The sequence below is a fragment of the Mytilus californianus genome, unplaced genomic scaffold (assembly GCF_021869535.1).
Source record: "Mytilus californianus isolate M0D057914Y unplaced genomic scaffold, xbMytCali1.0.p SCAF_6, whole genome shotgun sequence".
In the NCBI taxonomy this organism is placed as follows: domain Eukaryota; kingdom Metazoa; phylum Mollusca; class Bivalvia; order Mytilida; family Mytilidae; genus Mytilus; species Mytilus californianus.
The window spans coordinates 112,318,874-112,378,710 of record NW_026262712.1 but is presented as its reverse complement, the minus strand read 5'-3'; the positions used below and the strand labels follow the sequence as shown (position 1 = coordinate 112,378,710).

The 59,837-nt window shown below is 31.9% G+C and overlaps 2 protein-coding genes across 3 annotated transcripts; one reads left to right on the top strand and one right to left on the bottom strand.

Annotated features, from left to right (window-relative positions):
• The first annotated feature begins 1,609 nt into the window (after positions 1–1,609).
• Positions 1,610–42,545, top strand: LOC127706864 (syndetin-like). 2 transcript variants are annotated; one of them, XM_052211582.1, is made up of 27 exons: positions 1,610–1,741; positions 4,706–4,786; positions 9,153–9,251; positions 9,689–9,760; positions 10,624–10,748; positions 11,272–11,389; positions 14,919–14,954; positions 15,929–16,011; positions 16,512–16,653; positions 17,384–17,428; positions 20,074–20,214; positions 20,439–20,568; positions 21,239–21,419; positions 21,779–21,877; positions 22,305–22,395; positions 23,039–23,212; positions 23,836–23,933; positions 24,743–24,831; positions 25,165–25,256; positions 25,809–25,958; positions 29,956–30,053; positions 31,116–31,212; positions 31,760–31,918; positions 32,705–32,826; positions 34,568–34,666; positions 35,363–35,453; positions 39,932–42,545. In XM_052211582.1, the coding sequence occupies exons 1-27, from the start codon at positions 1,685–1,687 to the stop codon at positions 40,043–40,045; spliced, it is 2,883 nt and encodes a 960-aa protein (XP_052067542.1). In that variant the 5' UTR covers positions 1,610–1,684; the 3' UTR covers positions 40,046–42,545. The 2 variants fall into 2 exon arrangements, with proteins under 2 accessions (XP_052067542.1, XP_052067543.1); XM_052211583.1 differs by lacking the exon at positions 17,384–17,428.
• Positions 42,546–43,201: 656 nt separating this feature from the next.
• Positions 43,202–48,600, bottom strand: LOC127705509 (complement C1q tumor necrosis factor-related protein 2-like). The gene is made up of 4 exons (XM_052209836.1): positions 48,572–48,600; positions 47,756–47,937; positions 45,332–45,454; positions 43,202–43,536 (listed from the first exon to the last, which is right to left on the bottom strand). Exons 1-4 carry the CDS (start codon positions 48,595–48,597, stop codon positions 43,271–43,273), a joined length of 597 nt encoding a protein of 198 aa, XP_052065796.1. The 5' UTR covers positions 48,598–48,600; the 3' UTR covers positions 43,202–43,270.
• Positions 48,601–59,837: the final 11,237 nt, after the last annotated feature.

Here is a 59,837-nt window from a genome sequence, read left to right as displayed (position 1 = left end):
GTACTGGTGTAGTGAGTAGCGCTCTCTTGTACGGTGCTAGGTCAAAATACTTGCCCTTGGCCTGGGAATGGCCAGCAATCATCACTGGAAATGAAGACATGATTAGAATTGAACAATATGAAAAACAAACAAAATATATCCTAACACTTTTCTTTATCTGAAATTATTAACACTAAATATACTATTTTATATTAGTCTTTTCTAAATTAATTACAATAATAATAAATACTTTAAAGTAATACAAAAATATTTGATATAAAACTATATAGCAATTCGAAATGATAAAAAGCACTGTGGTTGTATAGCACTATGAAAACTTATGAAAGGGAAAAAAAAGGCCACACATTTATAACTATATGAGTTCTTTTAATTAAGTTCACTCAAATTTTAAAAGCTGACCAAGTTTCCTTTATTCTTTTATTGAGAAAATGATCACCAATTATCCTTCTAATCAGTAGTTGATTGCACTGAATGTTTATTGATATTAATTGGATTAACAAGCCAGTAATCAAATCAGATCTAATCTCATTAAGCTGATAATTAGATTAGTTTCGACAACGTGTGCATTGGTCAGGTCACGTTTTTAACCTCTAAACTATTTTTTCCACAGTGTTTTTTTTTTTATTTGATAATTAACTGTACTGATTTATGATTTTGAAGCAAATCCTTAACAAAACAATAAATATTAATTAGTTTCACGTACAACGATCAGGACACCGTTGGTAGTCAACGTTGGTCAGGTCAAGTTTTTTTTATCCAAAATTATTTTATTATTCTCGTATATTTATGTTTAACATGGTGACATCTTATTATATTTTGAATTTGAGATAAATTCTTTGAGAAATAAAAAGGTTATAAGAATTTTCATTTGGTCCTGTCATCGCCGATGTTGGTCAGGTCATTGTCAACATTGGTCAGGTCACATTTTCGCAAGCTTAAATATTTTTTTTCTCAATTTTTTCTTATATTTATGTAAAACATGCTGAAATCTTATTATATTTCAAATTTGAGATAAATCCTTTGAGAAATAAAAAAGTAATTAGCATTTTTTTTCGGTCCTGTCATTGTCGAGGTTGGTCCTGTCATTATCAGCGTAGGTCAGGTCACGTTTTCGCAAACTTTTGAAAAAAAAATATATTTTCTTTTTAAATTTATGTATTAAATGTTGAAATCTAATTAAATTTCAAATTTGAAACAAATCCTTCGAGAAATAAAAAAGTTATTAGCATTTTTATTTGGTCCTGTCATTCTCGATATTGGTCCTGTCATTGTCAGCGTAGGTCAGGTCACGTTTTCGCAAGCTTCTGAAAAAAAATATAATTTTTTTTTTTAAATTTATATATTAAATGATGAAATCTTATTATATTTCAAATTTGAAATTAATCCTTTGAAAAATAAAAAAGTAATTAGCATTTTTCATTTGGTCCTGTCATTCGGTCCTGTCATTCGGTCCAGTCATTAGTGTAACCCCATTTTCCCGGGTACTAATATAAACAAAAAAGTAAAATCACAAAAATACTGAACTCCGAGGAAAATTCAATCGGAAAGTCCCTAATCACATGGCAAAAGGGAGGAAACTCTTCATAAATAATATTCGGTTACGCCCCTTCATGATTTCCGGTTGGATGACATCAAAAATGTTTATTTACAAAATTTTAGATATTATTTGAAGAAAACCTTCAATATGTCTGCATTAAGTTTAGACATAAAGAAAAAGTTTAAATCTCTGATTGGAAAACAGGTACACTGTGTGTCATTGTCTTTTTACGCACATAAATAGGCCTTCTTTTACTTTAGTTTAGAGGTCCCTCAACTGAAGGGTTGGGGTTCATTTATGACATCATGGGTTTTGGTTAGGGTTATCATATGGTTAGTAAATTATAGCTCTATATAAGTTGGAACCCCATACTTAAAAGATAAAAAGAATAGTTGCTTTTTAGAAAACTTTATGGTGTAGATTAGATTAACAAGACATTAGGCACCTGCCATCCATGTTTTGTTGCGACATGGTTTTTGGAAAATGACGCAGTCAATTTTCCTATACTGCTGACCAGAAGTCATTTACCGCTTCCAAGCCGCTTTCCGTACTCGGTTCCGTATTTTACATACTTATGTACTATACAGAATTACATTCTTAACCTGTCCATATGTTTATTGTTATTAAATGGTATTTTGAGCTATCCATTTGGTATATTTTTCATATCTATACGAGCTTTCGCTTTTATGTGCATGTCTTTATAATCCGTAAAAAAATCAGAATATAAATAGATCCGTTTTCTTATGGTTTTGGACTTTTTGCATACCAATGATAACCAATCGCTAGACAAAATAGTTCTTGAAAGAATGTCAACCTTTCTTGTCAGTTGAACTTTAAAATCATTAAAAAAAATAATAATCGGAATCATCTTGATAACCATACAAAAGATAATGCTCTTTATCAAGATTTACGAAGTTTTTAAGAATCGAAAATTAGTAATACGGTTATACCCACGCGGTGCGTATGTATTTTGTTTACAAAGTTATAGCTGCAGACAGTTGAACGGCAAACGCCTGAATCTGACAGATAGAGGTCAATCTGTCGACACAAAAACTACCCGTATGTAAAATGTTCACGCCCATAAACAGCGCCACCTATATATCTAACCCTCGTCTTTGAGAACGATTTTCTGTTCTGTTTGAAATTAAAACATTAAATTAACTTAAACGTAGAATAGTAAGTGTAGAAAACAAATTAAAAGATATATTTATACATGACTGATTATGCATGATATGCTGGCAATGTGCGCAATGTCCTTTAATCCAAGATTGAAAATAAGTTTGTTTCCTACGTCAAAATGGCGGATTTCAATGTTTACATTTTTTCCATCAAAACAAAAGCTGACACAATTGCGTGTCCGGCCATGAATATGCAAATTATTTATTGTTTCGGGTAGCTTATCCAATTGCATTTACTGTTATATAAGTGGCTACACGTTACCATCCATCGTTACAAAAGTAGGATGTGTCTGGTGTGTATATCTCTGGAATATTGTGTATTCAATTTTTTACGGTAAAAATCTATGTTATCTTCATTATATTTCCATGCAAACACAAGTCATAACAACAAATAATTGTTTATAAAACTTATAATGTAAACAGACATGTTTAATCGTCTTTCTTAGCAAAAATTCGTGTAAATAAATCTGATGGGTTGTTTTATAATTCAAGCACAGCAGACAAAGTAAGTCCTCAACATCTTTCTTTTCTGAGTATAGATCAGCAGCTCCTCTAAGGATTAGTAATGGAGCACTTTATATTTAGTCCAATGATTTAGTCCTGTCTTTTTTGTCTCTCTTATTTTCTTATTTATATGATTATTATTATATTTCTTATATTTTCTTGTAAGCCATCAAGCCACAACTCCTCTTTTTCCTATGGTGCCTGAAAACAATGAACCATTTTGTTGATTATTGAGGTCTGTAAAGTGACTTATAACTGCCAACAGCCACATTATTTAGACTCTGGTGGAAAATTATCAGACTGTTTTCTCATTGGCAACCATACCTCATCTCCTTATTTTAGTACGGGTAAATTGTTTGAAATAAATGACTAACAAACATTAAATCATTTGAAAAAAAAAATTCTGCAATAATTTATGTTGTCATTTTAAGATTTCAGTTTATATATATATATATATATATATATATATATCAACAATAAAATTTGGTTGTATAAATGTTGTCCCTATGTTTGTAATTGTCAAACTAGTATAACAATACTATTGTCTAAATCTACAGAAATGGATCATGCTTCAGGTAACAGAAATAACAAGGTCGCTAGGTCACTTGTAACTTATCTCTTAAATAAGGACTATGTGGGGTATAAGAGCTTGCTTACTACAGGCTCTTCATAATCATTTTGTTAATTAATTCTACAAAGAAGGGGATAGTCTGTTAATGTATCCTTGACTAAGAATAATGAAATTGCAAGAAACAAATTCACATATTACTTTGAATATTATAGATCGTTCAGGTAGTCTTGAGCTAGTTCTTTGTACAAAAGAACAAACAGTAGTCATCTTCACTTCACACATATATTATCTTGACAAACAAATAAAAAAGCCATAGACATTGAAAACAATTCATATCTATTCTATTGTCAGTCAGCCTACATACCATGAGCTGAAACGTCTCATAAGATTCAGTAGGTAAATTATGTGAAAATTAAGACTTGCATCAAAAATATCCTAATATTAGAGACAATGGCGTCATTTTTCCTAAGAGCTTTCAGCTCTTTGATTTTTCTCGGGACAAACAATTTTTTCTAGCGAAAAAACAAACTAATTTGTAATACATTCGCCCAGGACTAACAGATAAAGGGACATGCAACATAAAGCTTAACAGGTCATTGTCATCCTGGGTACCATAAAAAAAGTATCTTGAGAACTTTAAATATTGATTCAATGATTGGTTAAACAGGTTGGGGAGGATCCTCATAAATGGGTACTATCCTTATTTATGGGTATTATACCCCAAACCGGGTATCAATTTTCAGTGATAAAAATGTAAACTTTGGAATTAAAGATATTTTCTGTCATCATGGTCATGGCACAAACATTCAGGTAAAGATATAAGAAGATGTGGTATGAGTGCCAATAAGACAACTCTCCATCCAAGTCACAATTTGTAAAAGTAAACCATTATACATGTAGATTTATTTGTTTCAGGATTCATTTACATCACCGGTTGATGAACAAATTGATCGTGATTCTTTCCCTGGAGATTTGCCAGCAGTTGCTAAATACAAGGTAAATTGTTTAAGTACATGTATTTAAGGATGGTTATTCATACCCAAAGCAGTATAATATGACTTATGAAAAGTAAAACTTTATCTTAACTTGTCCAATAATCAGTAACTTTATAAAACTGTATGTGTAAACCAATTTTACTTGTTGGAGTTGGTGAACAGTAGATTACATGTATATAGTCAGTCAGGGGTACTACTTGTACAAGTTATTTTTATTTACTTGACGAAGTAAATATTGATATACTTATATAAGTAAAATTGCAAGATACTGATACAAGAGTATTTTATTTACTTGTATAGGTAAATTATTTTAATGGCTTAGTTATGTCCCTTAGACATTCAGATTTTTATACGACCGCAAAAATTGAAAATTTTTTGGTCGTATATTGGTATGACGTTGGCGTCGTCGTCGTCGTCGTCGTCGTCGTCGTCGTCTGGCGTCGTCCGAAGACACATTGGTTTTCGCACTCTAACTTTAGTTTAAGTGAATGGATCTCCATGAAATTTTACCATAAGGTTCAATACCATGAAAGGAAGGTTGGGATCGATTTTGGGGGTTTTGGTACCAACAGTTAAGGAATTAGGGGCCAAAAAGGGGCCAACAATAAGCATTTTTGTAACTTCCAGACAATAACTTGTGTGTAAGTGTATGGATCTCTCTGACATTGTACCACAAGGTTCCATTTCTCAAAGGGAAGGCTGTAATTGATTTTGGGGGTAATTGCCTCAAAATGTTAGGAATTAGGGGCCAAAAAAGGGGCAAATAACAAGCATTTTTCTAGTTTCATGACAATAACTTGTGTGTAAGTGTTTGGATATTTCTGAAATTGTACTACAAGGTTCCATATCACAAAGGGAAAGCTGGAATTGAGTTTGGGGGTAATTGCCCGAAACGTTTAGGAATTGGGGGCCAAAAAGGGGCCAAAAATAAGCATTTTTCTAGTTTCCAGACAATAACTTGTGTTCAAGTGTATGGATCTCTCTGAAATTGTACTGCAAGGTACCATACCACAAAGGGAAGGCTGAGATTGAGTTTGGGGGTGATGAATCATAAGGGGGTTCAAAAAATTTTGGGGGGGGATTTTTTTTTTTCTTTTTTTCCTTTTTTTTTCTTTTAAAATTTTCAATTTTAAGTTGGTTATTTCTGATTTATATTTAAAAGCAAATAATAATGATATGGTAGGAGATACACACCAAACAGGATGTGTAAATTATTATATAATAAGTATTGTGCAATAGCAAGAAATTTTCAATTGCACAGTATTGCACAATAGCAAGAAATCTTCAATTGCACAGTATTGCGCAATAGCAAGAAATCTTCAATTGCACAGTATTGCGCAATAGCAAGAAATATCCAATAGCACAATATTGCGCAATAGCAAGAAATTGTCAATTGTACAGTATTGCGCAATAGCAAGAAATAATCAATTGCACAGTATTGTGCAAAAGAAGATTTCTTGCTATTGTGCAATACTGTGCAATTGAAAATTTCTTGCTATTGATAGATACTATGTATAAATTGCTTATTTCTTGATCAATTTCAATGGGGTTTTATTCTTGAATTCTTGGGGTCCTTTAATATGCTGAATCTAACCGTGTATTAAGTTTTTGGATTTTGGGCCCCGTTTTTAAATTGGTCCACATTGAGGTCCAAAGGGTCCAAAATTGAACTTTGTTTGATTTCATCAAAAAATGAATTATTGGGGTTCTTTGATATGCCGAATCTAAACGTATATTTAGATTCTTAATTTTGGTTCTGTTTTCAAATTGGTCTACATAAAGGTCCAAAGGGTCCAAAATTAAACTTAGTTTGATTTCAACAAAAATTGAATATATGGGGTTCTTTGATATGCTGAATCTAACCATGTATTTAGATTTTTGATTTTGGGCCCAGTTTTCAAGTTGGTCCAAATCGGGGTCCAAAATTAAACTTTGTTTGATTTCAACAAAAATTGAATATATGGGGTTCTTTGATATGCTGAATCTAACCATGTATTTAGATTTTTGATTATGGGCCCAGTTTTCAAGTTGGTCCAAATCGGGGTCCAAAATTAAACTTTGTTTGATTTCAACAAAAATTGAATATATGGGGTTCTTTGATATGCTGAATCTAACCATGTATTTAGATTTTTGATTGTTGGGCCCCGTTATCAACTTTGTCCACATTGAGATCAAAAGGGTCCAAAATTAAACTTTGTTTGATTTCATCAAAAATTGAATATATGGGGTTCTTTGATATCCTGAATCTAACCATGTATTTAGATTTTTGATTATGGGCCCAGTTTTCAAGTTGGTCCAAATCGGGGTCCAAAATTAAACTTTGTTTGATTTCAACAAAAATTGAATATATGGGGTTCTTTGATATGCTGAATCTAACCATGTATTTAGATTTTTGATTTTGGGCCCAGTTTTCAAGTTGGTCCAAATCGGGGTCCAAAATTAAACTTTGTTTGATTTCAACAAAAATTGAATATATGGGGTTCTGTAATATGCTGAATCTAACCGTGTATTAAGTTTTTGGATTTTGGGCCCCGTTTTTAAATTGGTCCACATTGAAGTCCAAAGGGTCCAAAATTTAACTTTGTTTGATTTCATCAAAAATTGAATTATTGGGGTTCTTTGATATGCCGAATCTAACCGTGTATTTAGATTCTTAATTTTTGGTTCCGTTTTCAAATTGGTCTACATAAAGGTCCAAAGGGTCCAAAATTAAACTTAGTTTGATTTTAACAAAAATTGAATTTTTAGGGTTCTTTGATATGCTGAATCTAAACATGTATTTAGATTTTTGATTATGGGCCCAGTTTTCAAGTTGGTCCAAATCGGGGTCCAAAATTAAACTTTGTTTGATTTCAACAAAAATTGAATATATGGGGTTCTTTGATATGCTGAATCTAACCATGTATTTAGATTTTTGATTTTTGGGCCCTGTTATCATTTTTGTCCACATTGAGATCAAAAGGGTCCAAAATTAAACTTTGTTTGATTTCATCAAAAATTGAATTCTTGGGGTTCTTTGATATGCTGAATCTAACCATGTATTTAGATTTTGGATATTGGACCATAATAGGTGAATGTCCAATTTAAAATTTTTAAGTTCTTAGACCACATTCATTCTGTGTCAGAAACCTATGCTGTGTCAAATATTTAATCACAATCCAAATTCAGAGCTGTATCAAGCTTGAATGTTGTGTCCATACTTGCCCCAACTGTTCAGGGTTCGACCTCTGCGGTCGTATCAAGCTGCGCCCTGCGGAGCATTTTATTTTACTTATACAAGTAAAAAAGTCATACTATCTTCTTTTCTTGAATTTCTCGGGACTTCTTTGCTCTAATAGAATAGAAAAATTGTCTGTCCTTTGCAGATGTCTTTACTAATCATTGAAGTGTAATTTCATGGACAATGAAAATCTCATGTGTCTGTTATCTTCAAAACACTGCTCATTTACAAGCCTCCAAGGGGCAATTTTTGAAGGCCTTGCACAATTACTTAAGATCTTTGAGCAATTAGTTTCTCTGTTGAATTAATGAGATGAAACATTGAACTCTAATAAAAAATTATGAGCTAACCAGAGAAAAATTGTTTAAGGCATGTTTTACATCCCAAAACTTGAGAATTTTAGGGATTGTAAAAAAAAATTACTTATGCAAGTAAATTTTTTGCGAAAATTAAGGGGAGATTATTCCAACTTTATAAGAAAATATGAATATAACAAATTTACTTATATCAGTATATTATTATTTACTTCTTCAAGTAAATAAAAAAAACTTGTAGAAGTAGTACCCCTGACTGATAGTATGCCCCTGGTAACTATCTCTTATATTTATAATTTGATTTTCCATTGTTTGGTGGAATAAGTTTATGGCAGGACTACTTGATAGTAATTAATGGCAAAAATGTTCACATTTATTGGAACAATTCCATAGTATTTGAAATATTCAATTCCCTTCCTATCAATTCAGTAACATGAGTAATGCACTCAGGGACTGATGAATAATTTTTGTTTGTTAAAAATGTTAGGAGTACAAAATGAACAATCATGATAATAACAGACTGAATGTCTACCATAATTAAATAATTGGAAATTTAACTGCTGTGTGATTATGATTTTCAATGTATTAACCCAATCTGAAATTTTGAATCAATAAGGATTGTACATGTTGTATTTGACTAGAGCATATATGAAAAGGGTGTGTGGCACATCATAAATTGATATTTGACAGAAAAATGTTTGAGTTATGTAAACATAAGATTTATGCAGTTATAACCCTTTTAAGGCTGTTATTAATAGATAGAAGTTGGGGATAATTTAACTTTAAATTACATGACTTTTATGCATTTATTGTCAGTTTTTTTTTTATTACAGCATACTGTACTTGCTAATCCTCATGAAGAGCAGGAAGTCTTAGAAGGCATAGAAAATATATACTACAGTCATACAGATACTAGTTTGTATGAACTAGAGGTGAGATAAAAACAGAAAACTAGTACAATTAAAAATAGATCTGCGGTATATACCAATGCAACAACAACCTAACAACATAATAATAAAACAACATGAAAAGGGCGAACAAACAGACTTCAACAATAGACAAGTGTCTATACAATATGTCTAGCTTGTAATTGCTCTGATTGCTTCTTGCTTCAGACCTAAAAATTAGTGTTAGTAGCTAGGAGACATTTTTATTTTTGATTCATTTAATCCATTTTCTGCAGGCCACATATTCTGACTATAGAAGTGTTTGTTCAAAGTCATTATACAATTATATTTTTTTTTAAATTGAATAAACTATACCATAGCCTTTAAGGTTAGAGAGACCAGTATATATGTATGATAGAAATATGTCAAATACCACAAGTCAAGTCAAATTCAAAAAGAAATGTGTTTTTTTTTGTATTTAGAAACTTCCAGAAGTATTAGATTTACAGGATATAGATGCAGATAGAAACAGACTTAGAAAACAGCTGAATGTGGTATGTAAACAAATGAGAATATATATTGTCTCCCCTTGTATATTGTCTCCCCTTGTTCGTTACTAGATCAGAAAAATAGTTTGCAGTAAAGATATAAAGTAAACACTCCTGTAGCAATGCTAGAATTTGGTCAAGATATTACATTTGAATAAAACTAGAGTGTTTGCTAGATCTGAAAAAAAGAACCATACAGAGGATATGTATTATACTTCATGTCAAAATGCCAGATTTTGATTGGTTAATACGAGGGAGACAATTTACTCTATCCCATGGCAAATACTCTATCACCCTTCACGGAGACGCTTGATCAAGTGTGCGCTTAATCAAATACGGATGATTGTTATGTTTAAGACGTCATAGTTTATTACTTTGAATTTGAAATTTAATAGACAGTAACAACAGAACATTCAGTACAATAAATTAAATAACACATATCTGAGAGGGTGATAGAGCAGATTGTTACCCCTCGAAAAAGCATTGTCAACCTTGGCTTCACCTCAGTTGACAATGTTTTCTCGGGGTAACAAATCTGCTCTATCACCCTCTCAGCTATGTGTTATTTATATAGTGGTATTGTAAACCTTAGGGGAGTTGATAGCCAGAATATTTTAAACCAGATACCATTTGTTTTGGAGATGGGGGAGTATATGTGTAAAATTATTCAACATCAATAAAATGGGGTATGTAAAGTATTTGAGATTTCTATTAAATTTTTTCATATTTCTAATGTTTCCATGACAAGTTAAAACATTAAATAATTAAAATAGATAACAACTCACTAAGAGTTTAGTAATGCTTATAATTACTTAAACATAAGGATTTCCTCTTAAATAATTTAAGAGTGCATCATTTTGGTTTTTTAGGTGTCAAAGAAAGTTTCTGACCTTGTCCTTCAAAACCATCCTGCTTATGCTAGGGAATTACAAAGGGTTATGGAGCTTGAAAAGACTCTTCAGCTAGCTAGTGTTATTTGTGCCAATGGCAGAAGGTAAAATATATATAATTTGACTGATTGTCTCCCCTTGTTAGTTACTAAATCAGGAAAATAGTTAATTTTGTAATGACAGTAAAAACTCCTGTAGCAATGCTAGAATATGGTCAAGATATTACATTTGAATTCAACTAAAGTATTTGCTAGATGTAAAAAAAAAACATATCGAGGATATTCAAGATGTGACAGTTGGGAAAATGGGAAGTCATTATTACTCATGTGATACTAATTTACTTGGTTTTCAACAAAATACAAGTTTCCTATGGGTTTGTATACAGATGTATGAAAACTTTAATTCTTCTTCAATGCTTGTAGATTAGAACCCAAAAAAATAATAGAATCCACGGTATAACTATGTAAGAGACCAGATTTAAAGTTCTTGATTCTGATTGTATTTAATTTATTAAAGGAAAAGAGATTAAACCAGAAATGATTCATAATTGAAAGATTTTTTGAAAATTTATTTAGGAGAATTTCAGAGAAATATTTTTGTATATTTAACATCTTTGTTTATTTATAGAAATCTATCAGATGCCAGACAAATATTTACTTCTGCCAGTCTGAAGATGCTGGCCAATGTTAGAAAAAGGCAACAACTAACAGGTCTTCTGAAGTCACTTAGGACAATTAAAACTCTGGTAATTCTATTAAAAGATAAACATAAATTTGTATGCAAACACACACATATACATCATGTACATACATGCTTACACTAGCCAATAAAAGAAAAAGTCAATAATTTACAAGTTACTTTAAATACAGGTATTTGGTTAAAATTCACATTTAAAATTATGATTGCATTGCTTTTATGAAGCATTTCTTGACATTGCATTACAAGGCTCACAAAAATTACCATTGCTTTACACTGTTTTAGTTATCTCCCTTACCATTTAAATTCTGTACTCTGAGTACATGTCTGGTCACAGTTTAGGAAAAACTTCTTTATAAATTCCTAGAGGGCAGCATGTTGTTTACGACAGTGAAGATAAAATGGTTTATTATGTCCCCGCCGTAGCGGAGGGGGCATGAAGTTTTACCCTTGTCCGTCTGTACGTCCGTATGTTCGTCCGTACGTCCCAAAATTGGATTCTGTTCTCTAACTTTAGTTTGCCTCAACCAAATGTTATGAAACTTATCCACAATGCTTATTACCACAAAACACAGATCAAGTTTAAATTTTGGTGGCATCACTTATACCGTTCTAGAGTTATGCCCCTTTACAAATGAAAAAATTGCTGATTTTTTTGTTTCCGTTCTCTTACTTGAGTTTGCCTCAACCAAATGTTATGAAACTTATCCACAATGTTTATTACCATAAAACACAGATCAAGTTTGAATTTTGGTGGTGTCACTTTCACCGTTCTAAAGTTATGCCCCTTTACAAATGGAAAAATTGCTGAAATATTAGTTTTTGTTCTCTAACTTTAGTTTGCCTCAACCAAATGATATGAAACTTATGCAAATTGCTAATTACCGCAATATACAGATAAAGATTGAAGTGTCACTTTTACAATTCTAGAGTTATGCCCCTTTACAAATCTCAAAATTGCTGAAATATTTGTTTCTGTTCTCTAATTTAAGTTTACGTCAACTAAATGTTATGAAACATATAAACAATGCTTATTACCACAAAACACAGATCAAGTTCAAATTTGGGTAGTGTCACTTTTACAGTTCTTGAGTTATGGCCCTTTATATCATTATATGCAAGCAGGGGTATCATCTGTGTCCCATGGACACATTCCCCATTCATTGTAACCTTAATCAAATTGTGTTTATACAATAGTTTTAGAATAAAGTCAGATATCTCCCCTGATCTTTAAACAGTTAGTGCATTATGTTTAAATCATTTGTTTGTTTTGCAAGGTGACATTTGACCATGGTCCTTGGTTAAACGTATATCCAATTTTATGAATCAAGATATATTTTACGAAACCAGATCTGTTTGAAATGACAAAATGTTTGAAGTTTTTAAAATTTCTTTTCTTAAAAAATCTTATTACAAAAATTTATCGTAAGTAATAACTAAATGTTCATGATGACTAACGAGTATTTTTTGTCTAAGAATTTTTGTGAAATGAGTCAGATACTTTACGCATATATATATATATATATATATATATATATATATATAAACAGCTTTGTATAGGCACACATACTTTCGGATTAGTTTATAATCTTATCGCTGTAAAAAGAAGCATACTACAAGTTTCAGTATTAAGCACACTTGCCATAGCACTGGTATGACCATTTATTTTTAAAAAGTGGCAAAGAAAACAAAAGAATAATTGATATGTGGAAATCCTTTTTATACGACCGCAAAAATTAAAAATTTTTTGGTCGTATATTGGTATGACGATGGCGTCCTCGTTGTCGTTGTCGTCGTCGTCCGAAGACACATTGGTTTTCGCACTCTAACTTTAGTTTAAGTGAATGGATCTCCATGAAATTTTACCATAAGGTTCAATACCACGAAAGGAAGGTTGGGATTGATTTTAGGGGTTATGGTACCAACAGTTAAGGAATTAGGGGCCAAAAATAAGCATTTTTGTAACTTCCAGACAATAACTTGTGTGTAAATGTATGGATCTCTCTGACATTGTACCACAAGGTTCCATATCACAAAGGGAAGGCTGTAATTGATTTTGGGGGTAATTGCCTCAAAATTTTAGGAATTAGGGGCCAAAAAAGGGGCAAAAAACAAGCATTTTTCTAGTTTCATGACAATAACTTGTGTGTTAGTGTTTGGAGATTTCTGAAATTGTACTACAAGGTTCAATATCACAAAGGGAAAGCTGGAATTGAGTTTGGGGGTAATTGCCCTAAACATTTAGGAATTGGGGGCCAAAAAGGGGCCAAAAATAAGCATTTTTCTAGTTTCCAGACAATAACTTGTGTTCAAGTGTATGGATCTCTCTGAAATTGTACTGCAAGGTACCATACCACAAAGGGAAGGCTGGGATTGAGTTTGGGGGTGATGAATCATAAAAGGGTTCAAAAAATTTGGGGGGGGATTTTTTTTTTTTTCTTTTTTTCCTTTTTTTTTCTTTTAAAATTTTCCATTTTAAGTTGGATATTTCTGATTTATATTTAAAAGCAAATAATAATGATATGGTAGGAGATACACACCAAACAGGATGTGTAAATTATTATATAATAAGTATTGTGCAATAGCAAGAAATTTTCAATTGCACAGTATTGCACAATAGCAAGAAATCTTCAATTGCACAGTATTGCGCAATAGCAAGAAATCTTCAATTGCACAGTATTGCGCAATAGCAAGAAATATCCAATAGCACAATATTGTGCAATAGCAAGAAATTGTCAATTGTACAGTATTGCGCAATAGCAAGAAATATTCAATTGCACAGTATTGTGCAAAAGAAGATACTTCGTATAAATTGCTTATTTCTTGATCAATTTCAATGGGGTTTTATTCTTGAATTCTTGGGGTTTTATTCTTGAATTCTTGGGGTTCTTTAATATGCTGAATCTAACCGTGTATTAAGTTTTTGGATTTTGGGCCCGGTTTTTAAATTGGTCCACATTAAGGTCCAACGGGTCCAAAATTTAACTTGTTTGATTTCATCAAAAATTGAATTATTGGGGTTCTTTGATATGCTGAATCTAAACATGTATTTAGATTTTTGATTATGGGCCCAGTTTTCAAGTTGGTCCAAATCGGGGTCTAAAATTAAACTTTGTTTGATTTCAACAAAAATTGAATATATGGGGTTCTTTGATATGCTGAGTCTAACCATGTATTTAGATTTTTGATTTTTGGGCCCCATTATCAACTTTGTCCACATTGAGGTCAAAAGGGTCTAAAATAAAACTTTGTTTGATTTCATCAAAAATTGAATTCTTGGGGTTCTTTGATATGCTGAATCTAACCATGTATTTACATTTTGGATATTGGACCATAATAGGTGAATGTCCAATTTAAAATTTTTAAGTTCTTAGACCACATTTATTCTGTGTCAGAAACCTATGCTGTGTCAAATATTTAATCACAATCCAAATTCAGAGCTGTATCAAGCTTGAATGTTGTGTCCATACTTGCCCCAACTGTTCAGGGTTCGACCTCTGCGGTCGTATCAAGCTGCGCCCTGAGGAGTATTTTATTTGATGTAGTTATTTATTTCTAATTCATCTATTTTTTTTTAGCAAAGAACAGATCTGAGATTGAGAGAACTGTTAGAGGTAAGTAATTAAATTCAAAAAACTTATTCAAACTGAATATCCCCTGGAAAATTAATTTTAAATTAATTGTAAAGATGAATGATTAGATATGAATAACAGAAGATGTTGGGTATATGTTAATGTAACGGCAAATTAAAGCAAAAAGAAAGAACAAGAAACACACAGGTTGTATTTAAAGGAAGGACTCATTACTATGGAATAATTCAAAATATCATTTACAAACCTAATTGTAAATTACTCTATTACAAGTTTGTAAAATATACCAGCTAATTGAATGTGTCAGTCGGCCTTTAATGAAAATAAACGTACTACACTGGTTGATAAGGAATAAAGTAATTTCCTGGTCAACTGACAGTTGAATAATAACCAATCTTTCACATCTGAAATGAATCCTGTATTTTAGATCTCAGGTGACATACACAAGCAGGTGTTGTCAAGAAGTTAACAAAGTTGTATCGAATCATAATGAGAACACCTAAAAAAATTCAGTTCCTTGCATTTTCTACTGTATTTGTATTTAAAAACCCAATTGTGGAAAAAAGAATAGTTAATACAAGAATTCAAATATCGTGACCAAACAAAACTCATATATGCATTCTTGAAGTAATTTGTTGTTCCATAACTTGATGAATATTTTTCAACATTAGAATTGTTAGATTATTTATTTTATAATTACATGGATGCAATACATGTATTGTGTGAACATTTGTATTGGAATGAATAAATTCCTTTATTTCTGAAGATTAATATATTTTGGATTCATTTATTTTCGTCAGTACCAATTTTCCATATAAAAAATTTATACTTTGTTGAACATTTTAATTCATGGATCATTTTGATATATCCACGAAAACTGGTATCCCACGAGTAATAATGAATCCACAATATGAAACGTTCTCAGGTAAACAATTAATTGAGTAAAATGTTTCTATAATCTGAAATTCCATTTAAATTAAACTGTTAATATATTATAGGAAGAAGATTACTGTGGTGCCATACAATTGTGTTTGGAATGTCAACAAGCTGCTAGCACTTACAGACATTTTAAATGTATCAGGTGAGAGATTTCACTCGGTTAAGTCTGTGGTACCACATTCACACATTAAGGGCTGTTAACTCTTGCAGTTCCACTTGAATTGCTACCATTTAAGTTCTGTCAAGCTAATCATCTTCCAGTATGCTCTTTTTTTCTTTTAAGACAAATTCTATCTCATGGGCAGTTCAAAAGTAAATATAGGCAATTCTATTCACTGCCTACTGTTACTTCAGTGTGAACATTGATGAGATATTGCAGTTTTTGAAATGAACATTTATCAGCTGATTGATTCATTGATTACTTTGAAAACAAAAGGATATCAACACCCTAAAAAGAAAAGTCTGAAATAGAAAGTTTTTAAACAGATGGATAGTGTAAATCAGCTGTTAATTTTTTTTTTATTCAGAAAGTATAGAATATCTGAAAATCCTTGAACTCTCAATTTTCAGACAACAGTTGATATTTGTAGAAAATGACTATTAATACAAAAAACAGCATTGAAATTGATTTTATCTTTTCAGTGAACTAAATTCCAAGTTACAGGATACCTTAGTTATGATAGAGGAACAGTTAGATGTAGCCCTGTCTAAAACTTGTAGTAATTTTGATGTTGTACATTATGAGAAAGTACAGAAAGCTTACAGACTTCTTAATAAAACTCAGGTAACTTAATACTACAGGGCTTTCTTACAATTACCTTGAGGGTCTGCTGTGCTTATTTCAGTAAAATTTAAGATATTTAATTTAGCTGCAAAATAAGAATACTGTGTTGTCATTCTTCAAAAAAATTGGAAAATTCTTAAAATAGATTGGATAATGTAATGGTCAATACTTCTTAAACCATTTTACAGTTGCAGTTATTTTGAAACAGTTGCAGTTATTTTGGAATCTAATATTTTATCTACATCAAACATGGCATAGTGTTTTCCATATTTAAGTATGCACAATGTTTAAGAACTTGAATAAAGGAAATGGCAGGATAAACATGGAAAGGATAAAAATGTGAAGGCATGATTGAAAGTGGATCTGTGTGTGATATTTTTGAATAAATGATTGATTGATAGATGTATAATGTCCAGCTGTAAACATAACATACAAATTCATGACAATAATATGTTTATTTCATATAACTACACCTTGTTTTGATATTTAATGCACTTAATTTCCTGTTAACGATCTACATAAAAACAAGTCGTACTATCAAAACTGTGATCTGTGAATAGCCTTTTTGTCTGCCAGAAAGCAGTACATGTATTAATATGATCAAGACATGTGATAATTGAGTTTTTTATAGTGATATTTATAAATGTGTATTTGATATATTGCCTATGACATCAGTCTTTGTGAACTATTTGAATTTTTGCTGCATGCACATGTAAATTTATTCCTTCAGCTCTACGAGTATACTTATATCAGAGTAACTCAAGTCAGTTTGCAAGTATGACCGCTGTATTTACAAACATGTGTTACATAATAAATCTGAGTTGCTTTCACTCACATAACTGACATTTATTAATCAGAAATATCTATTCTTTTATATGACACAAATGTACTCACATTCTTTGAGTTTTCCTATGGTATAATACAGTGTATTCACATACTATAAGTTTTCATGTTTTATTTGATATAGTGTACTCACATACATTGAGTTCCTATGGTATAATACAGTATACTCACATACTTTGAGTTTGGTATGGTATGATACAGTATACTCACATACTTTGAGTTTCATATGGTATAATACAGTGTACTCACATACTTTGAGTTTCGTATGGTATAATACAGTGTACTCACATACTTTAAGTTTTTGTGTTAAATGGTACAGTGTACTCACATATGTTTAGTTTCCTATGGTATAATACAGTGTACTCACATACTATAAGTTTTTGTGTTATATGGTATAGTGTACTCACATTCTTTGAGTTTTCCTGTGGTATAATACAGTGTCCTCACATACATACTTTGAGTTTTCCTGTTTAATGGTAAAATGTACTCAAATTCTATGAGTTTTACTGTTTAATGGTACATTATACTCGTATATTTTGAGTTTTCTTGTTATATGGTATAGTGTATTGACTGTATTCACATATTTTGAGTTTTGCTGTCATATATTATACAGTGTACTAACATATATTGAGTTTTCCTGTCAAATGATAGAGTGTATTCACAAATTTTGGGTTTCCAGTTGTATGGAACAATGATGAGTTGTCTTTTCTCTTACATGAATCTAATTGGTATATATGTAGGTTTCACTCTGTTAATAGAACTGTCTTTCCGGTTACATTATTCAGTATTGTTATATTACTTTTGATGCCTCTATTCATACAGTTGTCTTACCTACACAGAAAAGGTCTTTATTTGATCTATTGCAAGTCAAATGTAATATTTATCTTAGGCTTTTATTTATATTTTGTTTCTAGTTATTCCTGGTGAAGTTGACTTTACATACTGTGTAAGACCCACATGGGTTATACAGGTGGTTTTCACCCCCATAGTAGTAGTTTTGATTTAGAAAATTACTAGGAGTTTAGATATTTTTGATGTAATACACAAGCAGATCTATAAAAATCCTGAAAGTCTTTTGTAATAATATGTTTTCCTCTGTGTAGAAATAGAACACTTCAGAAACATCTTTCATCTATTGCCGAACTTTTATATACAGTTTGAACATCTAACTTTATAAATCTGAACTAATATAAATATCTTCCTTCTAACTCAAAGCTGAAAATTCTTTACTATTTTACTAACATATTATTTGTTTATGGTTATATGAATAACAATTCCAATTCATATATTTCAACCAATATTTTGGAGAATCTAGCCTGAAGAGGAAATACATTTGTATCTAGACATTATTATCACATGTATATTGATTGATGTGATTTGTCAACAGGTGATCAGTATACTGGTAATGTCGTGAATAATTAATGTGATTTTAAATTTTCCAGTGTAAAAAATTATCTGGCAAAGTAAGTAGGTGCTTATGGCATGTATCTCAGCCATGTTTGCTCAATATAACTTGATTTTCCAGATGTCTTTCTGGGATAACCTCTCTTCATGAAATTATATTTTTATAGATGTAAAATGTAGACATCAAATTCCTTGATCTTTATAAAGAAGAGACGTTTGAGTTAATGTTCCATTCATCATTTTTATGTAGGCATGCCTTTGTTCTAGTCATTTCAAGATTGGCATTCATAATATAGCAATATAAAAAAGGAACAAAATAATTTTTATCTATATCTTTGAATATGTTCTCAGTTTGAATTGATTTTTGTTATTCTGGTTTATACACTTTATATATACTCTGTGAATATCTGCAAACAAAATATTTTAAAGGGGAGCCATGCATTTTTGATTTTTTTTCATTTATAAAGCCGAGGCCCTGCCTGTATCCATGAGAAACTATAATAGAATGGTTCAAAATATTCTGCATTCCCTTTCTCCTTATTGCCCCCTCCCACATCCTCAAATGAATATTATAATATTTGGAATAACTATCAAAAGAAAAGAAAATAACAAAGTGTACTCTTTTAAGTACTGTAGAAAGTCAATTAAGTAAAAGTAATAATCTGGCATGCTTAAAAGACTGTTCTGGTTGTTATTTATATTTTACGAAGAATATTTGCAACATAAATTTCAAATGGTGATACAACATAGCAACTACTGATACTGCAAATAACTTAGGGTTTTGTGAAAAATAAAAGAAAAGGAACCAGAAATAGTTGATAATACATGTAGTTTAGATTCAATGTACATTCTTATGATGACACAAATTAATTTTCAATTTCTTTTTACAAGATGTTTTCTTTATTTTTTACATACAGTTACATCTTGGAACTCATATTCACCATATTTGACCAGAAGAACTATTTTATGTGTAGGAATATTTTTCAGAGAAGATCTTCAAGTATTTCACTACAAAGATGCACAATTAAAACTATATGCATCAAATAAAAAAAAAACAATTCACGTAATTAACTTCAATGTAATTTTAGATACACAGTTTCTACATGTCACATTTAAAAAATGTGTCGTAAAACCTGATCTGGTATTAAATTCATCTTTGAATCTCTTTTACAGACTGCCATGGACCAACTTCATATGCATTTTACCAGTGCTATTCACAATACAGCCTTTACTATAGTGTTAGGATATGTAGAACTGTGTTCTGGGACCACTAATTCTAACTTCCATAAGCGACAGTATACAGATTTATGTAAGGTAGAGTACCAGCACATATTTTACTCTTAAACAATTGGTAGGATATATATATTTATATGAAATATTTCTTACTTTATTTATTGGAAGACATGTTTGGTCTCAGATACTTGATCTTTACAATGTAAAAAGTTTTTGACCATTCTTTTTCTTTTGTATATATTTGTATGTGTGTCCCCTTTGATCATTAAAGGAAACACTGTAATAATACCTTTTTTCTTCCACAGAATGTAACTCAGGATAGTTTTACACCATGTTTGATTGACTTATGCAAAGCATTATGGGAAGTAATGAAAAGTTATTTTAAGACGATGCAATGGCATGAACAGAATGATATCAATGTACAAGATAAAGATGGTACGTTTAATAATTTCTCTAAAACTACTGTGTATTTTATGATTAACGCAGTAGTGATATCGGTGAATTTTATGATTAACGCAGTAGTGATATTGGTGATTTTATGATTAACGCAGTAGTGATATTGGTGATTTTATGATTAATGCAGTAGTGATATTGGTGATTTTATAATTAACGCAGTAGTGATATTGGTGAATTTTATGGAGTATAGATGTACTATAATTTTCCATATTCTAGAATGTCAAAATTATAAAATCAAGTAGCCACTAAAATATAATTTTCTGTCAATGCACAAAAACATGACCCATGGAAATTTTAAATGAATACGTATAAATTTATATTTGTTATATGTGAAGGAGGACAAAATTTTTAAAAAAATCAGTTAAGTCTTGTTCTCTCTACTCTTTTTAATGTCCTTGGAACATGAGCAAAGAAAACAAATCAGAACTAAGGTTGAGATTGAGCACTACAAAATTCTTTTCTGCATTTAAAATTACAAAGGGAAGAAAAAAAGTCTTGTTAAAATAAGATTGTTTCACTTGGACAGCTAGGGGGGAATTGTTTACTGAGCTCAAAACTGACTTGAAGATTAAAAAAACAACACTAGAAATTGAATGCATCTGAAGTGCTTTCTTGATTTACCTTCATTATGTGAATTTATATTGTGTAGAATCAGAGGAAGGAACAGAAGAGATAGCATTCAATAAGAAATACATTAAACAGAAACTTGACCATGGACTGACCAGGATCTGGATGGACGTCCAACAGAAGGTCAAATTATTTGTCCTTGGCACTGATCTGTCACATTTTAAATTAGAAGAGTTCATTAGAGTTTTAGATATCATTCATAGGTAAACTTAATTTAAAATAAAGATGCATACATTACGCATTCATGTAATGTAAAATGGTGTGTTAAATATATAAATAATCATGTCATTTTCTCATGTATAATATTGTAAGTTTGTGATTATTGTGTCTATTTTTTAAGCCTTCAGGGGAAAGCATATATGAACCATTTATATACTTTGACTACAGAATCACCTGCTGTTGGAATTTGTTTGATTTGAAGTTTTCACTAAAAGAAATAATTTTATTGCAAATTAATTCTGACCTAGCTTAAATATCAGATACTTGAAATACTAAACCTCATAAGAACAATATTATTCTCTGATTATAAAAGAGAAAGCTTACTAGTTTTATATCTTTTCAGAATGATAGAGATCGGAGAAGAATTCTGTGGTAGTAAATCTGATGGCTTACAGGATTCTCTAAAACAACAAAGTCTTAATTATTTTAAAAATCATCACAGGTAATAAACTTAACAATGTATATAGTAGGGAATTTTTAAAAATTTATCAGCTCACTTGAAATTCAAATTTGAATTTGAGGCACCAAAAAGGAGTTTGTGTATACACCTTATTGCTATCTGTCTGCCATTACTGGACATCACAAAGGTTCCCGTAAAATTTTGACGTCATAATACAAAATATCTGAAGCAACAATGGAAAAGTGATTGTTGTATGACGTCAATAGTTCAAGCGGCGCAGATTCTCATGTCAACCGGCACAGATTTCCAAATAGCGATAAGGTGTATTATGCATAAATACATTTTAGAATTCTATACAAGAAGATTTTTTTTTTGTAAACAATCATTTAGTAGGCATGGAATTCCCTTTCTTTCTCATCTTGTTTTAAGTTTGAGTTTCTTTATAATATTGGTAGTTTCATTTATTCAGATACAGAATGGATGAACTAAGAATGTTTCTGGAGAATGAAGGTTGGGAGCTGTGTCCAGTGAAAACTAATTTTACATACTCACGTCTGTTGGTAAGTACATGTACTCAGTAAAAGTTGATAGTGTGAAAACATTATTACTCACATAAGTTTAGATGACTGTCAGCCAAAGTGATGGTTGAATCAGAATTTTCACTGTCATGTAGGATAAAAAGGTTAGTAATACCCCTGGATTGAAGTATTCTCGTTAACCTCTATCAACTCATGAAAACAGTGATGCGATTTTATTTTTATCAAAACAAGAAACTAGGTCAACATGACCTCAAATTTGCATTCTATCTCTTCACACCAAAAAAAAGAAGTCTAAATTTCAGTCTGATAACTTGACTCTGACACAAAATCTATTTACAAAAATGAAAAGATTTGTGAACAACATGAATCAAAATATAATATATATAAGTTTATAAATGTCTATCATTTTAAGACAAGTAGGTGAGTGGGGCTTTGCCTAGTTGTCTGCTCTCAAATTTTGTATTTATAGTTTCAATTCCAGATTTGAAACTAAAAGTTGCAATAGTTCATATCCTGGATAACAAAGGCAGTAAAAGCAGACTTTTAAATAGAACCAATGAAAAATTAATTACATGAATCTGTATTTATTTATATACATAATAGCAAACACATGTGCTTCTATAACATAATTGAATAAATTTATTTAAACTCGCATATATTTTAGGAATTCAAGTTTATGAAACATTGGAACAAATCACCAGAGCTCTCTCCAAGAGGTGATTCTTCCCTGACAACAGATAATAAAGTTGTTTACTTCAAAGACTTTACAGATGGAGCCACTCCATTTGACGTTCATCCTGAAGATGATGAAAATGAAGATGTATTCTCATACAGTTTTGTAAGTAAAAGACTTATGATAAGAGAAAAAAGGACTTTTGAACAAATGAGTGATAATGCTGGAGTAGTTCTATTAATTATTGTTTGATTTGTGTCCTGCTGCAAATATTTCATGCATATATATCACAAAAACAAGTAAACAATAACACTTATGGTCAAATATGTTTATAGATTAGGAGAAATGGTTGAGTTATTTATTAGTTGTTATGTGTTCTGTGATCTGTTCATTTGTCCATATCAGGTTAGAGTTTTGGTTTAAGAGAGTTAACCATGAAGTTGTGGTCACATCAACATTAAAGTTAGTACATATATATGATGTGAAATTTTTAAAATGTATGCTGAAGAGGGGCGGAAGATCCCAAAGGGACAATCAAACTCTTTTAAGTCGAAGACAAACTGACAACACCATGGCAAAAAATGAAAAATGTCGAAAAGACAAGCAACAGTCTACGAAACACAACATAGAAAACTTATGTGATAGTGTCAGTGTAACTTGGTGATATCTTCAGTTTTTTGGTCAATTTTGTAAGTATTTTTTTTACTGATTTATACTGTGATCAGACATTGGTTCTAGTATTAAAATATAATTGGTCATAGTCTTTCAAATGTTTTATTTTTGAACAGGATAGTGAAGGTAATGATAGTGATAGTGATTCAGACATTCCAGATGAATTAAAACAAGATTATATAGATGAAATAACTGGAGAAGCTCGCTCTCATAGGTAAGTCACACTATTTACTTAAATCATGCAATGATAGGTCATGCTATAATTGATTGATTGCTTATGATATGCATTTCATGTTAAAGATATACCAAGAAATGGTCAACATACAACCACTAATTATAAAAGGCAAAACAACAAATTCAAAACACAAAGCAATAAAAACAAAAAAACGGCAGCTTTTTGCATAGATATAGGAGTAGTGAATTGTTTGTAAGTTTTAGACAAGATTAATTGAACAATGGCTTAATCTCAATGGTTTGACTAACAGGCAATCAAATAAGAAAATAAATATTGTAAAGCATTCACAAAAATACGAAAGAAATGTCCAACCAATTAAATTGAAAGACACCATACCTTTAAAAATAACAAATAATACGTACTGCTGTATTAATCATCTATTTTTCTAACATGCATTTCTTTGTATGATTCATTACCTCTATACCACATTATTTAGTTATTCTTCTGTATAAAGATCATATTTGTGTTAGAAAAATATTTCAGTACAATAAAAGAGAGATGGAAGATACCAGGGGACATTCAAACTCATAAGTCGATGACAAACTTACAATGCCATGGCAAAAAAGAGAAAAACATAAGACAAACAACAGTATACAATACACAACATAGAAAACTAGACACTGAGCAGCAAAAAAAACAGGGGTGATCTTGGGTGTTCCAGAACGGTAGGCAGATCCTGCTCTACATGTGGCACCTGTCATATTTAGTATTATTCATAACCAGGAAACATCCAAAAAAGGTAAAATCTTGAAGATTTTTTTGCCTATACCACACATTATTTTTTTCAGACAGTACAAGAGAAGAATATCTCATAACAGAAGCAGAAAAAATGTTCCCATAGTGACCAATACCACAATTAATTTATTACGAGTTATAGGTAAGATCTGAAAATTCCAATAGTTACTTATAGCTGAATCAATTTATAAAGAGTTCTAATCAAGGTCTATTATTCCATTAAAGATCAATACCACAATTAATAATGAGTTATGAGGAACACATGTAGATATTATATTTGGACAAAACTACATACATCAAGGGAACCAACCCCAACCTTTTCCCTAGAGCTATAATGTACCTAGATGTTTGATTTTATCTTTAAGGTAAATACATGCAAAGCCTTTGATATATATTGTATATTGTAGGTAAATACATGAAGATGATAACAGTACTAAAGCCTATAGCCTTTGATGTTATATATTGTATATTGTAGGTAAATACATGAAGATGATAACAGTACTAAAGCCTATAGCCTTTGATGTAATATATTGTATATCACAACTATTTGATTATTATCTTTATACAGTAAGTACTAAAATCTTTGATGTTATATTTGTATTTCACTGATTTTTTTCTTTTCCATTCTTTTTTCAACGTTTTATCTGGATCATGAAAAAACAATGTCTTCTTATCATCTGACAATCAGTTTAGAAACAAATTTTCAAATGGTTCAAGTTAAACTACAATTATAGATGAGATATAACTCAAATTCAAAATATTGCCTTAAAATAATCCATTGCAATTCAATGTTTATTTACGAGAGAGGCGAAAGATACCAAAGGGACATTCAGACTCATAAGTCGCAAATAAACTTACAACGCCATGGCTAAAAAAGAAAAAGACACACAAAACAACAGCACACAAAACACAACATAGAAAACTAAAAACTGAGCACCACCCAGAAAAAAAAAGCAATCTTTACTCTGCAGCTCTCACAACCACTTTGAGTTTTATACGTTAGTTCCTATGTCTAGAACTTAATTGATATGTATAGAACATACAAGACCATGAACAATACAGAATAACAAAACAGGTATTCATAAAAACATATTTATTTGTTATTATAAAAACTTTCAGGTTTACAGTTTCTTTGGTTCTCATGATTCTGTAAGAAATGAACGAGCTATAAATCAACGAATGCACCTTACACTTCAGAGGATACATAGTAATGTGATAGCAGAGGAAGCAACACCTGGAGCGCCACCTGTTGACAGTGAAGAGAATCAGGTAAAGCGTTATGAATAAAACTAAGGTATTAGATGAGAATGCATATTTGGAGCGCCACCTATTGACATTGTAGGGAATCTGGTGAAGTCCTATGGCTACTTACAATATAATAACAGAGGAAGCAATTCTTGATTTATTAATTGATAAATGCTTTAAGTCCAGGGGAAAATAATACATGCTTATTGAAGGTGATAACATGTTAACGGACATGAAAACTGCCTTCTTCTAGTCTGACAACTTGGATTTTTCAACATGATGGCTGACTATGTAGCAGTCTTCAGGTAGAATTCTAATCATATTTAGGGTGCCACCTGTTATCAATGAACATTACAAATGACATAACATTACAATACTCTCGATTCATTATTATTCGTGGGATACCAATTTTCTTGGATTTCATTGGTTCAGATGACAAACCAGGAATTTAGATATTCAACAAATTGCAAATTTTCTATGGGCTTGTCTGCAGACTTTTGTGCAAAACTATGAAAACAAATATTCACCAGATTGTAAGATTTCTTCAATCCACTAAAATTGGTACCCATGAAAATAACTGAATCCACAGTAAAATTTTGCACCATTGTTATGTTTAAGATATAAACATGAATACTAACTCTTAAACGTCATCACATTAATATACTGTGTTAAATTAAGGGATCATAGATTTATTCTTACGAGGAAGCTCCAAGCATGCCCGGAGGATGCTCGGAGCTTTTTAAGTAGGCTCTTCTCAGCAGTTTATGTGACAATAATTATCATGATCCATTAAGATGTCAATCAAATCTATAGCACTTTTATAATAAGGAAAGTAGAGCATTATAGAGGAAGCTCCATTAGCACCTGTGTAAACATCTGGTCTATTCAAACAAATCTTGCATTAATTTTACAAAACTATAAAATAGATGAGAAATTCTTCAGTATTACTGTACAATGCTTGGTATCAAGTCTTCACAGAAAGAAAATGATTTTAAAACATTTTCTTAATAATTATCAATACATATGATACAAAAAAACACTCAAATTTTATATTTTATATATATAAATATAAAAGTCATCAAAGACACAAACTATGGTTATTGATTTAAAACCATACTACCAAAACATAGTACATTCAGTTTCATGCAAAAAAGGGTTGATCTTTTTTCATATTCTATTTAATTTGACAGTTGTTTGAAATTAACCCTCCATTTCAATTCAGAAAAGTTTTTTGAGTCATAAACATGTTTCTTGGGTGTTTCAAAGCAATAAAAATATACTATATTCTACAGGGAAAAAGGGGGATCGAATTTGATTGGTTAACTTCTGGTGATGTTTACTTTCTTATATGCACTGAAAAGTTATGCTATATTTTCACTGTAGTACAGGACATTTATTTATGTCAAGTATTTCTTTATTTAAAACATAGATAAATTCTGCACATTTTTTTGAAATATAACAATCATGACAATTAAAGACTTATAGGGGGAAAATAATTTTACTCATGCCAAGTATTTCTTTATTTAAAACAAAGCTAAATCTGCACAATTAAAAAAAAAATGCCAAGTAAAGAGAGACGTACTAGAGGGAAAACAATGGTGGTATTACCCCCTCAAACCAGGATTCCACTAATGAATTACAACTTTTCTTAAAAGTAGCCATAATTTTCTATAAAAGAACTTAGTTTGCTATTTAAAAAAAACATTACCATTGTTTAGTTAGGGGCATTACTTAAACAAGTAATTTTCAAAATTACCTATACATGCTATACAAGTTATGTTGAAAACGAGGCTGTTTCAAATATTACTTCTATATCATGAATAAGTAACTTCTGTTAATATCATTTTAATAGGTGTCCATTCATACAGGTTTTACTAGCTTTAACAAATTTTCACAGACATCTGGTTATTTTCCCCATGAAATATACTGTAAATCTATTTAAATCCTCAACAAGCACTAATTGCTTTTCTGATGCCACACTTCTTGGTCAAAGATTGGCCTCTTGGGGCTATTAAAATATCATTTCCCCTTAAAATCTTAGAGATAGACAGTTATAACTAGATATGGAACCTTTAATTAAAACTTGAAGTTATTTATAATTTGAATCTTAATCAAAAGCAATTACATATATTCCTTAAATAATTGTAAGGACTAAGTTTTTTGAAGTTGTATAAAATAATTTATCATAGTAATATTTTTGTCATTATTTTTAAAGTAACCTCTCTATACTCATCTAAAATTGGATAAATACTTAATTTTATTTAATGAAATGATATAAAAATTCTTAAAAACTACATTTAGTCCATGCTTTATTTGACATTTAAAATAACTATTGAGTTATTAATTTTTAAAAACAAAAAATACTTATAAAAGTGACTAAAAAAAATTACTTGTTTAGTATCGCCACATGACTTGTTTGTGTCTTGATAACTTTTATGTAGCATATTATATCATATAAACTATTTTTAAATCATATCATTTAATTAAAAAAATTATTGAGAATTTTTTTATTATAACAAGAGGCTCTCATGAGCCTGAATTGCTCACCTGTATTTCAGAGAAGATTTTTAAATGTTAGCAAACTTGATGAACAAATTGTGTAAAATTGTCTTTAAAGGGCAATAACTCCTTAAGGGGTCAATTGACAATTTTGGTCATTTTAACTTTTTTGTAGATCTTACTTTGCTGAACATTATTGCTGCTTACAGTTTATATATATCTATAATAATATTCAAAATAATAACAAAAAACTGCAAAATTTTGTTAAAACTACCAATTCGGTGGCAGCAACCCAACAATGGGTTGTTCGATTCGTCTGATAATTTCAGGGCCGATAGATCTTGACCAATTAAACAATTTAACCCCATGTCACATTTGCTCTAAAAGATTTAGTTTTTAAGATATAAGCCAAAAACTGCATTTGACCCTTATGTTCTATTTTTAGCCACGGCGGCCATGTTTGTCGATGGATACAAACTTCGGATACAATTTATAAACAAGATACCCTAAGGAACATTTATGAAAAGTTTGAAGGTAATTGGCCCAGTAGTTTCAGAGAAGATTTTTAAATGTTAGCAAACTTGATGAACAAATTGTGTAAAATTGTCTTTAAAGGGCAATAACTCCTTAAGGGGTCAATTGACAATTTTGGTCATTTTAACTTTGTTGTAGATCTTACTTTGCTGAATATTATTGCTGCTTACAGTTTATATATATCTATAATAATATTCAAAATAATAACAAAAAACTGCAAAATTTTGTTAAAACTACCAATTCGGTGGCAGCAACCCAACAATGGGTTGTTCGATTCATCTGAAAATTTCAGAGCTGATAGATCTTGACCAATTGAACAATTTTACCCCATGTCAGATTTGCTCTAAAAGCTTTAGTTTTTGAGATATAAGCCAAAAACTGCATTTGACCCCTATGTTCTATTTTTAGCCATGGCGGCCGTGTTTGTCGATGGAACAAAACTTCGGATACAATTTATAAACTAGATACCCTAAGGAATATTTAGTTAAAGTTTGAAGGTATTTGGCCCAGTAGTTTCAGAGAAGAAGATTTTTGAAATAGTTTACGACGACGACGCCGACAAACGACGCCGACGGACGACGACGAACGCCAAGTGATGGCATAAGCTCACATGGGGCCCTTTGGGCCCCAGTGAGCTAAAAAAAGGAATGATTATTAAACATAATAAGAAAATATTTAAATGACTTTTACTTTTTGTGGAGACTTGAGATTTCTTTCCAAGCATTACACAGCACTGTTGAAGAATTTCTAATCTATTTTATAGTTCTGTAAAATTTCATGCAAAATGTATTTGAATAGACCAGATGTTTACACAGGTGTTTATGGAGCTTCCTCTATAATGCTCTACTTTCCTTATCATAGAAGTGGTGAAGATTTGATTGACATCTTAATGGATCATGATAATTATTGTCACATAAACTGCTGAGAAGAGCCTACTTAAAAAGCGAATAAATCTATGATCCCTTATTAAGAATTAATCTGTATTTAGGACAGAGTTCCTCAGCCCCATCTTTCCCCTGTGGTGGACCTCACCGCTGCAGATAAATTGTTTGGGTTGTCAGAGAGAGTTGTCGCTGCAGAATCACTGTAAGTATATATTTTATGGAATTTTCTATAGTACTAAACTGAATTTGAATGAAAACTTTTAACCTGTAAATACACATCCACAGCCATTTCTTAAAAACTCGTAATCGTAAGACAATATTATATGGTATGTATCATTGAGAGAGTGATTGTATGCTGGTAGATGGTGCTGAGATGTCTAAGTAGTTCACCTTCTGTATCACTAGCCTGTATCACTAGCCTGTCAATACTGAGATTGTGAGTTTGAACACTGCATGTGGCAGGTCTGTTGAACTTCTGATTGTCAGTGTTCCTGCCAAGGGTCTGCAGTTCTCTCTGGGCACCCTGGCTTCCTCCACCAATAAAAATTGACTTCCATGATATAGCCAATAGTGCTGAAAGTGGTGTTAAACACCAATCAATAAATCAATCATCGTATAATGGTAGATAATGATCAGATGATATTTGTTTTTTTTTAATGAGTGGGTTTTAATAAACAAAATCTTGAATGTCCAAGCACTGCTCTTAGATATTTTGAGCTACAATCATATAATCATGAATGATAGAGTAAATATAAACCTCCTGTAAATGTAGGTCACTCTGACTTTGTTTTTAGTCTTCATTGATTGGCACTGAATTTATTGTCTAAATTCATTTCTCAGATACTTGCTGATCACATTTGGTTTCATTTAACAAATATGTTTTGATAACTGTTTTAATATCAAATTGGTATGATAATATTATACAAGTAAAAGGAGTTGCTGAGTAAATGCCAATTGGACAGCTATCCTATGAAGGAATATATCAAAAAGACATCTACAGGTCAATCAGGCCAATTACTTGATGAACTATGTAATTAAAGATTACTTATGTTTACACATTTCAGCAACAGTAAATTACATTTAAAAATTGCTTGAAACTATAGCTTCACATATCTTACTTTAGAAAGCAAAGACAATTTATTGTTTTACTTTTTGATAGTTTAAAGAAAGCTAGAATTGTGAAACTTGGAAAAATTTTTAATGTTCATTTCAATAAAATCTTAGTTTTGACATACAAGATTATCTATTTCTTTGTAACTTTCAGTGTTTTTCTTGCCAACCAGTTTGAGCAGTTACAGCCTCACTTTGAAACTATGATTCCTTCTAATAAGAAAGCATTCCTACAGCAGTTTTATAGTCAGGTAAATAAATAATTTTCTATGGTTTATATAGTTTAATAAATCAGTTTATATTCATCTTAATATGTAAATATGTAGTATATACACAGTATACTAATACAGGTAAGAGGTACTTCTGCAATATTGTTTATAGTCCAATAAGTACTATAGGGGTTATTTAGTAGTTTAAATGTTTATGTAACAGTAGAATGTCAGAAATTCATTAAAACAACAGATTTGTAATAAGGTATACAGTCAAACCTACCATAACGGTCACCTAGTTTCAGCTGTCACCTGCCTCTAACGGCCACTTTCAGACCCTCCCAAGCATTTTGTCTATATAATTTAACTCTTTTCAGCAGTCACCTGTCTAACACAATCAGCGGTCACCTAATTTTCGTACAAAATCTTCATTTCAACTTTTCACAACGGTCATTTTTATGTTTTTAACAACAAAAATATTATCATGACAAAAATTTATGTTTTCAGTCTCATTGATAATTGTTCCACATATTCTTATTTTTATATTATTAAACTTAATTGTCCTGAGATATATTTTCTTACATTTCAGACAATATCGATAGCTGCTGAATTACGAAAACCTGTGTACTGGGCAGTGTCAGTCCATGCTATAGATTATAATGGTGTTATCAACCTAATGGCCAATGTACGATGGGATATCAAAGATATCATGTCACAGCATAATGCTTACGTTGATGATATCCTAAAGGTATGCTATAGACTTTAATGGTGCTATCAATCTGATGGCCAATGTACGATGGGATATCAAAGATATCATGTCACAGCATAATGCTTACGTTGATTATATGCTCAAAGAAAGTAGTTGTTTTATGGTGTTATCAATCTGATGTCAAATGTCCTGTCAGAATATGTTAGATATTATCACTATTGTCAAAAAATTTTCTTTGATCTTTCTGTTTGATGATTTTCAATATCACGCTACTCGAGTGATATGGGTTTTTCTCAGTCAAGAAGAAAGAGAACATATGACATCATAGGACTTAATCATTTGAAAACAGCAATAAACATATTATTAATGGTCTTTAAAACTTGAGGATGTTTCTAGGCTTCATCTCATTGCCCTTTGATGAGATTGTAGCTGACAAAAAACCCTCTCCTTTGAAATACCATCAATAATCTATAATTACGACCAATTAACAATGATATTTATAAATAATTTATCAGTTTTGATTTTAGCAACACTCATGACAGTAAAGTCATCAATCTCGATTTAGCTCCTTGGCAATATATTATCTGGATTGTTTGGAAACAAGATAGTTTTGCTTTAGCTTTAAACTTCTAATAAGTGTAGTAAATGTTGTATTTTTTATTTTAAAATGGTTCCAACAAAGATTAATATAAGCAGAAAAAACAATGACCATAAGGCACCAATTCTAGTAGTTATTTCAGCACTTTATTTTAAAATCATCAGCCTTATTTAATATTAGTTCTACCATTCTTTTATGTTTGAATGGTTGTTAATAATTTTTTCCAGAAATTTGAGAATTTAAACAGAAAACTAAGTGATATAAGCAGACGATTACCTATTCCTAGGGTTGTTTATACAAGTGTTTGGGAACATTGTGTCAGATTAACTAATAGAATACTTGTTGAAGGGTAAGTGTTAAGACTAAAGTTTATGGTTAAAAGGTAAATGGTAAAGATATTTCAGAAGAAGACAGATATAAATTTATATCTCTTAATTTTGAGCTGGTTTGGCACCTGGTGTTTGGCATTATTTTTTTTTTTGTCATTTTCATTTCACACTCTTTGAGGATTATTGATAATTTGGGATTATTACTGTAGAGATATGATGTGTCCTAATGTCAATCAGTTCATCAAACTTAGTTTTGTTTGAGGTTATATCTTATAGAATTTTTAATATCTGTTGCACATTTTGCACTTACAAATTTTCAAAGGAGATTTGGAGTCAAAATTAATGAGACAGCAACCAAACTACACAAAAAAACATAAGACATTTGGAGGTCATCACACTTTCTTCGACAATATTCAGGGCCTTGGTGGCTGAGTGGCCGAAGTAGTTCAACTTCTGTATCACTAGTCTGTCAACACAGAGGTTGTGAGTTTGAACCCCACATGTGGCAGGTGCTTTAGACTCTAATCTTAATTGACTAGGATTATCAGTTTTTCTTGCCAAAGGTTGGTGGTCTGTCTGGGCATTCCGGCTTCTACCACCAATAAAAACTAACTGCCATGAAAAAGTAAATAGTGCTGAAAGTGATGTTAAACACCAATCAATCATCTATATTCTAGAGCCAATACAATATGTCAAGCTCTTAATCACTCTTAGTCTAGAAAAGCACATTATTTAAAATGGTCAGTTAATTTAAATTGTGATGTCACACTTATAAAGGTGGTACCAAACACCTTGACTAACATTAATTTGGCTCGTTTAAATTTCATAAAATTTTGACAAAATATTTACTTTGACCCTTTGACAAGAATATAAAGATTTCAAAAAACTTGAACCACACACTTTATTGGAAAAATTTCATTGGATATATAGCAGTTTGACAAACACTAATTTTGATCATTGAGAAACTTAATATTTCCTTAACAATAGAATGTGAATAAAACGTTCAGATGATTTTTACAGAGTTATCTCCCTGTAGTGTTATGTACCACGTAAAAGACTAAAGAATATAAAATTAACTGTAAGAAAGAAGAATGAGGGGAAATAAAACCAGGATAATGCAAGACAAACACAAACTCAAACACCTGCTCACAATAACATAAACATATGGAAACTAAAGATAACACTTAAAACTTATGTTTATACAAAATAAGATAACAATGAGAATAATCAGGCTCTCCAAAACAGTTTGTAGGTCTGGCTTTGATTATTGTAGATACTCTGCAGCATATCATTAAAAGAGGAGTTTCCTTAGAAACATGTCATATGTATTAAGTTTTGTATTGCCTATATTTCAATGATTTAAAAGAAGTGTGAAATGTTGTGAAAATAATCAGAGAGTAGAAAGTGATCCATGATCTGTATATGTAAAATAGTATGTAAGGTAAACATCAACCTAACAATACCAGTTTAATTTTAATTACCCAATATTGACATTAATGGGTCATCATCAAGACTTCACTGGTCTCAAATCAAATCAAATAATCTTAATTTAAAGTTGGCTAGAAAAATAACCAAATAACATAGGCATGCATTGAGCTTTGAACCATACCATATTCATTTCTTTACTCACTTTGAGTGAGTTTTGACTCAAAAATGTTCCTTTAGTAAGGGTCACAAAGTCCGTGAATGACGTTATTGCGACTAAGAATCAATATTTCTATATCCATGGTTACTGTTGAATGTTTTTGATATATTTTACAGATACTCTAATGCCAAGAAATGTAGTAATGAAGGGAGGGCATTCATGCAGTTAGATTTTCAACAATTACTGTCTAATTTAGAGAAAATGATTGATTTAAGGTTAGTACCTCTTATGGTTGTCCAAAAAAATTATATAAGAGGAAATTGTGTGTGAATGCTTTCCACTATCTATGGATATAACTGGTCAATGAACCATGGCTTAAGGTACAGGGTGAAATCATTTCCATGGAAATGAGAAATGCCATTGCTAATACAACTCCATAGCAAAAATTATTGACTTATCATAAGTGGTTCCCCTTAAACTGACATAATCACAAACTTTAACATGTAAACTATGCAAAGTCAATGGACCATGTCTGAGTGGCAAGCCAAATAATCTCCATGGAACTTAAATGTGTCAATACAACTATACAACTCTATATCAAATATCATTGATTTACTATTTGTGATTCTCCTCAAACTGACCTAATCACAAACTTAAACAAATTGATGATGCCAATGCCAGAAAAAGGACACCTAAGTCTCGCTTTTTGATACCATCAAGGCGAGACAAAAACTACATGCTAATATTATTAATTCTTGAAAATTGAAATAGTTTTTGGATAATTCAATTATTTTGCAGGATATTACAATGTGATCTCTACTTTCCTTACAGTATATGACTATATATGTGTAAATATTTAAGGCCAAGCAAACAAATACTTTATTTCTCAGATACTGCATCATTAGGAAAAACATCTGATTCTATGTGAGGATTCCTGTAGTTTTTAACCCATGTTTTCTTACTCATTTCAGACCAATACCAGAGAAAGAGTTTGTAGAAGGTTATATAAAGGCATACTATCTTCCTGAGAGTCAGTTTGATTCCTGGTTGTTAGATCACAAGGTGTGTACTACACTCCCCCTTTATTCTGTAGAAGGTTATATAAAGGCATACTATCTTCCTGAGAGTCAGTTTGATTCCTGGTTGTTAGATCACAAGGTTTGTACTACACTCCCCCCTTTATTCTGTACATGGTTATATAAAGGCATACTATCTTCCTGAGAGTCAGTTTGATTCCTGGTTATTAGATCACAAGGTTTGTACTACACTCCCCCCTTTATTCTGTAGAAGGTTATATAAAGGCATACTATCTTCCTGAGAGTCAGTTTGATTCCTGGTTGTTAGATCACAAGGTTTGTACTACACTCCCCAATTTATTCTGTAGAAGGTTATATAAAGGCATACTATCAGCCTTAGAGTCAGTTTGATTCCTGGTTGTTAGATCACAAGGTTTGTACTACACTCCCTCCTTTATTCTATAGAACATACTATCTGCCTGAGAGTCAGTTTGACTCCTGGTTGTTAGATCACAAGATTTGTACTACACTCCCCCTTTATTCTGTAGAAGGTTATATAGAGGCATACTATCTTCCCGAGAGTCAGTTTGATTCCTGGTTGTTAGATCACAAGGTTTGTACTACACTCCCCCTTTATTCTGTAGAAGGTTATATAAAGGCATACTATCAGCCTGAGAGTCAGTTTGATTCCTGGTTGTTAGATCACAAGGTTTGTACTACACTCCCTCCTTTATTCTGTAGAACATACTATCTGCCTGAGAGTCAGTTTGACTCCTGGTTGTTGATCACAAGATTTGTACTACACTCCCCCTTTATTCTGTAGAAGGTTATATAGAGGCATACTATCTTCCCGAGAGTCAGTTTGATTGCTGGTTGTTAGATCACAAGGTTTGTACTACACTCCCCCTTTATTCTGTAGAAGGTTATATAAAGGCATACTATCAGCCTGAGAGTCAGTTTGATTCCTGGTTGTTAGATCACAAGGTTTGTACTACACTCTCCCCTTTATTCTGTACATGGTTATATAAAGTCATACTATCTTCCTGAGAGTCAGTTTGATTCCTGGTTGTTAGATCACAAGGTTTGTACTACATCCCCCCCCTTTATTCTGTAGAACATACTATCTGCCTGAGAGTCAGTTTGATTCCTGGTTGTTAGATCACAAGGTTTGTACTACACTCCCTCCTTTATTCTGTAGAACATACTATCTGCCTGAGAGTCAGTTTGATTCCTGGTTGTTAGATCACAAGGTTTGTACTACACTCCCTCCTTTATTCTGTAGAACATACTATCTGCCTGAGAGTCAGTTTGATTCCTGGTTGTTAGATCACAAGGTTTGTACTACACTCCCCCCTTTATTCTGTAGAAGGTTATATAAAGGCATACTATCTTCCTGAGAGTCAGTTTGATTCCTGTTTGTTAGATAACAAGGTTTGTAATACACTCCCCTTTATTCTGTAGAAGGTTATATAAAGGCATACTATCACCCTGAGAGTCAGTTTGATTCCTGGTTGTTAGATCACAAGGTTTGTACTACACTCCCCCCTTTATTCTGTAGAAGGTTATATAAAGGCATACTATCTTCCTGAGAGTCAGTTTGATTCCTGGTTGTTAGATCACAAGGTTTGTACTACACTCCCCCCTTTATTCTGTAGAAGGTTATATAAAGGCATACTATCTTCCTGAGAGTCAGTTTGATTCCTGGTTGTTAGATCACAAGATTTGTACTTCACTCCCCCTTTATTCTGTAGTAGAAGGTTATATACAGGCATACTATCTTCCTGAGAGTCAGTTTGATTCCTGGTTGTTAGATCACAAGGTTTGTACTACACTCCCCCCCTTTATTCTGTAGAAGATTATATAAAGGCATACTATCTTCCTGAGAGTCAGTTTGATTCCTGGTTGTTAGATCACAAGGTTTGTACTACACCCCCCCCTTTATTCTGTACATGGTTATATAGAGGCATACTATCTTCCAGAGAGTCAGTTTGATTCCTGGTTGTTAGATCACAAGGTTTGTACTACACTCCCCCTTTATTCTGTAGATGGTTATATAAAGGCATACTATCTTCCTGAGAGTCAGTTTGATTCCTGGTTGTTAGATCACAAGGTTTGTACTACACTCCCCCCTTTATTCTGTACATGGTTATATAAAGGCATACTATCTTCCTGAGAGTCAGTTTGATTCCTGGTTGTTAGATCACAAGGTTTGTACTACACTCCCTCCTTTATTCTGTAGAACATACTATCTGCCTGAGAGTCAGTTTGACTCCTGGTTGTTGATCACAAGATTTGTACTACACTCCCCCTTTATTCTGTAGAAGGTTATATAAAGGCATACTATCTTCCTGAGAGTCAGTTTGATTCCTGTTTGTTAGATAACAAGGTTTGTAATACACTCCCCCTTTATTCTGTAGAAGGTTATATAAAGGCATACTATCACCCTGAGAGTCAGTTTGATTCCTGGTTGTTAGATCACAAGGTTTGTACTACACTCCCCCCTTTATTCTGTAGAAGGTTATATAAAGGCATACTATCTTCCTGAGAGTCAGTTTGATTCCTGGTTGTTAGATCACAAGGTTTGTACTACACTCCCCCCTTTATTCTGTAGAAGGTTATATAAAGGCATACTATCTTCCTGAGAGTCAGTTTGATTCCTGGTTGTTAGATCACAAGATTTGTACTTCACTCCCCCTTTATTCTGTAGTAGAAGGTTATATACAGGCATACTATCTTCCTGAGAGTCATTTTGATTCCTGGTTGTTAGATCACAAGGTTTGTACTACACTCCCCCCCTTTATTCTGTAGAAGATTATATAAAGGCATACTATCTTCCTGAGAGTCAGTTTGATTCCTGGTTGTTAGATCACAAGGTTTGTACTACACCCCCCCCCCCCTTTATTCTGTACATGGTTATATAGAGGCATACTATCTTCCAGAGAGTCAGTTTGATTCCTGGTTGTTAGATCACAAGGTTTGTACTACACTCCCCCTTTATTCTGTAGAAGGTTATATAAAGGCATACTATCTTCCTGAGAGTCAGTTTGATTCCTGGTTGTTAGGTCACAAGGTTTGTACTACACTCCCCCCTTTATTCTGTACATGGTTATATAAAGGCATACTATCTTCCTGAGAGTCAGTTTGATTCCTGGTTGTTAGATCACAAGGTTTGTACTACACTCCCCCCTTTATTCTGTAGAAGGTTATATAAAGGCATACTATCTTCCTGAGAATCAGTTTGATTCCTGGTTGTTAGATCACAAGGTTTGTACTACACTCCCCCCTTTATTCTGTAGAATGTTATAAATGCATACTATCTTCCCGAGAGTCAGTTTGATTCCTGGTTGTTAGATCACAAGGTTTGTACTACACTCCCCCCTTTATTCTGTACATGGTTATATAAAGGCATACTATATTCCTGAGAGTCAGTTTGATTCTTGGTTATTAGATCACAAGGTTTGTACTACACTCCCTCCTTTATTCTGTAGAACATACTATCTGCCTGAGAGTCAGTTTGATTCCTGGTTGTTAGATCACAAGGTTTGTACTACACTCCCTCTTTTATTCTGTAGAAGGTTATATAAAGGCATACTATCTTCCTGAGAGTCAGTTTGATTCCTGGTTGTTAGATCACAAGGTTTGTACTACACTCCCCCCTTTATTCTGTACATGGTTATATAAAGGCATACTATCTTCCTGAGAGTCAGTTTGTTTCTTGGTTGTTAGATCACAAGGTTTGTACTACACTCCCTCTTTTATTCTGTAGAAGGTTATATAAAGGCATACTATCTTCCTGAGAGTCAGTTTGATTCCTGGTTGTTAGATCACAAGGTTTGTACTACACTCCCCCCTTTATTCTGTACATGGTTATATAAAGGCATACTATCTTCCTGAGAGTCAGTTTGATTCCTGGTTATTAGATCACAAGGTTTGTACTACACTCCCCCCTTTATTCTGTACATGGTTATATAAAGGCATACTTTCTGTCTGAGAGTCCGTTTGATTCCTAGTTATTAGATCACAAGGTTTGTACTACACTCCCCCCTTTATTCTGTAGAAGGTTATATAAATGTTTCTGAGAGTCAATTTGATTCCTGGTTGTTAGATCACAAGGTTTGTTCTACACTCCCCCCTTTATTCTGTATAAGGTTATTATCAATACTTAGTTGCACAGTTGAGCTGTCAGAGAATATATAAATCCAGCAAATTTTGAGTTATTCTATTTTTTGGTGACATAAGTACAAATACCTTTCATTTACTTATAAGTTATTTCTAAGAAACCAATTGTGAATAACTATGTAGAATAGAGAATGGAAACAGGGAATGTATCAAAGAGACAATAACTCGACCAAAGAGCAGAAAACAGCCCAAGGCTACCAATGGCTCTTCTGCACAGCGAGAAAATCCCCACCTGGAGACGGGCTTCAGCTGGCCCATAAACAATAATGTCTACTAGTTCAGCAAAATGGACAACACACAAATGAACCAAAATTAAAAAAATATATTTTGTTTTTCCATTTTTAGGAATATTCTCCTAAACAGCTGATAGCTCTAATCAACTCTGTAGACCATTTAAACAAGAAAGCCAGACAGAGACTTATTACTGTTATAGAAGACATGGAGAGGACGAGAAGATAGCACATGATTAATTCTTTATGATATAGTGTTTAAATTCATATACAAACAAATTTCTTCTTTATGTCAGAACTTTTTTTATTCCTATATATATCATTAGAACTTAACAACATCAACTTTATAACCATACATGTTAACCTGCTGGATGTGACTATTAAGTTGGAGATAACCTGCACTGACCCTCTCATGCTGACCCACCCCCACCACTCGCACATGTCCACCCTCCAAATAACTCTGATCTGAAGCAGATTAGTGTAAGGACCTGTTCTGTATCATTACTTATATTGTATTTGTTAATATTATTTAATAGACATTTGTAAATATCATCAGAAATATGTAAAATTATCCACCCTTCTAAAAATCATGAATTTAGATGATTTTTCCATATAAACAGAACTGTTTCCCTATTTACATATATTATGTTAAAGGAACCAGTTACGTACTGTGGTTTCATTATTAGTGGCATACCAATTTCATGGATTTTGTCAGTAGTACAGGTGAAACACTAATTTAACTATTCAACCAAATACAAATTTTCTTTAGGCTTGTTTGCAGACTTTTGTGAACCACAAAATCAAATATCAACAAAAATACAATTTTTCCCTTCCACAAAAATTGCTACCCGCCAAAATAATTGAATCCACAGTATAGCCAAAGCTATTTGGTAATGAGGGGAGATTATATGGGTGTTAATGTTTGATACATTTTCCTCCCTCAATAGATGCATGTCTAAATGGGAAAGGTCAGTGCAAGTGTTGGAGTCTCCTGCCTAATGGGGAGGGTTAGTAAGTATGCATTAGTCATAATGTTAAGGTAAAATATTTATTTTAAGTGACCAACATGTTTCTTGTTCAAAGTAGCAAAATCAGATTTTTTTGTATACTTTTGTTCTGTCTATTGATAGTCTGGAACGTCTTGTTGTCTTTTTATCTTTTTCTGATCTATTTTTATTGTTTTTTTTTATAATTCAACAACTATATTACTCATGCTGATAACAGTGATATTTCACTGGTTAGACTATCTCAGTGAAGGTCCCCGTTTATTAGTACAATATTACCAGGGAACCTTCAAAGTCTTCACTGCAATCTTTCTTAAAATACAATTCTCTTCACATTTTTTTCAACTTTGATGAGGAAATTATATGCTAAATTCGTTCAGTACCTTCATCTCCTTAGAAGCTTGGATAGACAGAACTATTTCTCTGTTAAGGGAAGTAACTCACTTTGTCAAAATTGTTACTTACATCAAAATCATGTAAAATTGTCAAAGTATAGAGTAATAAGCACCTCACAGATGTGATGTAGTATAGTATGGAATATCTAGATTTATATCCACAATGGCAACTGTAGACAAATATGATAGAAAAATCTTAAGTGCAATAAAATTTATTAGTTGTATGACCTTTGGTTATAATGAGTATAAATGCTATTTCTTTAATTGCCACAGAATCACTCTTTTACTACACACTTTTATTTATCTTTTTGTCTGATATCATGTATAGTCGTATGTTTACAATGCTTAAAAAAAAGGTGCATATTGATTCTCAAGATGTCTTCAAAATGAAGATTTATAAGTATTGAATCTATGAAATTGTTGCATTATTTGTTAACAATTTCTATCTTTAATACATGAGGAAAATAGTGTATCCTTTTCCACATCATAATATAATTGAATCCTGAGAATCTCAAATTCCGACAATTTAACTGGCTATTCCCAAATTCAAACATATAAAAGCCTCAATCCTGAATTCCTGAAAAAAGTCCTCCCTCTGATTGGTTGGTTTAACATCCATAAAGTGATAGTAAATTTTTATAAAATGTGAAATTTAAAAGAAAGCAATATGAAACACACACATAGCACATATTTCCTGTTACTTTGGGTGAATCAGGAGAAGTCCGTCAGATTAATTACATATTTAGGCTGGTAAAAATTGATTAATAGTTCTTATAATTTGCTCCCTCCCAAATTTTGGTAACCTCAATTTTAAATGTACTGCAATTCCCTGAAGACTTTCTTAATTATCACTCCATTTTAAAGAGATCAACAATTTGATTTTTCAAATGTCATCTCTTGCCACATAATTCATAGAAAAGTACAACTCTTTTGGGTTAAAAAAAAAAGTTTACGTCATGAAAACAGATTTTTATGAAGAATAAAATGTGAAATATGTGTTCTTCTTTATTGCTTGCTAAAATATTCAGTTTTCAGGGAAAAGAAAAATCAAAACTACACTCCCTCTCACTAATATTGGTATTAACAAGTTTGAAAAACAATATAATTTTGTCAAAACCCCTGAAACTGGTATACAGAAATTTTAACAAATCTTTAGTTTACACAAACGTATATTCATTTGTGATGTAAACTACTGTCACCATTATGGCATACTTAGTCCTGCTCAGATTTGTTTCAACAATGTATAAAATTGTAAATGTAAAATGGTTGTAATCTGTACCTCTGTTTTATTTATTCTGTTACACCAAAAATAAACAATTTAATTATCGTATTGTTTTGCATATATTATGTTTTAAGACAGGTGTTTCTCACTTGAAACTGTGACTATAATTTGAGTATCTCTTTTAAGTGAAGCTATGTTAGCCTTAATACCAAGCAAATATTTAAAACAAATTCCAAGTAGTATTTCATTCATGGCTGAGGGAGAGGTTCAATATCCAAAGATAAACAATTTTCACACTATTCAATGATTTGAATTGACAACTTTACAACATAAACATATATACATTTTTAAAGGTGAAATGTTCAGGATAGCAGACATAATCAACACACTGTTTGTTTACTGATGACGTCCAGGAACTTGTCATATTGGGGGTAATTAGTTCTTAATTAATGGAAAAAAATAATATCTACATGAGCAGTGTCTTATTAACTCGCCATAAAAGTCATCTAGACAAACAAAACAAAAAATTCTGTCAAGTTCTATAATGCAATGATGTTGACGGGTCTCAACTGATTAAATCTTGATGCTTCTTTGGACTCATCTTTAAAAAAAATGTTCAGTCTAAAACTCAGAGGCTGCTCTTAGTAAGAACCCTTGATATGATTATATCTACACATCAGTAAATTCACGAATAAGACAATAAACTGAAGTGAAACTAAGGAGATGTGGTATGATTGCCAATGAGCAATGATGAGAAAACTATCCACCATATCATACAGTAAGTATATTTATTTGTAACATAATTCACAAATGAATTATTGATCACTTATCAATCAAATGTTAAATCCTGAAAATGAGGACCATCTACCTTCTATTAGGAAACCATGAGTGGAATATGTACGTATCCATTCTTTGTTGCCTTTCTTTAACTCCACAACAGCTGTTTGAGAAGAAGATCCGTGACTGTTTCCTGCAATGTTAAAGTTGTAAGCTTTGATAGTTCCATCAACTACAAATTCAGAATCGAACCGACTTCCAGAATATGTCATGGTTGTCCAGGCAAAACTATAGACTCCATCTTCTGGGCATGTAAATATACCTGTAGGGTTTATTCCCGATTGTCCCACTTTTTAAAATTTTAGAGTTCTGATTGTCCCACATGAAAAGTTCTGATTGTCCCACATTATTTTATGAAGTAAAATGTTCTTAAATAAACAAGGAATATATTGTTTGTTTTGCTAGATAAACAAGAATTAATTATTGCTTGTTCAAACTTTTATTTAATATAAATTTTATAAAAGCATAAGATATGATTTTTTTGGTATATCATCAGATTAATGCACTTTTGAGTAAATAATATAACATTTATGAGTTATATTTATAAGCTTACGTTTATTTATATAAAACAAATATCAATACTGTGATTTTAATTTAAATTTTTTTTCGAAAGTTTTTAAAAGGAATAAAGATATAATCCATTCAATTTAAAGAAAAGTGTAACTTAAAACTTAATTACGCTGTACACTATAAAGCACTAGTTGATGGAGAGATGTTTCCACTAGTCTTTGCACTTTTACCAGTGAAGTCAGATGCCATTTACACAAGATTCTTTATCATACAGAATACAATCTGATGGTGGTGACGGCAACACCGTTAACTATTTGTAAAGCTTTATATTTCAGGGGGTAGAGGAATCGGATGGCTCATATTTTGTATATAGATCCATTGTGTTACGAAGTTCCCGTCTGTCAAAAAAGCATTGTCCTTGACTTCATGATCATGGTTTGAAGACTGCTAAAAACTGTATAGCTTGTTTTCGTCATGTGAATGTCTCGTTTATCATAGGTTCTAGGATAACTATACTTGGCTACTAGTCTAATATATGGTATCCTTGCAATGCCTACATGTCCGTCAGACATCTTCGTTCACATGACCTCGACCTCATTTTATGGATCTATGAACAAGGTTAAGTTTCAATGGCCAAGGCCGTATCTCAGATGCTATAAGTAGTGGGTCAAATACGTGGTGTATGGAATGGTAGCAGGGTGTACATGTCTTTGTGACAGAGTTAATCTGACCTTACCTCATTTACATGGAACATTGATAATGTTAATTTTATGTAGTACTAGTTGTATAATATAAAAATAAGGAGATGTGGAAGTAAGCATTTATAGGCAACCGTATGGCCTTCAACAATGAGAAAGCCCATACAGTATGGTCGGCTATAAAATGCCCCGATATGGAAAATTTTATATAATTCATTTGAGAAAACTAACAGCCAAAATAACTTAACAATTTACCAAAAAATTATGACAAACATGAACCAACGACAACCACTCAAATACCGGCACGATACTGACTTGGGACAGGCATATACAGAATGTATAATCCTTTTTTCAAAGACTTTCTACAAAATACAGTAAGTAAGTAAAACATGCTGTAATAGTAGAATCCTAGTTTTTACGGTAACGATGTTTATGATCATACTTTTCTAAGACTATTGATGACGTCCTTACATTAGCTTTCAATAAGGGGACGACCATTTGATTTCGAAAGGGGGAGGGGAGGAGGATTTTGAAAATGAATAACTTGGCCTGGTATTAACTGAAAATAAATGACTTTGCACAAGACAGGATGAAAAATTGATATGTGATGTTTTTTTACTTAATATTATATTCTATGATTGATGATACTTCAATTGTACACTGATTGTTTACCTGTAACTATTCCTTCTACACCCTATACAAACAAATTAATCACTATCAAAACAATTCCCGATTGTCCCACATTTAAGCTTCCCAATTGTCCCACAAACATATTCCCGATTGTCCCACAAAATTTCATGACTTTTTTACCTGTAATTTTAAAAAGTGGGACAATCGGGAAGACATCACCTGTAGATGGGTTATAAGCGCCACCTATGTTAGTAATCACTTTGTCAAACTTTACTACAGCTTCCTTTGGAAGGTTTTTCAAAGCTGCATCCAACATAATTTGGAAAGCTATAGTTCTTCCCTCTGGAAATCAAATACATTATAATGTAACGACAGTATTGAACAAAATTGTAATATATAGAATATGCTTATTAGAATACATGTACATGTACACGTGTATAATGACAGAGACATATAATACAACATAATACAAACATTCGTCCTTACTTCGAGTACTTTTAATACTTTTATTAATGACTTTATTACCTAAGGAGATCTCGCGAGGTTTAACTAGTGGCCGCGTGTTATTACGGGATTTCGCCGAGTTGCGAATCTCTTGTATTATATGTCTCTGATAATGATAAGAAGATGTGGTATGATTGCCAATGAGACAAAAGCCAAATGAGGTAGAACAAAACAACTGAGTAAGTTATATGCTTCTTGTGTATTTTTGGGGCCTCGGTGGTCGAGTGGTCTAAGTAATTACTACTGTAATCACTAGCCAGTCAACACTGAGGTTGTGAGTTCGAACCCCGCTCGTGCGGGTGCACGCGACCTCAGTCTTAATTGACTAGGATTGTCAGTTTTCTTATCGAAGGTCGGTGGTTTTCTCCGGGAACTCCGGCTCCCTCCACCAATAAAAACTGGCCGCCACGAAATAGCCCAAAAGCGGTGCTTAAAAGTGGCGTTAAAACACAAAAAATCAAAAAAATCAAAAATCTTGTGTATTTTACAGAGAACAACAAATTATCAAAATTACGAGTTTATTAAAATGTCTAGAATATAGATAGATTTAGAATTTCTACACAGAATTTGTTCCGTAAAAAACAGTTATCACTTTTGTGGTTTAATTGTCCAATGTCAGAGTACTTTAATCAAATGTCACTTCTATTTTGTTTTTGGTCACACCTAAATTGAGACCATCCTGAAATGGTGTAAAAAACGTTTTGGAATAAGAATGTCTACCGTTTAGGTTGCAGTTCATTCACTATTCTGGATTGGTCACAGTACATCAACAGAATGGTCAATTGTCAGGTGGTTGAGGATATGTAATTAGACATTCAAGATTTATCCAACTTGTGTTATTGGAAGCAAAACGGAAATGATATTTGCTCAAAGGTACCCTGACATTAGATAATACACAAATGTATTTTTATGCCCCACCTACGATAGTACAGGAGCATTATGTTTTTCAGTGTGTGCGTCCGTTCGTTCGTCCGTCCGTCCGTCCAACCGTCTGTCCGACGTCAGGTTTAAGTTTCTGATCAAGGTAGTTTTTGATGAAGTTGAAGTCCAATCAACTTGAAACTTAGTACACATGTTTCCTATGATATGATCTTTCTAATTTCAATGCCAAATTAGAGTTTGACCCCAATTTCACGGTCAACTGAACATAGAAAATGATAGTGCGAGTGGGGCATCCGTGTACTATGGACACGTTCTTGTTTTAAATATAAAAGGGTGACCATAATTAAAAATTAAAAAGAGAGAAAATATTTCACAGGTAAATACTATCCAGCTGTTTAAATTGTTTTTGTTCCTACATATTGATGTGGTTTGACTCGTCTGATCTTGTCACATTTTCAACAACTACATTACAAATTAAACTGAATTCTCACTTGATCCAATGCGATATTCTTGGGAATTCAAATAGTTAAAAATATCATCATACTCTGAATCCTCCATTACTGTAGTGATGCAACTATATTTTTACCTTTACTTTTTTAATTGTACTCCCATCTGAAAACAACTCACTTGTACCTGTTTATCACTTACAATATTTTTAATGGATCAGGGGCCTTGTCAACGAAGCTGTCCTAGTTGAACATAGAAAATGATACTGCCCGCTTCAGGTTAAAGTTTTTGGTCAAGGTAGTTTTTGATGAAGTTGAAGTCCAATCAACTTGAAACTTAGTACACATGTTCCCTATGATATGATCTTTCTAATTTTCATGCCAAATTAGAGTTTTGACCCCAATTTCATGGTCCACTGAACATAGAAAATGATAGTGCGAGTGGGGCATCCGTGTACATGTACACATTCTTGTTTTTTGGGGTAAAAATTGCATTTATGCAATCAAAACCCTCGTGTTGCTGGCTTGATAGCTATCAATTTTCCTCATTTCATCAGTAGTTTTAATACACTTAAAACATAGTGCATTGAGCACTAAAATTCTATACATCCTACCTAATGAAATATATACTCAAATACTCCAGTTACAAAATGATGTGTATATGTATAACCACACTTCTCTGTTAGATATATAGTGTTGTTTAGGAAAGAAAACCAGGTGTTTATTTCTCAAAAAATGGTGTCCATATATTTCTAGCTGAAGAAACAAGAAACAAGAATAAAACATCCACATCAAATAAGGATGACTATACCTTTTGTTTTACAATGACATTTTTGCGGTGAGGGACTGTTACATCCACCATTAGAAATCTCCATCTGCCATTTTATGTATTTCATGAGATCAGATTCTGCTTCCGAACATTTGTTCTTCTCAGCAAGTACATCGGTCAATCCCAAGATACTGATGAAGGAACAGAACCAGGGGATAATCATTCTGAAATAATTGATTTGGTGATACATTGAGTTTATTGAGTTACATGACAAGCTTAACAATGTGTATGATAAATTAAATGCAATTTAAATCATTATGCTTTGCTTGTATTTATGAAACAAAAACAAGAAAAACAACTTCATAAAGCATTTAAATTTAATCCCTATCCAGTCAGGCCTAAAAAGGCCGTTAGATAACACATCAGTCTCAGACTACTAACCGGGTACCTTCATCAGTTTAAAGTTTCTAAATTTAGTCCTACCTGATTTGAGATATAGACAGGCAGAAACTAAACAACAAAAATTATCAGCAATACAAGATCTTCTAAAAACAAATGCCAGCTTAACTAAAACTATTGATTGATTAGTACTCCTTTTTGAGTTATTGCCCTGAAATGACAATTTGTATCTATTATTTACATCAAAGATTTTCATCTCGAGTACAACTGAAACAATTGAAAGAAGTTTTAATAAACGATCTTAAGTGAATAAAGATTTTAGTTTGTGAATTGTATTAAAATATATATTATAGAGTGTACACATGAATGATGCCACAACCCCAAGATGACAGTAGTTTTCTCAAAATGGAATGCATATAACAGATAGAATTTATAAAATAATGACACAAATTACAGTACCTTGCATAGATTCTCCAAAACACCATGTACAGTAGTTATCATTTACATATGTTTATATATATATATATATATATATATATATATATATATATATATAAAAGATATTCAATTTCATACTATTGAAAATCTATAATTACTTTAAATTTGATATGAAACATGTTGTTCCGTTTTTATTTCTTGGAATACACTTAAAAAATGAATTTTAATATTGCATGTACACTTATATATACTCTTACATATATTTGTGCAATCAGAGACAAATAATACATGTATTGTATGTCTCTGGTACAATGATTTAATTTTTGTTTTTCATTTTACATATTTTTTAAGTTTTTGAGTAATTTGCATCTCTATGGTTCAACTTTAATCTTACAAAAGATCTTAAATCTTAACTTTTAACAGGTATTAATAAATGCCAAACTATTATCATTTTGCAATAATTTATAATTTGACATTTTCAACCAATTCTTATTCCAATCCAGATAATGATCTTTTTCGATGCAACTTCCACACTTGAACATTACCACTATGAAAATATAAAATCTGGCCCAAATGAGGATCGACAAATCATCTAATAATTCAACAGAAATTATGTCAGTGACCAACTTATGTAGAAATATCCTATTTCAGGCATTCTTACAGTATGCCCATTATAGTCCTGCTAGTATTTTACATTCATAATTTTGGAAAAAGAAAATATCTCTAGCAAAAATCTTATAATACAATTTACACCACAGAACTGGCGACATTGAAAAATTTCATAAATAATAAATTTTGGTGTATTTTGAATGGAGCATACTGCTATCATTTATACATTGCATAAAAATTCATTAGAGTCAAACAAACTCGATCACTGTGAATATTTTCTGGTAAGGAATTATTCTAATGATTAAATCATATTGAAACAATATGTGGGGGTAATCATGAAAACATTTTTCAGGAGCTATTGTATATCATGCAGCATAATCTATCATATCCATTTTTTTTGTCTAAGATAATATAAAACAAGAGGCTCATGAGAGTTTGATATCGCTCACCTGTAATTTCAGTTTCAGGCATTTGACTTATTTGTAAATCTTACTTTGCTGAACAATTTTGTCATTTACACTTTCTCTCTTTCTATAATAATATTAAAGATAAAACATAACCCAAAACTGTAAAATGTCTAAATATTAACTATTTCTGGACAGTAACCCAACAATAAGTTGTCCTATTGGTCTGAAGATTACTTGACAGGTAGATCTAAACCTGTTTTATAACAATTTCACCTATCTCAGTTTTGCTCTTACTGCTTTACTTTTTGAGATGAAAGCCAAACCTATGTTCTATTTTTAGAAATTGCCGCCACGTTTTTAAATGGATCAAATCCCCGAATACAATCTATAAACTAGATACCCTAAGGAACATTCAATTAAAGTTTTTGGGTAAAGATTGCATGAAATGCAATCAAAACCCTGTGGGACTGACTTGATATCAAAATGTTCCAAAAGAGGGGCGAAAGATACCAGAGGGACAGTCAAACTCATAGATTGAAAATAAACTGACAACGCCATGGCTAAAAATAAAAATACAAACAGACAAATAATAGTACACAAGACACAACATGGAAAACTAAAGACTAAGCAACACGAACCCCACCAAAAACTGGGGGTGATCTCAGGTCTCCGGAAGGGTAAGCAGATCCTGCTCCACATGTGGCACCCGTCGTGTTGCTTATGTTATTACAAATCCGGTAAATAGTCTAATTCGGTAGGTCACATTCGTGAAAAGGGAAGGTTATTGTAGTTACGACATAAGGAACATATCCGATATCATCTGTGAAACGGTTATTCCATAACGGTCAACCAACTCGTGATTGCGTCCGTAAAATTTACGAAGGGATGATTTCAACTTCACCATTTGGAACTCTTGGTTTAATAGCTTCCTTGTGAGCAGCAATCCTCTATCAAGGAAATCATGATAGGAAATACAAGCCCGGGAATATCGTTTTAATTGGGAGATATATACTCCGTATGCAGGCGCTGCTAGAATGTTGCTACATAGAAATGGAAAGTTCACCATTGGGAAGCTGAAATCATCTCTTTTGTCGTAAAGTTTTGTTTTCAACAGACCCTCATTGTCAATTTCTAGATGTAAGTCAAGATATGAGGCAGACTTAACTGTATCTGTAGTATCCTTTCTCTAGTTCGATGGGATAGATTCGTTCAACATAGTCACCAAATTTTGTATTATTTAGAGAGAGAACATCATCCATATAGCAGAACGTAAAGTTAAAGGATATTGCTAACTTCTTATCTTTCTTCCTAAGAAGTTCCTGTATGAAGTTAGCCTCATAATAATAAAGAAAGAAATCGGCAAGAAGAGGGGCACAATTGGTTCCCATTGGAATTCCGACAGTCTGTTGAAAAACGTAACAAATATGTTGTCAATCAAGAAATCAAGCATCTTGATAATGCCAGTTTCAGAGAATTTTTTGTTTGAATCAGAGTGATTTTTTACAAAGTAGTATTTATCCCTCCCCAAGACAAGATACTTAAATCTACGTTCGTCATTCTTTTTTATGAAACAAAGCAATACCAACTCTTTCAATTTGTCTTTTAGTTTGGAATGGGGAATACTTGTGTAAAGTGTAGAAAAGTCAAATGTTTTAGTACTATTGCAAGATGAGATAGTCTAAGATTGTATGTACTCTAAAAGATCTTTGGAATTTTTTAGTATCCACATCTGATTCACGCCACCTCTAGTATAGGCAGTTTCACAATAACTTTGAAGCCCGGCTTTGATTGCTGAGAAAATAGATGTTAATAATTTAGAAAGAGGTTTCGTGGAGCACTTGGAAGACCCAGCAATATACCGTTGTTTGTAAGGACATTTATGTAGTTTAGGTATCCAATACAGTGATGGAAGATCCAGTTCTTCATCTTTAGTTGAAATTCCAAAGGAACATAGAACAGACCTATGATTATTCAGGATTTCCTCTTTGGTAAGTGTCGTGAGGGTATATGTTGAGTTTCCAAGTGCATTGTCAAATACCTAATTCATTTATCAAGCAGTTTATGTAATGAGATTTAAACACAAAAACGATGTTGTTTGGGGCTTTATCTGCGGGGACAACAACATATTTGTCATGGAGGTAGGACAAGTGTTTTGCAACATTTGGGTCTTTAAAGATTGACGTTACATGGGTATTGATAGACCCATTTAGTTTCTTAATTCGGATTTGTATCAACGACCTCACAGCCTTAATCCATTCGGAAAGAGTATCTACGTTTTCTTTCTCGAGTTTAGCCCATTGCCTGGCATAATCCTCGACTGAATCCATCAGTATTTTGAAGTTGTATTTCCAATTGATGGATTAAGGCTCACGATATTACGGACCTTTGGATAACATATTTCGCAGGGAAGTGTTATTGACAATGTTGAGGTCTCCGGTAATAACGTGGCCAGCCGGATTATATGTGAATTGGGAACTAGCACAGGTGCAATCAGGAGGTTTAGACTTGAAGTCGTCAATGTTGAGATCCTGCAAAACGTGTTTGTAATTGAAAATTTTAGTTGCAATTGGTTTGGTATAGGTATAAGAAATTATTGGTACAGACTGATCTTTAAAATAAGGAGGTATTTTTGAGTGAACTAATTTATGATGAAGGATATTGCCTAAGTTAACGCCATCGAGACCTTTGTTGGCAAAGGAAAGTTTAAGAAAAGATATTTTCTCTTTTTCATCTTTTCCATCATTTAACCTTTGAGATACACAAAATATGGTGCATTGATCATAACATTCTATACATTCTATCGATGAACATTTCCAGAAATTTATCAATGAAATATATGCTCAGATATTCAAGTCACAAAATTATGTTATACTTGTCAAGAAAATTACATAACTTTTGCAAGGTGCAGGAATCTAATATCTGTTCTAAAAATATCAATGATGTCATTGTTAAAGTCATCTTTAAAAATTGGAGTTACCTTCCTCTGTCCAGAATTGTAGTTGAATCAACTACTTGTAACCAATGCTTTATACAATGCTATATTTAATTTTACTTCCCACTGATAAATTAAAGCAATCTTTACCCTTCAGTGCTTACAAGCACTTTGATTAAGTATTTGGCCAAATAGTTTCAGAGAAGAAGATTTCTGAAAAAGTAATTAAGACTTTCACAAAAAAAGTGAAAAAAATAACGTTTTAAGGGCAATAACTTCTTAAGAGGTCAATTGACTATTTTGATCATGTTGACTCATTTGTAGATCTTACTTAGCTGAACATTTATTGCCATTTACATTTTCTCTCCATCTATTATAATATTAATGATAATAACCAAAAACAGTAAAATTTCATAAAAATAAACTATTTCGGACAGTAACCCTACACTGGATGGTCCAATTGGTCCGAACATTTCATAGCAGATAGGTGATGACCCATTTCTCACTATAACTCCCTTTCACTTTTGCTCTAACTGCTATAGTTTTTGAGATAAAAGCCAAAAACTGCATTTGACCTCTATGTTCTATTTTTAGCCATGGCAGCCATGTTTGTTAATGGATCAAAACTTATAAACCAGTTACCCTAAGGAACATTCAGTTAAAGTTTAGAAGTATTAGGCCCAGTAGTTTCAGAGGAGAATATTTTTAAATGTTAACAAACATGAACAAATTCTGTAAAATTGTCTTTAAAGGGCAATAACTCCTTAAGGGGTCAATTGACAATTTTGGTCATATTAACTTTTTTGTAGATCTCACTTTGCTGAACATTTTTGCTGTTTTACAGTTTATCTTTATCTTCAATCATATTCAAGATATAACCAAAATCTGCAAAATTTCCTTAAAATTACCAATTTAGTGGCAGCAACCCAACAATGGGTTGTTTGGTTTGTCTAAAATTTTTAAGGCTGATAGATCTTGACCTATTGAACATATTTACTCCTGTCGTATTTGCTCTAAATGCTTTAGTTTTTGAGATATAAATTAGTTTGCGACATTGAGGAGTTATGGAACATTATTCTTTGAAAAAGCGACGGGCGTATCATGCACTCATGGCGCAGCTCTTTATTATATTTTTATATCAAGTGAAATCTGAAATAAAATTAAATCATTCTCAATTGCAGAAACTATATAATTGTTCTCATGCTGACCTTAAAACTTTGTAATGATTCCATAGACTAAACAAAGTTAACCTTTTACATTTCATTCTGTGTTTGTATTAGGATCACTGATTTTCTTTTAAAAATTTTTTTTTTTTATTTGTGTTCACACATTTTAGCTATGGTGGCTTTATTATTTTTTCCAATCAATATTAAAGTAACAACAAGGGCCTTCACAGGAAAATATCTGTCAGTTTGGTTTCAATTGGTTCAGCCATCTTGAGAAGAGGTGAAAGTTTTTTTTGCTCAGTGTTGAAGACCTCACTGTGACAGCAATCAAAGCGCTGTTCTTTTGCTTTTTATGTGTTTTTTGCTGCACATGTTTTGATTTTGTGTCATGGATGGATGCCCCATATCCTTTGTTTTTCTATTACTCGAAATTCAGCCAATCAAAATTTTAATCAAAGAGCGGATTGCTCTGAGGTGGAAGAAGATGCATAAAAGGTAACTTGAATTACCATAAGAGCAGCCCCACCAAACCAGTCTGCTTTGTCCCATTATTGCTTTTGACGTTTTTTTTTCTTCAAAAATTATTTAGACTCATAACTCAACCAAAACTCACTATACTTAACATTAAAATCTGCAAATACTGTTGATTCAAATTAATTTTTCTATAACTAGATTCCATACATTCATCTCGGAAATGTCAACTTGATGCAATGCAAATTCGCCAAGCAATTATAACATTAATTGATTTGGTTTCACTTAAAAGTTTTCTGTCAAAGGTAGATAGTTGACCTTAAAAAAAACTGGCTACCAAGATTTGAGTCAAGTTTGTTTAAACTAGGGTTTTCAATATAAACAGATATTGAAAAATTCTAAATACCGGTATATCCAATGCAGATATGTGTCAGGCCAAGAATTGGGTTTTGAGCACTTATCAGCATTTCAAACTGGTTCCGTACTTGAGCCTCGATAATGGGTGTACCTAAATGACGAATAACGGTAAAGAGCTGGACTATTTAGTTGTTAAGATCCCGTTTTTGGTCACTTATAAAACTTTGAATCGTAAGGGAATAAAAACAATTATTGGGGACATTTCGACAATGACCGACGGTGCATCGTTTGATGTGTAACACACCAGCAGATTCACGTGTGCGCTTGACTCTTTATCATCGCCATAACATCATGACTAAAATATTCTAACTTTCGTATTAAAAAACATGTGTTGTCTATAACTGGAATATGACTTGATTGCATTAAAGATCTAAACGTAGACGGAACAACCCAATCCGTGTATTTTTTCAAGGATCATTGATTTGAAGTCGTACTCTCCACGAAGATACTTGACTTCAACACAAGATGGATTGTATGAATATATGCAATTCTGTTTATCAATATTTTGAAACTTTCGTACGCACAAATTGTCTATTGAAAAGTAAAATCACAAAAATACTGTTCTCCGAGGAAAATTCAAAAAGGAAAGTCCCCAATCAAATGGCAAAATAAAAATAAAAACACATCAAACGAATGGATAACAACTGTCATATTCCTGACTTGGTACAGTCATTTTCTTACGTAGAAAATGGTGGATTGAACCTGGCTTTATAGCTAGCTTAACCTCTCACTTGTATGACAGTCGCATCAAATTCCATTATATTGACAACGATGCGTGAACAAAACAAACAGACACAAGGGAATTTGTGCACATGCACAGATATGTAACCAACATGGTTTAGATTAACCAGAATAATCCAGTTGTTTCATTCCGATAATTCCAATAATTAATCTACTAAAGACAATTATTACACCAATCAGAGAATTATTATCATGACCTATTAATGCTCCAAGACAAGCCATCAACATTTAATTATTTTTTTTCATGTGTTTTAATGAATTTCGAGAATTTATACCATATAAATAACTGAATAAGTTTATTAAAATTGAATACCCTTAATATTAATATTTTAAATAAATGAAAGGACGTATAAAATGTCATTGATAAAAGTAAGTAGAAGGAACTTAGGGCGAACGTACTCTATGGGCGGAAAACATAGGACGAACAGACCAAGGGCGAACCAACCCGATACCAAATTCATGCATGCGTACTACAATAATCTACATTAAAAACATCCGGTTACAAGTAAACAAATAACGTTCATGTAAGATGAGATGAAATCTAATAATTAACATAAATAAAAGGGTATATATTTTTTTACATTAAAACATGAGAAACTATAACACTTACGATAGTGATTGTTTTTCAAGCCTAACTTATAAATTAAATGATGCAGATACTTAATCATATGTAAAAATCAGTGTCACGAAATGGTACGGAAGTTGTAATGAAATTGTAATACACAGAAAGGGATACGGCATACAACCTGGTAATGTTTCAATGATTTTACAGCCGGCAGTAAAGGCTTTCAGAAGACTTGAAGTCTTCTTCCACCAAAAATGGAAATGGTTGCTGACAATTGGAACACCAAGATCAAAATGTGAAAAGCTTACAGACAGATGCTGAACACTAGATAGCAAGAGTTTCCTTGAGCTGTGGATAGATGAGCTAAAAGTGCAAAAAAATGCAGTTATACCATGCATAGTAATATATCCTGTGCATTAAGGTGACAATACTTGGGTACTTTCTCTATAAGACTATCTTTTTTGTGTAATTAGGTTGCTGTCTCATTGACATAAACCCACGCCTCCTTTCATTCACTTATAAAATAAACATTAAAAAAAATCAACAGTTCCAACATAAATGCACCTCAAGTTCTTTTGACATATAATGCATAGGTGGCCATGTACTTTCCATAACCTCTTAATAGGTAACGACTGTAATAATAAGTTAATTTAAAATCATTTAATGAATAAAGCATAAAACAATAAACAATTGTGTATTACATAACTAAAATAAATATGCTGTATAAATACAAGCAGATGAAAAATAGCATTATAGTTACAAATAGTCAGAAAATACCATGCAATATTTGATTGACATGTTGTGACATTACACAAATATGTTCAATTTAAATTTCCAAATAAAATGTGCCAATTTTCCACTTCAATAACGTTGAAATTACATACAGGGCAACACAATGGCTCTCAGGTCCTGCACAATCAAAATAGCACTAATTTATTTCCATTTCTAAAAAACACCATAAATGATGACACTTCAAACAAACATTGTTGTCCAATTGGATTATAAAATGTTAATAAAAGCCATGCAGAGAATAAATTTCTAATTATAGAAGAGTCTTAGATCTCTCAGCTTCTGTCTAGTACCCAATGGAGATTTTTGGCAAAGTTTTGAAATCTCTTTTTAAAGTATTTGTTGTTGAGCATATCTCCACTCTTATTCAATACCTACACACTTCAACAATTATGTCAGATTTTCTTCTCCTTTCCGTGAATTTTCAAATCAAAAGGCTTATTCAAAGTCGGCATGTCTCAAAACAATTACTTAAGCTCTTTTGAACTTTTATAAACGACAAAATGTGGTTTCTTTTAACATGGTATTTGAAAAAGTGTCTAATTTACTGCATGATTATAAAACTTAATATGAAAAAACAATAACAAAATTTCATTTAATGTGAAAAATATTTAGATTTTTTTTTCATTGCTGATATTTAATTTCACATGCACCAATTGTGCAGCAAAATATCCAAACAAATAGGAAACTGCACTATTTAAATATTTTGGTAATAAGACAACCTAACAAGTCAAAAAGCAATTAATTTTAAACTTTCATAACATAAACATTAACATTAATCAACCATACAAAATAGAGATATATAATAACTTCAACAATGGGAACATGCTACCATTACAAGGGGATGTTACATATGATGTATGTAAACTGTAACAATGAGGGCATAATAACATTACAAGGGGGGAGGTGTAACATAAGATTTATATCAACTGTTACATTGGTCATATCCCATCATTGTAAATGGGTGGCTACATAAGATTTATTCAAACTGAAACAACGAGGTCATCATAACATTACAAGGGGAGAGGTGTTACATACGATGTTTATCAACTGTAACATTGGGCATATATATTTTGAACTACCATTATAAAAAGGGGGTAAATAAGATTATTTAAACTGTAACATTGGGCATATACATTTTGTACTACCATTATAAAAGGGGGGGGGGGGAATAAGATTATTTAAACTGTAACATTAGGCATATACATTTTGTACGACCATTATTAAAGGGGATACATAAGATTGATTTCTGTACTGATGAGGGCAAAGTAACATTATAAGGGGGGATGCTACATAAGATTTACATCAACTGTTACATTGGAAATGCACTACCATTATAAAATAAACAGCTGCGCCATGAGCGCATGATACGCCCGTCGTCTTGTGTGTAAATTTTTATGCAATAAGCATAAATAGTTTCTGACATACGGCGTGACATGCGAAAACCCCCTTTTTTTTTACAAAAAACTCAATATCTCTAAAATAAAATTTTGAATCAAAACCAAAAAGTATACAGATCTTTAGATTAATATAACTAAGAAGTGTGTAAAGTTTTCAGCAAAAGTCATAAATCGTTTTTGAGATACAGCGCGACATGTGAAAACCCCCCTTTTAAAAAAAAAAAATCAATATCTCAAAAGTAAAATTTTGAATCAAAACCAAAAAGTATACAGATCTTTAGATTAATATAACTAAGAAGTGTGTAAAGTTTTAAGCAATAATCATAAACTGTTTTTGAGATACGGCGCGACATGTGAAAAACCCCTCCCCCTTTTTTTACAAAATACTCAATAACTCAAAAATAAAATTTTGAATCATCACCAAAAAGTATACAGATCTTAAGGTTAATATAACTAAGAAGTGTGTAAAGTTTTAAGCAATAATCATATACTGTTTTTGAGATACGGCGCGACATGTGAAAAACCCCTCCCCCTTTTTTAACAAAATACTCAATATCTCTAAAATAAAATTTTGAATCATCACCAAAAAGTATACAGATCTTAAGATTAATATAACTAAGAAGTGTGTAAAGTTTTAAGCAATAATCATAAATTGTTTTTGAGATACGGTGCAACATGTGAAAAAAAACACACACCTGTTTTAGTTACTAAGTCCCGTAACTCAAAAAGTTTTAATTTCATTTTCACCAAAAAGTATACAGATCGTTTGACCATCATAAGAAACAACTATGTTAAGTTTCATGAAATTTGGATAAGTCATTCTCAAGTTACGGTGCAACATGTTTACGCCGGACAGACAGACGGACAGACAGACGGACGGACGGACAGACAGACGGACGGACGCCGGACATTTGTATACCATAATACGTCCCATCAAAAATTTGACGGGCGTATAAAAAGGGTGGTACATAAGATTTATTTAAACTGTAACAATGAGGAAGTCATTACATTTGTACATTACAAAGGGAATATGTCACTTGTAATTGTTGTCAACTGTTACATTAAGAATGTAATAACATTATATGTTACATAAAGCATGTTAAGGTTGATATCATTACAATGTTGAGATGCAACATTCAAACTTACATTACCTGTTACATTTTGGACATGATGACATTGCGAGGGGAGTGTAAATATCTCATATACAGGTACATTAACAGAATATATTTATATAAAGCACTATTTTGTATCAATCAAAACAAATATTTCAGGTCTTTCTAAAAGTCAATACAATAACACAGTATTATCATGATATATTTACCTATATAATTCATTGCCTGTTCAACATGAACAATTAAGTAAAGCATGATTATTGTATAGTAGGTGAAGTACAAAAATTGTAAAGAAAATGATGAAAAAACAGAGATTTACAAATTAAAGATAATAGAACAACCCTTGACTTTCCTATTTGTTTCAAATCTATTAACAATATGTATCCAGCTTATTCCTTTTTTTTTTAATTTTCAATACCAAAAACAGGATCTCTTTAAAAATAAAAGTCTAACGATTCACTTTGAAGTTATATTGATCTATGAACATGATGAGTGAGCTTTGTCTGAGATAGTTTTTAATGGATATGGAATTATATTTTGTTCTTTTAATACTAGGTGGTAAAATTTATCATGATTCTTTATGAATAAACAAAATTATATACACATATATATGTAAAAGGATCTGTATGAAAAAAAAACCTGATAATTTTGTTTGATAGAAAAAGGCTACATAAATGT

Bases quoted from the DNA above. Each gene is read 5' to 3' on its own strand.
- LOC127706864 (XM_052211582.1), top strand. From the start codon at position 1,685: ATGTCTGCATTAAGTTTAGACATAAAGAAAAAGTTTAAATCTCTGATT. The intron at 16,012-16,511 runs GTGAGAGATTTC...TTATCTTTTCAG, and splicing joins AGACATTTTAAATGTATCAG to TGAACTAAATTCCAAGTTAC. The intron at 32,827-34,567 runs GTAAGTGTTAAG...TATATTTTACAG, and splicing joins AATAGAATACTTGTTGAAGG to ATACTCTAATGCCAAGAAAT.
- LOC127705509 (XM_052209836.1), bottom strand. From the start codon at position 48,597: ATGGTGTTTTGGAGAATCTATGCAAG. The intron at 47,938-48,571 runs GTACTGTAATTT...CAATTATTTCAG, and splicing joins TTTTGGAGAATCTATGCAAG to AATGATTATCCCCTGGTTCT. The intron at 43,537-45,331 runs GTGATGTCTTCC...TAAACCCTACAG, and splicing joins CGCTTATAACCCATCTACAG to GTATATTTACATGCCCAGAA.